Here is a 72,089-nt window from a genome sequence, read left to right on the forward strand (position 1 = left end):
CTACAACCACCAGCATCCACCAAAAAGGGTCCGGCTCCGGGTGTCCCAAGGCCCAGGGGCGCGTCAGAACATTTTCATCACCTTTCATAATCACCAATGGGACAAGGCAGGGATGTTCTCTGTCCCCTCTCTTATACATCCTAGTGACGGAGCACCTGCTCTCATCAATTCGCCATAACCCCAATATTAGGTGGATTGAGGTGGGAGGCACCGAGTACAAGTTCTCTCTATTTGCTGATGATGTCCTAGTATATATCACTCAATCACATATATCCATCCCTGCTGTTATGGCTGAGATAGATCACTTTGTTACATGGTCAAATTTTAAGATCAATGCAGCGAAGTCTGAGGCCCTCGATGTCTCCCTCCCCAAATCCATATAGGATTCCATCCAGTCCAACTTTCCCTTTGCCTAGCCCTCACAGGGTATCAAATACTTAGGAATTCCTATTCATAGAGACCTCTCCCATCTATGTTATCTTAATTTTGGGCCCTTTATTGAACAACTCCACACAGACCATGGTTGGCAAGTTAGAACTCTAAGATTCACTACGTGAACCACTGGTGTTTTGTGGAAAAGCACATGTACACTGTGTTCCAAATTATTATGCAAAAAGTGTTTAGGAGTGATAAGGGAAGAATTTGTTTGTTTGTCAGTTAAACTCATTGATGGTGATGTGTGTCAGGGCTCTTTATATCACTGTAAGCAATTGCAGACACCTGTGCTAATTAGTTTGGCAGGTGTGTCCAATGAAAGGCAAGACTACTTAAGAAGGCTGTCCGACATTATTAAGCAGCCTACATTTTCTGCCAAAATGGGAAAGAAAAAGGATGTGTCGGCTGCTGAGAAGCAACAAATTGTGGAGTGTTTAGGTCAAGGCATGTGTAGCATCGGCGTCTCTGTCCCTTACTAGGCAGAGACGCCGTCCCTCTCACCTCCCCGCTCCTGGCGCGGCGTCCTCCAGCGCTTCTCTCCCCGCTGCTTCCGGCGCACGCTCCTTCCCCGGCAGTGTGCTTAGGGCGCGCGCGCGCTCCCCCTCTCTTAAAGGGACCGCGCGCACCGTCCTAAGGAGTCCCCGGCCAATTGCCGGAGGACCTCCCATATTTAAGGCACCTCCTCCAAAATGGAGGTGCCCGAGCAATGTTGTTGCAAAGCCTTCACTCTGCTTCAGCCCTCAGGTCCCATTACCAGTTACCAGCCAGTCACCTGCCAGATTCCTGCTTGTTTCCTGCCAATCACCTGCCGGATTCCTGCCTGTTACCTGCCAGTTACCTGCCTGATTCCTGCTTGATGCCTGCCTGATATCCGTTTACCTGCTTGCAAGCCTGCGGTCCGACAGTCTGCTTTCCTACACCTGTCAGTCTGTCTATGGACCAGCCTGCTCGCTCACCTGGTAGCGCTCATCTGCTACCTGCCTGCTAGCCTACCTGGAGGCTTCGCCGTCACTTGCCGTGACCACCTGCCTGTCCAGAAACTCTCGCCTGCTCACCTGGGAGCGCTCATCTGCTACCTGTCTGCTAGCCTACCTGGAGGCTCTGCCGTCACTTGCCGTGACCACCTGCCTGCTGTCCTTCTACCCAGAGACTGTCCCTGTCACTTGCCGTGAGTACCCGTCCTTTTACCCAGAGACTGTCCCTGTCACTTGCCGTGACTACCTGCCCCTCTACCCAGAGACTGTCCCTGTCACTTGCCGTGACTACCTGCCCGTCTTCCCTGGGAGCCACCCGCTTCCTTACATGGACTGCCCCCTTGTATAGTTGCACAGAGGTTCCACCTCCCAGACCCGTTACAGTTTGCTCGGGCCATGGAACCCGGTGGCCCCCAGATCTCCGATCTGCACCAGGAAGTCTTACGTCAGAAAACTCAGCAGGAGGTGGTACTGTCCTATCTACGGTCCGTTAACTCTCGTCTAGGCGCATTGTGTGACTTGTCTATGTCTACCTCTGGTCCAGCCGTGCCCATTCCTGCGGTACCGCAATCCAGTCCCTTCATGGTACCCGACTATGGACCTCGGCTTCTGGCACCTCCACGCTTTGCCGGCGAACCTACTTTAGCTCGGGGTTTCATAAACCAGTGCACCCTGCACTTTGAGCTATTGGCATACCAGTTCATCTCCGACCGAGTCAAGGTGGCCTTCATCATGTCCCATCTTACTGGGGAGGCACTGGCATGGCTAAATCCCCTGTGGGAGAGAGGGGATCCCCTGGTGTCCGATCTGCCGTGTTTCCTCGCTGCTTTCCGGAAAGTCTTCGATGAACCTGGACAGAAAACCTCTTCTGCCTCCTCACTGCTACATCTCCGCCAAGGGAGTCTCACCGTGGGCCAATATGCCATACGGTTCCGCACCCTCGCTTCTGAGCTTGCCTGGGAAAATGAGGCTCTGGTGTCCGTCTTCTGGGAGGGTCTTTCCGGTCGGATTAAGGACGAGTTAGCTGGTCGGGACATTCCTACCACTCTGGATGACCTGGTGTCACTAGCTACCCGGATTGGCATCCGGTTCCAAGAACGTGCCAAAGAGACTACCTGGGAGAAAGACTTTTCTTGCTCTGCTCCTACTTCTCTGAGACCTGCCTCTCAATCAGTCACTCCGCGGGCGCCCTCGCCTGAACCTATGCAGATCGACCAGACCAAGATGGTCAAATCTCGCCAAGAATCTCGCCGAGCCAAGGGAAGCTGTTTCTATTGTGGCAGTATGGAGCACTTCTTCCGTTCCTGCCCGGAGAAGCCGGGAAACGCCAGTGTCTAGGACCGATCGGAGAGGTCGTCCTAGACAAAAGTAAGCCCTCTCCGTCTCTGACTTTACCGGTCTCTATTGCTTGGGGAGAAAACCGTCACTTTGAACTTGCCCACCTGGATTCTGGAGCTGCTGGAAACCTCATCTCCCAGTCTCTGGTAGAGAGATACCATATTCCCACCAAGTCCCTGGCTGAACCATTATCAGTCGCCTCCGTGGATGGAAGACTTCTCTCGGAGACCATCCTGCTCGTCACTGAACCCATAACCCTGCAGGTGGGAATGCTGCACTCTGAGGAAATCTCATTCCATGTGTTGTCCGGACTTTCTCACCCCCTGTTGCTAGGTCTACCTTGGCTCCAGACACATGAACCTGTATTGAACTGGCGATCCGGTGAAGTACTCCGATGGGGTCCAGACTGCCATAGGACCTGCCTGGTTCCGGTCCGCCCAGTTCGCCCTCTGCCTACTCCAGCTAATTTACCAGGTCTACCGGCTCCTTACTGGCCCTATGCGGACGTCTTCGGTAAGAAGGAAGCAGAGACGTTGCCACCCCATAGGCCATATGACTGCCCGATCGACCTGGTACCTGGCACCACTCCTCCCCGTGGGCGTATCTACCCGTTGTCTGCAGCTGAGACCCGGGCCATGTCTGAGTACATTGAAGAGAATCTGGCTAGGGTATTTATCCGGAAATCTACCTCCCCGGCTGGAGCCGGATTCTTCTTTGTCAAAAAGAAAGATGGCTCGCTACGCCCCTGTATTGACTATAGAGGACTCAATCAGATCACGGTTAAAAATAAATACCCCCTTCCGCTCATCTCTGAGTTATTTGATCGTCTTAAAGGCGCCAGGATCTTCTCCAAGCTGGATCTACGTGGAGCTTATAACCTGGTCCGTATCCGTCAGGGAGACGAGTGGAAAACAGCATTTAATACCCGGGACGGACACTATGAGTACCGTGTGATGCCCTTCGGTCTCTGCAATGCTCCTGCCGTCTTCCAAGAACTGGTCAACGACATCTTCCGTGACCTTCTTTACTCCTGCGTGGTGGTATACCTGGACGACATCTTGGTCTTCTCTCCGGATCTTCCCACACACCGGAGGGATGTTCGTCAGGTCCTGCTTAGGCTCAGGCAGAACCACCTCTATGCTAAATACGAGAAGTGCCTTTTTGAGCAGACCTCTCTTCCTTTCTTGGGCTATGTTATCTCCCAGACAGGCTTGCGAATGGATCCCGAGAAGCTCTCTGCTGTTCTAAAGTGGCCCCGTCCGGAGGGCTTGAAGGCGATACAGCAATTCCTGGGCTTCGCTAATTACTATCGTCTCTTCATTCCTCACTTCTCGTCACGGACTGCGCCCTTATCTGCGCTCACCCGTAAGGGAGCAAATCCCAAGGTATGGTCATCCGAAGCTGAGGAGGCCTTCCTTTCCCTGAAACAAGCCTTCTCCTCTGCCCCTGTGCTGCACCGTCCGGACTGCAACAAACAGTTCTACCTGGAGGTTGATGCCTCCTCCTCTGGAGCCGGAGCGGTGCTCACCCAGAAGTCTTCCTCCGGGAGAATGGTAACCTGCGGCTTTTTCTCTAAAATCTTCTCCTCCTCTGAGTGCAATTACTCCATAGGAGACCGAGAACTGCTTGCCGTTAAATTGGCGCTGGAGGAGTGGCGTTACCTGCTTGAAGGGGCTCTATACCCGGTGATCATCTATACGGATCACAAGAACCTGGCATATCTCCAAAATGCCCAGAGACTTAATCCACGTCAAGCCCGGTGGTCTTTGTTCTTTGCCCGCTTCGATTTCATCCTTCATTTCCGCCCGGCGGACAAAAATGTCAAAGCTGATGCCATGTCCCGATCCTTCCTGTCCTCCGACCAAGAGGAGGAGCCTATGCACATTATCGACCCCTCCAAGGTGATGAATGTGGCCCCCTTGGATTTGACTCGTCTTCCACCCGGCAAGACGTTCGTGGCGCCTCCAGACCGTGAGAGGGTTCTTCGCTGGGGTCATTCTTCTAAACTAGCTGGCTATGCCGGCCAAAAGAAGACCTTCCTACTCATTTCCCGGCATTACTGGTGGTCTACCCTGCGTAAGGATGTGGTAGACTTCGTCTCTGCCTGTTCATCTTGTGGCCGCAACAAAATTCCCAGACACTTACCAGCTGGTCATCTCCTGCCGCTTCCCATACCTGTTGCCCCGTGGCAACACATCGCTATGGACTTCATTACCGATCTTCCTGTCTCTGCCGGGTGTACTGTCATTTGGGTGGTCGCGGACCGCTTCTCTAAAATGGCCCACTTCATTCCCCTGCCTGGTCTTCCGTCTGCACCTGAGCTGGCTAAGGACTTTATTCGCCATATCTTCCGTCTCCATGGCCTACCCCTCCACATCGTGTCGGATCGAGGGGTTCAGTTTACCTCACGCTTCTGGAGAGCCACATGTAAACTGCTGGACGTCACCCTGGACTTCTCCTCCGCTTACCACCCTCAGTCCAATGGTCAAGTGGAGCGGATCAATCAGATCCTTACCAGCTATCTCCGGCACTTTGTTAATGCCCACCATTCTGATTGGGTGGACCTCCTTCCTTGGGCCGAGTTCTCTTATAATAACCACGAGAGCGAATCCTCTTCCAAGTCCCCGTTCTTTATTGTCTATGGCCAGCACCTCCGGATTCCGCTCCCTGTCTCCGTTTCTGTGGACAACCCTGCTGCGGAGTCTCTTGTCAGCGAATTTTCTACTATTTGGGAGAGTACCAGGTCCGCTCTTCTTCTGTCCTCTGAGCGGATGAAGAGATATGCTGATAAGAGACGTCTGGATCCACCTCAATTTCGTCCGGGAGACAAGGTTTGGCTCTCGTCCAAACATGTGCGGCTCAAAGTACCCTCCTTCAAGTTGGGCCCTCGATTCATCGGTCCCTTCGAAGTCCTCAGGCCAATTAACCCTGTGGCCTACAAATTAAAACTCCCGGCCACCCTACGGATTCCCAACTCCTTCCACGTATCTCTCCTCAAACCCGTTGTCTTTAACTCTTTTTCCAATAATCCAGGTGCCCCTCCTGCTCCGGTTTCCGCTGATGACGTCTTTGAGGTAGAGAGTATTCTGGCTTCCAAGAGGGTAAGAGGAAAGACCCTTTTTCTGGTAGATTGGAAGGGGTTTGGTCCTGAGGAGAGAACTTGGGAACCCAGGGAGAACATCAACGCCCCGCTTCTCCTTGAAAAATTTCTTTCTGGCCAAAAAAAGAGGGGGCCTAAAGGGGGGGGTACTGTAGCATCGGCGTCTCTGCCCCGTACTAGGCAGAGACGCCGTCCCTCTCACCTCCCCGCTCCTGGCGTGGCGTCCTCCAACGCTTCTCTCCCCGCTGCTTCCGGCACGCGCTTCTTCCCCGGCAGTGTGCTTAGGGCGCGCGCGCTCCCCCTCTCTTAAAGGGACCGCGCGCGCCGTCCTAAGGAGTCCCCAGCCAATTGCCGGAGGACCTCCCATATTTAAGGCACCTCCTCCAAAATGGAGGTGCCCGAGCAATGTTGTTGCAAAGCCTTCACTCTGCTTCAGCCCTCAGGTCCCGTTACCAGTTACTAGCCAGTCACCTGCCAGATTCCTGCTTGTTACCTGCCAGTCACCTGCCGGATTCCTGCCTGTTACCTGCCAGTTACCTGCCTGATTCCTGCTTGATACCTGCCTGATATCCGTTTACCTGCTTGCAAGCCTGCGGTCCGACGGTCTGCTTTCCTACACCTGTCAGTCTGTCTATGGACCAGCCTGCTCGCTCACCTGGTAGCGCTCATCTGCTACCTGCCTGCTAGCCTACCTGGAGGCTCCGCCGTCACTTGCCGTGACCACCTGCCTGTCCAGAAACTCTCGCCTGCTCACCTGGGAGTGCTCATCTGCTACCTGTCTGCTAGCCTACCTGGAGGCTCTGCCGTCACTTGCCGTGACCACCTGCCTGCTGTCCTTCTACCCAGAGACTGTCCCTGTCACTTGCCGTGACTACCTGCCCCTCTACCCAGAGACTGTCCCTGTCACTTGCCGTGACTACCTGCCCGTCTTCCCTGGGAGCCACCCGCTTCCTTACATGGACTGTCTCCTTGTATAGTTGCACAGAGGTTCCACCTCCCAGACCCGTTACAGCATGACTACAATCAACATTGTGCGATGATCAGGATGAAGTGTCTTGGCAATCAAGAAGTATGTAGCTGATTCACAGTACACACGTGTGCATGCTGATAAGGGCAAATTGAGGACTCTTTCCTACAGGCAATTACGTCTGGTTAAAAGAGCAGCGGCAAAAAAGCCTTGTCATAGCAGCAGACAAGTTTTTGAAGCTGCTGGTGCCTCCAACGTCCCCCGAAAAAAAAGATGCAGGGTCCTTCAGAGGTTTGCAGCTGTGCATACGCCATCCTGTCGACCTCCTCTATCCACTTCACACAAGCAGAAACGGCTCCAGTGGGCCAAACATTACATGAAGACTGATTTCAAAACTGTTTTGTTAATGGATGAGTGCCGTGCAACGCTCGATGGTCCAGATGGATGGAGTGGAGGATGGCTGGTTGATGGACACCCCACGCAAACACAGCTACAGCGCCAACAAGGAGGAGGTGGAGTAATGTTTTGGGCTGGAATCATGGGGAGAGAGATTGTCGGCCCCTTTAGGATCCCTGAAGGGGTAAAGATGAACTCCATAATGTATGTGGAGTTTCTCAAACAGCACTTCCTGCCATGGTTCAAGAAGAAGAACCGTGTATTCAACAGCAAGATCATTTTTATGCATGATAATGCACCGTCTCATGCTGCACATAACACATCTGCATCTCTGGCTGATATGGGCATAAAAGGGGACAAAATTATGGTGTGACCCCCATGCTCCCCTGACCTCTACCCCATTCAGAACCTCTGGAGCATCATCAAAAGGAGTGTCTATGATGACGGGAGGCAGTTCACATCTAAGCAACAGCTCTGGGAGGGTATTCTGTCCTCATGCAAAACAATTGAAGCAGAAACCATCCAAAACCTGACAAATTCAATGGACGAGAGAGTTCTGAAGCTCCTTTTGAACAAGGGGTCCTATGTGCAATTGTAACATCACTTAGAATAAAGTTTTGAGTTGAAAACTGTTTGATTTCAGTTTCTAATAACCTGCTAATGCTTATAATTTCAAAAATGACCATTTTTTTGGTCTTTATTAAAATGAAAAGGTTGATCGCAGAGTGTGGGAGATCTAAGAGTGTGGCAACCCAGTAGTCACGATTACTTCGAATTCTGACAATCTGAGGGTCATGTTGCAGGTAGTGCAGCAAGAAGGCACTTATGTGTCTTGCGCATCTCGGAGACCCAAAATTATTTTCCGGGCTAGATGCAGCTAAAAATTATTATTAATTTTAAATCTGGTGGAGCTTAGTATAGATGGCCTAATAGAATCATTACTGCACACTGCTACAAAGCCCAAATTATTTTCCAGCCAAGATACAGAGAAACATGATTAGTAATTTTATATCTGGTGGAGCTTAGTATAGATGGCCTAATAGAATCAGGACTGCACACTGCTACAAAGCCCAAATAATTTTCCAGCCAGTATACAGATAAACATGATTAGTAATTTGAAAGCTTAAAATGGTTGGTGAGGTGATTTAAACCAATCATCAAGCTTTTACTCTCCCCAGGATGACACAGGGGTAGAAAAGTCGTTTCGGATCCATGATTTGTTCATCTTTATAAACGTGAGTCTGTCTACATTATTAGTGGAGAGCCGCGTGCGCTTATCTGTCAGCATACCACCAGCAGCGCTGAACACACGTTCAGACAGAACGCTGGCTGCGGGGCATGACAAGATCTCCAAGGCGTAAGTGGCTAGCTCCGGCCATTTATCCAGATTGGAAGCCCAAAAAGAGCAAGGGTCCAGTGACACAGTCATGGCTTCAATGTTTACTTGGAGATACTCCTGTACCATCGTCTCTAGGCGTTGACTATGTGTCAGACTTCTTGTCTCCTGTGGCCTTGCAAAGGATGGGCTAAAAAAGTGGTGAAATGATTCCGCAAAATTGATGTAACCAGCAGATACTGTGTTTCTGTTACGGTTTGAGTGCTGAACACTCGACGGTCCCACGGTTGGCAAGTTGGAACTGTGAGATTCACTACGTGCACCACTGGTGTTTTGTGGAAAAGCACATGTAAGATTCTGCAACAGTCTCTGCTGATACTCCTGCATGCGTGCATCCCTTTCTATGGCAGGAATAATTTCTGCAAATTTACTTTTGTACCGGGGATCTAACAGTGTGGCAACCCAGTAGTCAGGATTATTTCTAATTCTCACAATTCGAGGGTCATGTTGCAGGTAGTGCAGCAAGAAGGCACTCATGTGTGTTGCGCATCCAGGAGCACCAAGTCCCTGTTGTGTTGGTGGCGAGGTAACAATCATGCTTCCTTCCTCTGTCCTCTCGCCCCAACCTCACACAACAGAAATGTGATCAAGGTCTCCCTCATCTGATGAGTCTTCCATCAGTTCGTCCTCCACTTCTTCCTGGGCTCCTGCACCTTCCTCACTAGTTTGGCTGCTACCATGCGCCCTGGTAAAACCATCTCCCGCACCCTCACATGCCTGCCGCCTTGGTGCTGCCGACCGTCTGGACCTTGCAGATGTTAGCCCTTCCGCATACAACTCCTCCTCCTCTACTTCCTCCACCTCCTCTTGTGCCACCACCTGACTCCGAATTCTGTTTAACATGTGCTTCAGCATGTAAATCACCGGAATATTCATGCTGATAATGGCATCGTCAGCACTAAACATCCTCGTCACCATTTCAAAACTGTGCAAAAGGGTGCATAGGTCCCTGATCTGAGACCACTCCTCCAGCGTGATTTGCCCCACCTCTGGATCTCCTTAGCCCAGGCTATACGTCAGAACGTATTGCACCAGGGCTTGTTGCTGCTGCCACAGTCGCTGCAACATGTGCAGAGTTGAATTCCACCGGGTAGGCACATCGCATTTTAGCCGGTGAAGTGGCAGGCCCAACGACTTCTGTATAGATGAAGTCGCTGAGCTGCGGGATGCGAACGGCGGAAGTGAGCACACAGCGACCGTGCCCTCTGCAGAAGGCTATCTAGTCCAGGATAGTGGGCTAAAAATTGCTGGACAACCAGGTTCAACACGTGAGCCATACAAGGCACGTGTATGACATTGCTCCGGCGAAGAGCCGCACCCAGGTTTGCAGCATTGTCGCACACGGCCTTCCCTGGTTTCAGGTCCAGTGGAGACAACCATTCATGAAATTGGTTCTCCAGAGCTGACCACAACTCCTCAGCTGTGTGACTCACATTTCCCAGACATTTCAAAGTAAAAACCGCCTGATGACGTTGAGCCCTACTGCCAGCATAGTAAGGAGGTGTGCAGGATCCCTTCTGCACAGTTAGAAAGCTTGTGGCATGACCAGACAGGCTTTGGGTGCAGGTGGAGGACCGAGAGGAGGTTGAGGAGGCAGAAGCAGTGGAGGAACTTTGAGATAAAGAGGATTGATGCACAACTCGTGGGGACGGCAAGACTTGGACAGCAGCCCCTTGTCCTGCTGTCACCATAGTTACCCAGTGCCCTGTCAGCGACATGTAACGCCCCTGTCCATGCCTACTCGTCCAAGTGTCTGTGGTGAAATGCACACTGTCACACACAGAGTTTCTCAAAGAAGCGGTGATGTTGTGTGCGACATGCTGGTGGAGCGCAGGCACACCTTTCTTTGAGAAGTAGTGCAGACTGGGCATCTGGTACTGGGGCACTGCGACGGACATAAGGTCTCGAAAATCCTCTGTGTCCACTAGGCGGAAAGGCAGCATTTCTGTAGCCAAGAGCTTGCAGATGGTGAAATTCAACCTCTTGGCTTTCTCATGGCTAGGAGGAAATGGTCTTTTACTTGTCCACATCTGAGGGACCGAGGGCTGGCTATTGTGCTTAGACGGGGTTGATAAGGGTGTCCCCGGCAAACTGCCGGTCTGTGAGGAAGATGCAGGCGGACATGTTAGGTTGCCTTGATCCAAAGGTGGTGCTATCGATGTCGGACAGCGCTCAACACCAGCTGGTGTAACCACCTCCAAAGAAAATGATGACCTGCCAATCACGCTGGCTGTTTCGGGTAAAGAGGTGGCAGGTCTGCGCCCCAAAACAGGTGTGACTGCTGTCCCCCCAGTCACAGAGGATGAAGAGGCCGCGGATGCACAAGATATGGCAGACGGTGGTTGGCCCGGCCGGCTAGGCCGCATTGTAGCACAGTGAGCTTTCCACTGCAACTTATGCTTCATGTCCATGTACCGGTTCATGCATGAAGTACTCAAATTATGTATTTTTTGGCCTCTACTTAGCTTTTGCTGACAAATGTTACAGATAACACGAGTTGGGTCATCTTTATCGATCTGAAAAAATGCGCAGGCTATGCAAGGCTTAGCACCCATGCCACCTGAAGAGCCACCACGACTTGTGGTCAGAGGCAGAGTTGTGTTTGAGGATGCAGTTGTTGACATGCTTCCAGTACTACGTCTCTGTCCAGGAAGGCGCAACCTGACCTCATCGTCACTAGCATTCTCCTCCACCTCCTCTGCTGACCTCATCTCTTGGCTGACTGTGGGTTGACAGTAAGTGGGATCTCCAACCTCATCATCATCACCCTGTGCGTTATCACACCCGTCGTCCTCAGAGCCAACCTGTTCCTGCCCTGACAAAAAACTAAAGTTGTCGCTCCAATCAGGTATTTGAGTCTCATCATCATCTTCCTCATTGTCTCCACCAACAGGAGTTACAGTTTGGGAATGAGGGTCTACATTATGGTCAGAACCTTCAGCGTCTGGTCCTGGATCCGAGTCATAAAGATTCTGGGCATCAGTGCAGATCATTTCCTCGTCTGGATTCACAGAAGCGCTGGAGCCGACCTCTGATTCCCAGGCTATAGTATGAGTAAACAGCTCTGCAGACTCAACCATCTGTTCTACCTCATACTCAGATGGGCAGCTGGAGATTTGGGAGCTGTGAGGAAGCAAGTGCGATTGGGGTGACACCTTTGAGGACTGGAGTATTTGTGATGTCGAAGTTGATGTGGAGGAGAGCCCACTTAAAGGAACACTTGATATCCGTTGAAGCACCTGCTGTTTTTGTGCCTCATCTGGAATTTGTAGCGATTGGCGTGGCCGTAAGAAAGGGATCTTATCACATTGTCTGCTAAAAGAAGTAGACATTTTAGTTTGGCTGGAAGATGGTCTTTCTTCTGCAGATGTTACTGTTGCTTTAACACCTACCGCACGGACACAACCTTTTTTCCCCTTCCCAACACGCCTATTCCCCTTTCCACCAGCAGCAGACCTTTTTCCACTCATTTTGGTGGTTAACTAATTCACAACTCTGGAGTTGTTTGCACAAAAAAACAATGGATGGGAACCGAGCAGAGCTGAGTGGCCAAACTGTGGTATTAGGCCAAAACTATTGGCTGGGTTAGATGCAGAAAAAATTATATTCAATTTGCAACCTGATGGAGGTCAGTATAGATGGACTAGTAGAACAAGTCCCACACACAGCTAGAAGCTCAAATATTTTTTCAGAGGTAGATGCAGAAAAAAATTATATTCAGTTTGCAACCTGATGGAGGTCAGTATAGATGGACTAATAGAACAAGTCCGACACACTGCTAGAAGCCCAAATATTTTTTCAGAGCTAGATGCAGAAAAATATTATATTCAATTTGCAACCTGATGGAGGTCAGTATCGATGGACTAATAGAACAAGTCCCACACACTGCTAGAAGGACAAATATTTTTTCAGAGCTAGATGCAGAAAAATATTATATTCAATTTGCAACCTGATGGAGGTCAGTATAGATGGACTAATAGACCAAGTCCCACACACTGCTTCAAGGCCAAATATTTTTTCAGAGCTAGATGCAGACAAAAAATTATTTTGAATTTGCAACCTGATGGAGGTCAGTATAGATGGACTAGTAGAACAAGTCCCACACACTGCTAGAAGGACAAATATTTTTTCAGAGCTAGATGCAGAAAAATATTATATTCAATTTGCAACCTGATGGAGGTCAGTATAGATGGACTAATAGACCAAGTCCCACACACTGCTAGAAGGACAAATATTTTTTCAGAGCTAGATGCAGACAAAAAATTATTTTGAATTTGCAACCTGATGGAGGTCAGTATAGATGGACTAGTAGAACAAGTCCCACACACTGCTAGAAGGACAAATATTTTTTCAGAGCTAGATGCAGAAAAAATTATATTCAATTTGCAACCTGATGGAGGTCAGTATAGATGGACTAATAGACCAAGTCCCACACACTGCTAGAAGGCCAAATATTTTTTCAGAGGTAGATGCAGAAAAAAATTATATTCAGTTTGCAACCTGATGGAGGTCAGTATAGATGGACTAATAGAACAAGTCCCGCACACTGCTAGAAGGCCAAATATTTTTTCAGAGCTTGATGCAGAAAAATATTATATTCAATTTCAACCTGATGGAGGTCAGTATAGATGGACTAATAGACCAAGTCCCACACACTGCTAGAAGCCCAAATATTTTTTCAGAGCTAGATGCAGAAAAAAATTATATTCAATTTGCAACCTGATGGAGGTCAGTATAGATGGACTAATGGAACAAGTCCCACACACAGCTAGAAGCCCAAATATTTTTTCAGAGGTAGATGCAGAAAAAAATTATCTTCAGTTTGCAACCTGATGGAGGTCAGTATAGATGGACTAGTAGAACAAGTCCCACACACTGCTAGAAGGCCAAATATTTTTTCAGAGCTAGATGCAGAAAAAAATTATATTCAATTTGCAACCTTATGGAGGTCAGTATAGATGGACTAATAGAATGATGCTATGCCCAAAAGGTTTTACTTCACTAGGTGCAGTAAAAAAATTGGTATTCTATACAGGTGGTGTATCTTGCAACACAGATAGGCTACTCCACTGACTAACACACTCTGCAATAGGCCAAAAAGGATTAGCTTTGCTAGATTCAGCCAAATGCTGTGAAAAAAACTTGCACAGCACTGGCACAGACCTGCCTGGCAAAAACTGATAGGAACTGATGTAACTTAGTCCTGAAAAGGACTGCAATTACAATTAGTCTTTACTCCCACAACCTATTTATTTAAGAGCACAGACCAGCCTGATAAAAGTCATAGGAAATGCTGTAACCTAGTCCTTAAAAGGACTGCAATCACAACTATTCCCCACTCCCAAGCTATCTGTAGATTTGTGCGAAAATTGGCTTGAAATTAACAAGGTATAGCGCACACAGCAACAGCGGTGCCGTCTAACATGCAGCTGCAGCAGTGAGAAATTGGTGGCGACGGGGAAAATGGCTGGGTCTTATAGGGCAAGGACATGTGACATACACTGCCAATGACACATGCCCTTGCTTGTGTGAAAAAAAGCACTTCGCTCCGTGTGTGCGCTGCTGATAGGCTGACAGATTGCACCTCCTCACTGTAAATGTGGGAAAGAGAAAAAAAAATGGAGATCTTCATTATTCCTGCAGAGATCCATCCCCTGCCCCTCCTCCCGCCCCGCTGTACACTCAAACTGCGTATTAACATTAATTTTCATCATTACTGAGAAAAAATCCAGTTATGATTTTGGTGCACGAACAGTTATCGAACATAACCTCGAACAGCCGAATTTTTCTCAAATCGTTCGTGTTCGCCGAACGGCTCGAACACCGCCCAAAACAGCTCGAATTTGAGATTGGCGAACAGTTCGAGTCGAACAACGCTCATCTCTAGTCCCGAACATGAGCATTCTCAAAGTTCTCTCCGGGCATTTCTCACTTAGGAAGGTAGGCCTCTTCAGTCACAGTTTTGTCCTCCTCACTGGCAAGGACACACAGGGGGAACTTATCCACCATTGACTTTGACGGGGTTTCTTCCTGAGGGATCTGGCTTTTGTTTGATCAACTCGATAGGGACCCCTTTTCCCACAAGTCCCAAAATAAAGAAAAATCCCACCCCAATATAACAGGATGTATCAGGTCCTTGACCACCCTGACCTCATTAGACTGGGCACCACAGTCTGTTCCCACAGTCCCTCTGGACACAGGGTAGTCCATGGCATCCCCATGTATGCAGCAAATGCCCACAGTTTTGGCAGGGATCAACTGGTGGCGAAAGGGTAGCACTGATTAGGGTCAACAGACTCCCATATTCCAATAGTCCAAGTACGATCACCCCTTTAATGAACAATAGTCCTAGTACGATCACCCCATTAATGAACACAGCGCACGCATGCGTCCCTTTACCGGGTTGACAGTCCACACTACAGGCCAGATAGGCGTAATAGGAACCACATCTGGCTATCCTACAGTCCATTTGTTCAGAGGACATATGGCACCGGGCAGCTAAGTGTCCAGGATTATGACATCGCCAACAGATCACGTCCTTAAGAACAGTCTTTGCGGGACTCTCAGCAAAATTTGGAGGTTCCTCATTTGTGACTCTAGACCCCCTATGTGGTGAACCCACCTCCCCTTTGGATATTCCAGTACAGGGAAATGATTATATCCTGTTTCCTGAGGGATTTCTCGACCACTTGGTACCTCTCTGCTAGGCCAACAAGGTCGTCCGCATTCCGAGGGTCGCCCTGGGCAATCCAGGTCTGCATTGACCTGGGAAGGGAGTGGATGAATCTGTCCATCACCACACACTTGACCATTTGGGCAGGAGTGGAAGACTCTCGCTGCAACCACTTCTGGACTAGATGTAGCAAGTCAAACGTCTGCGAGCAAGGGGGTTTGTCACCAGCACCAGTGGTGGACTCTTTGTGCTCTGACAGACATAGTCACTCATGAGCGTCCCAATATTTCTGTCTTTAACTTTGCATACTCCTGTGCATCTTGTAGGGCCATGTCATAGTAAGCTTTTCGGGGTTCACCCATTAAATAGGGGGCCAGCACCTCTGACCACTGATTCGGTGGCAGCTTCTCCCACTCTGCCACCCCTTCAAACAGTCAAAAATGCCTCAACATCATCACATGGGGTCATCTTTTGCATAGATCGTCTTACCTCATTCAGGACGTATGAGACATCACCTGGACTTGGGGGAGGGGCTGTTTCTCTGCTGCAGACTTCCCCTGCTAGGAGTTCCACCTGCCGTTGCTGCTGTTGGATCTGCTGCATCAGGAGTTTATTTGTCTCCTGCTGCACCTGTTGTTGCTCCCATTGCTGCTGTAGTTGCTGCAGGTGCTTCTGGTGTTGCTGCTGTTGGCTTTGGACCAGATGCATGATTAGCTCCTCCATGCTTACCCAGGACATATAACACTTTTCTGTGACAGCTACACGTTTTCCTGGAATCTTGCCTGCATTCTCCACCAACTGTGGTAAGACGATTCACTGGCCTGCTTCCAGAGGTAGACGCAGAAACATTTTTGTCTGCAGGTTTATTTGAAACAGCATAAAGCACTGTAGATTCAACAAAATAAACATGGCCTTGCTGGCATAATGGCAAAACAAAAGATAAATGAAAACACAGTCCATAGCATGCGGGACTCGCCCGCTTAGGTTGCAGCACACTTCAGCTCCTCCTGAGCTGAAGTTTCTCACAGTCTGGAGACTTCCTTCTCCAAACACACAACAAACAGAAAAAAAAATCAGTGCTTGGAGAGTTAACTTCTTCAATCACACCCTTGAGGTGGAGACATGGTGAGTAGGTGTCCCACCCATCTCACACCTATTCACACAGGAACCTATCCAAAATGACTGATTAACCTCTTCAGCACCTAACATGCTGAAGAAAACTTCTAGGTTCAGCTCACTGAAGCAAACAGCCGCAGTGAAATACCTAAAAATGGTACCAAAAAAACATTAGCTTGCCACACAAAAATCAAGCCCTGATACTGCTTTATCAATGGAAAACATTTATCATAAAATAGTTTTTAGTTTCAGAAAATGGCAACACATTTGTTAGCGCCATAATTAATTATGCTGCCAGGTCATGTTTACTGCACATTGATGAAACTCAAAAAACAATTGCGGAAATGCTTTTTTTTTTCACCAATTCACCTCACCAACATTTTTCATTACCCATTATGTTAAGTGAATCATGTCATTCAATCTATATCTGTATCCTAAAAACAATCACTCATGCAGCTATGCTGAATAACATAATGAAAAGTTATGGCTTTCAAGAAAAGAGGATAAAAAAATGAAACGTCAAAATTAAAATTGGCTCCGAAGGGGAAAGAGTAATTATATGGTTATGCCCCATTTTCAATATGCTCATACAAATCTAGGAGGAATAACAGAATAAATACACAACACAAAGTACTGAGAAAAAATGCTCTTATTTCATAAAGAAAATAAGAATTTACTAAAATACTCAACTTAGGCTAAGTTCACGCACATAGGGCCCTCCACTGAGTACTATATCGAGGTTTCTGTTGGAATCCTTGAAAAACAGGATTGGTAAGAATCGCAGCAGAGCTATTCACTTTAATGAACCTGGCGGGGTCACTTTGGACACTGTCTGGCCTCTGTCATGGCAGTATACGTCTTTTTCAAACATGCATAAAAATATGGCACTATATTTGTGTGAACCTAAAAGGAGTTGTCGCCTTTTGACTATTTTTAGTCCACAGGCTCTGCAATATTTAAGATAAGGAACTGAACTTTATGTGGCATCTCCATGTCCAACATTGCCTCTGTCCCTGGCAGCTCATGCCGTCTATATCAGGTCTACATCAGGTAAGCCACTGAACTCAATCATTGGCTGCAAAACAATGTAACAGTTGAAGCTGTACTGGCTGTGGAGATGCAGCTGTAGACCCAGAGAGGGTAATTAAAGCTCAGTTTGTTATTTTACACATAACTTAAGCCTGGGACTAAAAATAATTGAAAAAGGACAACTCCTTTAAAAAAGCTGATAGTCTCTCTTTAATGATATAATAGCAATACACGATTTACCACAACAATATATGCTTTTATTAGAATAACATTTTTTTTAATGATATAATAAACAGATATCCTGTTCAATAAAAGAAAAAAAAGTGATTTCAGATCAGAAAAAGAGTGATCAATTGAGGAGCTGAACAAAACAACGAAAATTGTTATATTGATCAACAAATAAAAAATATACAACCGTACTATACTAAAACAAAATTGCTTGTTATCCTTCATTTTTGAAGAAAAATTAGTGAAGAAGACAAATAAAACAAAGTAGCTTTCTCTAGCTTAGAGAATATTGAAATTTATGTTATCTTCACTGATTTTTGAAACGGAAAAATGAATATTTCATGTAAACTTAGAATTACTAGGCACCAGTGGATTGAAAGAGACAGAATCCAATAAAACATTGTACAGAATGAAAAGTATTCCCAAGTTTTTGAAACTTTTTAAGTGCGTAAAAACACACTATCAACTAAATATTTCCTGCATACTCCTTTACTAAAGCTGATCATCTTTCAACGTCTAGTAGGTCTAATATTCTATCTAGCAAATATAGTCTGAATCAAAGTGTTAATCATTTAAGTGTTAATCTAAGACATAGGTCTCAATATCATGAGTAAGTATCTGAAAAGTCTATTAAATAAGAAAAAATAAGACCAAGACCAAGTCGTAACTATCCTTTGTATGGTTTCAACAATAGTGCCAAGTTTGAGTAATAACATCCCTATTGTAACTGGAGTTCATTAGAAAGCTTTCATTTGTATAAATTATTTCAATATTTTGTGATTCTAAATGAAACACATAAAAACTTGTATATCTACATTCCAGTAGTTATTTTCCAGAGATTGTTGTTTTCTTATATGAAAGTGTCAACAATGCTATTTGATAAATGGATATTCAGGTTTATGGAGACTTATGCAAAGTTGAGATAATTTTTTACACTTGCACTTGTCAATTATAATTTTGTTATTGTTCTTTGTATTGTAGCATGGCAGTTTATGTACAAATTATTAAAGGGAATCTGTTACTAGGTTTTTGCTACCCCATCTGAGAGCATCATGATGTAGGGGCAGACTCCCTGATTCCAACAATGTGTCATTTACTCATCTGCTTAGTGTAGTTTTTATCAAATCATTGTTTATCAGCATAAGATTATAATTAGAGTATTACCTGGCCTGCTGTCAAGTATTCCAGTCACACCCCCACCACTGATTGGCAGCCTTTGCACAGTGTATTTAAAAAGCTACCATTCAGTGATGTGGGTGGAGTTATATAGTGCTCCACATTCCAAAAACTTGTAAATCTTAATCCTTTCTAAAAATACCACACCCACTACAAATACCACACCCACTACACATATTTGATAAAACAAAACAATTCAAATTTGAAAAGGATCTAGTCAGTTAGAATCATAACAGAGGGGAAGTGGTTTGGGTAGACAATTCACGCAGTGTAAATGGTCTTACAAACTCATTGAGGTCCAGAATTTTGCACAATGGGTGAAGTAAATAAGAGGTATTTTTATAAACCATGAGAAAATAGAAAAAAATATGCAATTTAGGAATTGAGCTAAAGTATTTTAGCCTTTTAGGTGACTCTATCAAAATTCCAGCATTCCTGGAACCTGTCCATTGCCCTTTGACATACATTAAAGCTCAAATTTTGAATAGAACCAATAGAGATAAATGCTTGTGAGACAAACTTCTTAGATTTATCCATTGTGTACAGCTCCCCATTAAAGATATTTTCATTTTCTAAGTCCTCTCCACCAAAAAACTCTAGTGGTATCAAGTTAGGTAAGCATGGCAGTCAAACTTTCATCTTATTCACAGATGCTCAGATATTTCAGAGATTGATGCATTATCTTCTGACCTAATAGCACCTTAAATCTCTAATAAGATAAATTGTCAGACATGCTGATGGAGCAATATCAAATTCATCTTGCCATACTCTGTGAGCTTCCCAAGATTTTTAGTTTTCCAAAACTGATTCAGAATCTACTTTCTTTTTTCTTCACTTAGACTCCCTGCCTCATTCTAAATACATGTGAGAAAAATATATACAGTATATTATGAAAAATGTAATAAAAATAATGACTTCAATACTGCTGTATACCAAGTTTTGGCCTAGCCTCTAAATATTGGCATGAGCTGAGTACTATAATGAAGTTACACAATAGCAGTAGTATTAGAAGAAAAGCAAAAGTGTAATATGTGAAATCTGCTTGAAAACATTAAATGGCAATATTATTTGGAGATTTTATGGCAGAGTTGGATGTTCTATCTATCAATCCATCTATCTATCTATTTAGTGCTTGATAGTTTTTGAACCCTTCAGAATTTAACCATATTTCTGCATAAATTTGACCTAAAACTACATCAGATTTTCTCACAAGTCCTAAAAGGAGATAAAGAGAACCAACTCCAACAAATGAGTCAAAAGGCAATCAATAGGATGACAATGAGCTAACATGTTTATTTAAAGAAAATGGAACAAACACCAATATTCACAGTACATGTTTATAGAAGTGTATCATGACAGAAAGAACGGAGATTTTTGAGGAACTTAGATTTGTTTCTGCTCATCAGGCTTCAAAAGGTTACAGAACCTTCTCTACAGGTTTTGGTCTTCACCAATCAACAGTCAGATTGTGTAAATTCAAGATCATTGCCATCCCTAAGAGTGGTCGACCAATAATTTTCACTTCAAGAGAAATGCTTTTAATAGTCAACACTGTGACAAAAGGAACACAAGGTAACCGCTAAGCAACTAAAGGACTCTCCCACTGTTGCTAATGTTAATCTTCATGATTCCACCAGCAGAAAGCCCGTTTACAACAATGGTGTGCATGACAGGATTGCAAGAAAAAAAATACTGCTCTTCAGCTTTTAAAACAATGTTTTATCACAGATTAAACCAAAATAAAGCTTTTTTGGTTTAAATGTAAAATGTTTTGTTTGGAAAAAACACTGCACAACATAAAAACTTCATACCATATGAAATTTTGTAGTAGTAGAACCACAGTTTGAGCCTGTTTTGAAACATCTGGTTCATGACTGCTTGCCATCATTGATGGAATAATGAATTCTGAATTGTATAAGCAAATTCTAAAGAAAAATGTCAGGTCTAGAAATAACTAATAGTTTGAAATTAAATTAATTTGGAATAAATTTGTCAGAAATTGCAAGAAGCCTATAATTGCCAAGAAAATATGTGCCTAACACTATGAGATCACTTAGGAGTATATTAAACTAATTTTGAGCTCTATAATGCAAACACAGCCATAATATAATAATGCAAATTTTATTTATATAGAGCCAACATGTTCCTCAGACCTTTACAATTTAGGGGAACATGTAGAAACAATAAATACATTTAAAGGTAATACCTAATTCAACTGGTACAGGAGGAGTGAGGGCCCTGCTAGCAAGTTTACAATGCATAAGGAAATAGGGAGGCGTTATTAATATCTTAGTGACTGCAACCTATCTGGCTAGGTGTGAATGGATGGTAAGTGTTGATGACCAGCAGTCTATTTAAACTTGCACTGCACTTTCAGCCTTTTTAGGCTACTTAAATTATTCAACAATAAGTCCAAAATTATTTCCTTTTGGATGCATATGCCTCCCTTGTCAGTGTTTATACACAGGCAGTGCAATGGGAAGAGGCTGTGCCTTTTTCATACATGGAGTGCAGAAATTATTCCTTTTTGAAGAGTACCAAAAGACTTGTCCTTTGTTGTTGAATGAAGAATCAATAGCTTTTTCTAAATATGTCCAAAAATTATCTCTATACTTATGGAGACAAAACAAGAAAGCAGGAATACTGTTTTAAACATGAAGAAGTGATGGCTTTTCAATTAAGATTGAAAAAAATAGTAATATAATAATTATAATAATATAAAAATTTTAATTAATCCTCAACAGGTTTGCATTCACAAAATGATTTAGCAATTAAAAAGGCCTGTATCAAGCCAGCCCAAAAATATCTTTATGTTTAAAGAGCAAGAACAGGCTAACTATTTTCAACTCGAAGAAAAAATGGTTTGTCAACTAGTTTTTTCATAAAATTAACCCTATTTTGGGAGCTATTTCATGTTTGCGTACCATCAAATCTGTAGCACATTATAACTATAAAAAATAGTAATAATGTACAATATTATACTATTATAATACATAACTATAAATTAAATAAACCCCTCTATCAGCAGGAGTACTGTATAGATCAGGGTTCCCCAACTCCAGTCCTCAAGGCCCACCAACAGGTCATGTTTTCAGGATTTCCTTAGTATTACACAGGTGATAATTGCATCACCTGCACAGGCAATAATTCCATCACCTGTGCAATACTAAGGAAATCCTGAAAACATGACCTGTTGGTGGGCCTTGAGGACTGGAGTTGGGGAACCCTGGTATAGATGACATGATGGATAGGGAGTTGATACCCAGCTGAGCGTGGCATATCGGCAGGCATATGGTGTGGCCGATTTAATCATTGGCATCAATAGTAGGTAAATGAAAGTTGGGACTGATCCATGTCTGATTCATTTTGAAAAATGTTAGGTTTTCCACACAGGCTGAGAATTATTTGGTCTGTTTGAATGTTACAAAGCTAGCAGTCACATTGAATCTTTCCACTGGTCCAATCTAGATGAGAAACCATGGGATTGGTGCTCAAGGTATCTACTGGAGAAAGGATATAGTGCAACTATGGCTGATCTTGGCTATTTTAGGAGATGCAACTCTGTTTGCGAATATGCATCAGTTTGTTGCACCGCCAGATTAAATTTCCAGCATTCTCCAGGTAATCCGGTTTCCTCCCACACTCCAAAGACATACTGATAGGGAATTTAGATTGTGAACCCCAAAGGGGACAGTGATGATAATTTATGTAAACCGCTAAGAAATTAATGGTGCTATATAAGTGAGTAAATTAAATAGTAATAATCATGTCATATATATTGTAATTGGTGCTGCTGTTGCCTTGGTTATTTGAAAAATAGTTGTTTTTTTAAAGAAAGTTGCACTTTTGGTACTCAAAGAATCTTGATGTGATAATTGTAAACTATTTAGCCCTTTTTGACAATTTTTTCCCTTCTGACTTGCTCTGCACAAAGGCTGCCCACATGGGAAAAGGTTAACTCAGAGTGAACATAGTGGTCATTTGGTTATACTGTATATTTGGTTGGCAACCATCCACTATTCAAAAGCTTTAACGATTAGGGAACACAGATTTTCCTGCTAATATGCCAATTCCACAGACCTAAAAGTTTCTGAATAATTTTGGAAAAAAATTATAACTAAAAAAAATACACTTATGTTTAAAGAATTTTGGTTGGATAATTTTCAACAATTTGTCTCTTTCTGATCTGCCCTGAGCCGAAGCTGCACACATGTGAAAGTGCTGACTTTGCAGAGAGTGGAAAGAGTTCTTCTGGTCAGACATACAATTGGAAACCGTTTGCTGTGCAAAAGCTACACTGATTATGTAACACACATTTCCTGCTAATATTGCAGTTCTACTATCCCATAAATTACTGCACAATTTTGGAAATGAAAAAAATTCAGTTATGAAGAATATAGAATTTTGGCTGCATAATTTTCAACAATTTTGCCCTTTCTCACAATACTGACACAGTCACAATAATATATAAATTCACCCAAAATAAATATATTGCCAACCTCAACTCCTTATTGTCACCTCCTGATTCCCAGGTTTTGTTAAACACAGAATCATCATTATCATCTACATCCATGATTAGGCTGACAGGTGCACTGGTGTGTGAAATGCCAGTTATGCCTTGCCCCCTGCATGCCCCCCCCTGATTCCTACCCCAAGGTTTGCCTTGGCTCAGAGGGCTACTAACAGGGACAGTATCCCTACCACCTCGGTTTGCAGAGCTTGCAAAACAGATTATCATTAGAATTGTGTCATCAATCTCCTCAGCACCACGTCCTCTGAGAATAAAGGCTGACTGTCTTCCAAAAATATCAACTGGAAGAAGTTTTTCTGGTGTTGTATGTTCCATAGACCAAATGGTGCTGTGGGTTAGGCAACTTTGGGGCAAGATAGAAACAGGTGTCTTTGACAGGTTGGAACAATCTAATTGGTAATTTATATAATCAGGAGTGCATGTGAGTCTTTGTGCCATTTTTTTGAGTAGGTAAACTGTCACCGGAATGTATCTTGGAATCCTTCCCAATATTTTACTGATGTAATACTGTAATATTACTTTATGTATAAATATAGATAAGTGTTTTGTTATATTATCACACCTTTCTGGTTCCCATGTCTTGTCTATTACAGAATCATCATCATAATCACTCTTAAGTCACCTGATAGTTTCCTCTGTGTAGGAAATGGCCTGAGCTCCTTCCCCTATCTATCTATCTCCCCTCCGCCTTATTCCCACATCAAGAATTGCCTTGAATCAGAATGACATTACCACTGCCATGTTATTCGAGTCCAATAAATCAGCTGACATAAAATGTTCTAGTGTAGTATATTACTTATACTTTGGGTGCTTTGGGCTAGCGGACTATGGGATAGAACAGTAATAGGTGATATAATGAAATAGGAGGGGGAATGAGCAAATCACTGGCTCCAGCTGATTGTGTTGCTGTCAGAGGCTACATCACCTTGCTATGATTGAGATGAGTGATGTAATAGATATTTCATTATGCCCTTCTCTTCTACCTGACTCATATACTTGCCAGAGGCAAAGGAGGCTAAGTGTGACCTACATTTTCTACTACTATTGGCACTACAGTTGCTACCAGCAGTGTTGGTGGTGTTACTGCTGCTAATGGCTACCACAACATCACAGATTAAAATGGAAGTGTATAGTATTTAAACTGTAAAGAATTCTCAGCCCAAAAACAGATTCTCATAAAGTGGGGAAGGGGCAACACCCTAAGCTGACCCCTAATCAGTCCCTACCTCACAGTGGAGGTTGGCACCCTCTTGTCGCAAATGGCGCCTCTGCTCCTCGCCGGCTCACCCTAAGGGACCCAATAAGTCCCTGATTAGGTGAGAGTGGTGGGAGTCAATTATCAGTGTAAGGGGATGCAAGAGGGTAATCACCATTCAATCCCCAAGACAAATGGAACACCACCACTGTACCTGCATTACACAGGTGTGGTAAATCAAAAAATAGGAAATGAATGGGTACTCATTTCCTAACAGTCAGTTATCTTAATGGCCCAGATACTCAAGAGGATATCAATCACCAAACAATCAATAATACTGTATATAGATCTCAATCTGGCTGTAAATACAGAACAAGTATATGTGTAATAGTAACAAAAGTCATTGCGGGAATATTCCTGCATCATTCACCAAACCAGAAAATAGATGTCACTTTATACCAACATATACAATAGACCAATCTTCAAGTACAATAAGCATAAAAATATTCACTAGTCAGTCAGAAAGTCAAGAGATAAAGTATGGAGGCGTCCTTGAACCCTACTATCTCCTATTCATAGGGACAAGAAATGCAAATAAACCAACCCCACAACTACACCGCTAAGTTCAAATACAGATGCAGGTATGTATCGCTCGATGCGGGCGTGTTTCTCCTGCTAATCAGCTCATCAGGAGACACATACCCTATAAGTTCAGATAATATAATATGAATGCTTAATAAGAGAGACTTAGCTTAGAGGAATCTTGTTGGTATTCTCAGTAAGGTTCCTTGTGAAAACTGCTCCGCAGATGTGGCAGTGGAGATAATGATAAAGTGCTCAGTGCAAACAGGGGGAATAATGCCCCATTCCCATGAGGTCTGTGCCAAATGGCAACCACTCACACTAACCCCCACCCGCACGTGCCAAGAGCCAAACTGGTCACCCTTCCTAATATATCCTGTGGGTAATTGTTCACCTGTGTGGTCACATGATAACAGGCCGAAGTGTGGTCACACAATACTAGGCCAAAATGTGATCACATGATACCAGGCCCAATTGTGATCATGTAGTATCGGCTTCTCTGCCCCCTGACAGGCAGAGACACCCACCCTCTTACCGCCGTGCTCCGGGCCCGGCATCTTCCGGCTCTCCTGCTGCTGCTGTTGCTGACACACGCAGCTTCCCGGGCACTCTGCATAGGGTGCGCGCGCGCTCCCTCTTAAAGGGGCCGCACTCGCAGTCCTAGGAAGTCCCCAGCCAAAGGCCGGAGGATCTCTCATATAAAAGGCACCTCCTCCAAAATGGAGGTGCCCGTGCAAGGTTGTAGCTTTGTGTCCTAAACTCTGCTTCAGCCCTCAGGTCCCGCTGCCAGCCTGACTACCTGTCCAGTCCGCCAGCCTAACTACCAGTCCAGTCCGCCAGCCTGACTACCAGTCCAGTCCGCCAGCCTGACTACCAGTCCAGTCCGCCAGTCTGACTACCTGTCTCCGCCAGCCAAGTGTACTCTCCAGCTCGACGGTCGGCCTACGATCCAAACCTGCCAGTCTGTCTATGGGACTGGCTTACCTGCCTACCCAGAGAACGTGCCAGTTACCTGCCGTGCCTATCAGCCAGCCTACCTGGAGGCTCCTACCAGTTACCTGCCGTGCCTATTAGTCAGCCTACCTGGAGGCTCCTACCAGTTACCTGCCATGCCTACCCGGAGGCTCCTGACAGTTATCTGTGGGAGTCACCTGCTCTCATACAAGGACAGGCCCAGAGTAGCACCTGGTCACTCTGCTCGGTCCTTCCCTGGTTCACGGAGTCGATTGAGCCGCCATGCGACCTTGGTCAGTCCGAGTTGATACCTAGTTACGCCCCTCTGGTCCCTCCTTGCTCCGCAGCACAGAGGTTCCACCACCCGGATCCGTAACAGTTTGCACGGGCCATGGAACCCGGGGGCCCCCAGGCTCCTTCGCTTGCTGACCTGTACCAGGAGGTTTCTCATCAGAGATCCCAAAAGGAAACCATCTTGACCTTCCTGCGGTCGGTCAACTCTCGTGGCGCCGCTGCCTACCAATACCACGGCATCCAGCCTAGGACCCCGGCTTTCTGTGCCTTCTCATTTTGGGGGTAACCCCGTCTTATGTCGGGGTTTTCTGAACCAGTGCACGCTGCACTTTGAACTTCTGCACATCAGTTTCCCTCCGACCGGGCCAAGGTGGCGTTCATCATGTCTCACCTCACCAGGGAAGTATTGGCATGGCTAAACCCTCTATGGGAGATAGGGGATTCCCTGGTGTCTGATCTTCCGGCTTTCCTCAATGCCTTCCGGAGGGTCTTCGATGAGCCCGGATGAAGAATTTCTACTGCCTCCTCATTGCTCCATCTCCGCCAAGGGAGTCTCACTGTGGGCCAGTATGCCATACAGTTCCGTACCCTCACTTCTGAGCTTGCCTGGGACAATGAGGCCCTGTCCACATTCTGGGCGGGTCTTTCTGGTCGGATTAAGGACGAGCTAGCCGCCTGGGACATTCCTACCACCCTGGATGACCTGGTGTCACTAGCTACCCAGATTGACATCCATATCCTAGAACGTGCTAAGGAGACTACCCGGGAGAGAAGATTTCCTCATCTTGCTCCTGTTTTCCAGAAACCTGCCTCCAAACCAGCAACTCCCCGGGCATGCTTGCCCAAACATATGCAGATCGACCAGACCAAGATGGTCAAGTCTCGCCAAGAAACACGTCGTGCCGAGGGGAGCTGTTTCTACTGTGGTAGTAAGGAGCACCTGATCCATTTCTGTCAGGTGAAGCCGGGAAACTCCAGTGTCTAGGACCACTCGGAGAGGTCATCCTAGGCAAGAGTAAATCCTCTCCGTTCTTGACTTTATCCGTCTCTATTTCCTGTGGAGAGAATCGCTTCTTTGAAACCGCCCATCTGGATTCCGGAGACGCTGGGAATCTCATTTCCCAGTCCCTTGTAAAGAAGTATCAGATTCCTACCTAACCTCTGGATGAACCATTGGCAGTCGCTTCCGTGGATTGAAGACTCCTTCCGGTGACCATCTTGATCGTCACTGAGGCTGTAACCCTTCAGGTGGGAATGCTGCACTCAGAGAGGATCTCCTTCCATGTGCTTTCCGGACTCTCTCACTCCCTTTTGCTAGGTCTATCCTGGCTACAGAGACATGAACCCGTTCTGATTGCCATGAGACCTGTCTGGTGCCGGTTGGCCCGGCTCGATCTCCGTCTGCTCTGGCTAATTTACCTGGTCTACCGGCACCTAACTGGTCCTATGCAGATGTCTTCGACAAGAAGGAAGAAGGGACACTGCCTCCTCATAGGCCATATGATTGCCCTATTGACCTGGTAACCTGTGCCACTCCACCCCGTGGGTGTATTTACCCATTGTCGTTGGCCAAAACCCGAGCCATGTCAGAGTACATCGAAGAAAATCTAGCTAGGGGATTCATCCAGAAATCTACCTCCCCGGCTGGAGCCCGATTCTTCTGTGTAAAAAAGAAAGGCGGTTCAATACGCCCCTGTATCACTTATAGAGGACTCAACCAGATTACTATCGAATATAAATACCCCATGCCACTCACCTCTGAGCTGTTCGGCTGCCTTAAAGGCGCAAAGATCTTCACCAAGCTCTCTCTTCGTTGGGCGTATAACTTGGTCCGGATCCGCCAAGGAGATGAGTGGAAGACGGCATTCAATACCCGGGATGGCCACTATGAATACCGTGTGATGCCCTTCGGCCTCTGTAATGCTCCTGCCGTCTTCCAAGAATTAGTTAACGACATCTTCGGTGACCTCTTATATTCTTGCGTCGTGGTGTACCTAGACAACATCTTGGTCTTCTCTCCGGATCTTCCCACACACCGGAGGGATGTTCGTCAGGTCCTGCTTAGGCTCAGGCAGAATCACCTATACACAAAATTTGAAAAATGCCTCTTCGAGCAGACCTCTCTTCCGTTCCTGGGCTATATTATCTCTAAGACAGGTCTACGAATGGACCCCGAGAAGGTCTCTGCCGTCTTAAAGGGGGTTGAAGGCGATTCAGCGATTCCTGGGCTTCGCCAACGATTACCGTCTCTCCCACATTTCTCTTCCTGGACTGCTCCCATTTCTGCGCTCATCCGTAAGGGAGAAAATCCTAAGGAATGGCCGTCGGAAGCGGAGGAGGCCTTCCTCTCCTTAAAACAAGCCTTCTCTTCTGCCGCAGTGCTGCACCGTCCGGATTGCAACAAACAGTTCTTTCTGGAAGTTGATGCTTCCTCTTCATCTTCCGGAGCGGTGCTCACCCAGAAATCTCCGTCCGGGAGAATGGTAACCTGCGGCTTCTTCTCCAAGCTCTTCTCCTCGTCCGAGCTCAACTACTCCATAGGAGACCAAGAACTGCTAGCCATCAAACTGGCGCTGCAGGAGTGGTGTTACCTGCTTGAGGGGGGCTCTGCACCCGGTGGTCATCTGCACTGACCACAAAAACCTGGCATATATACAGAATGCCCAAAGACTCAATCCGCGTCAGGCCCGGTGGTCTTTGTTCTTCGCCTGCTTCAACTTTACCCTACATTACCGCCCGGTGGACAAGAACATTAAAGCCAACGCCTTGTCCCGATCCTTCCTGTCTTCCGATCAAGAGGAGGAGCCTATGCACATCATCGATCCCTCCAAAGTGATGAATGTTGCCCCCTTGGACCTGTCTCGTCTCCCACCCGGTAAGACGTTTATAGCGGTTCCGGATCGTAAGAAGGTTCTTCACTGGGGTCATTCTTCTAAACCAGCCGGCCATGCTGGCCAGAAGAAGACCTTCCTGCTCATTACCCGGCATTACTGGTGGCCTACCCTGCGCAAGGATGTGGTAGACTGCCGGTTGCTCTGTCATTTGGGTGGTCGCTGACCGCTTTTCTAAAATGGCCCACTTCATCCCTCTGCCTGGTCTCCCTTTCTGCATCTGTGCTGGCTAAGGACTTCATCCATCACATCTTTCGTCTCCACGGCCTACCCCTCCACCTCATGTCTGATCGCGGGGTCCAATTTACTTCGTGTTTCTGGAGAGCTATGTGTAGGATGCTGGATGTCACCCTGGATTTCTCCTCTGCTTACCATCCACAGTCCAATGGCCAAGTGGAACGTAACAACCAGATCCTTAGCAGCTTCCTCAGGCACTTTGTCAACGCTCACCATACCGATTGGGTAGAGCTCCTACCATGGGCCGAGTTCTCCTATAACAACCATGAGAGCAAATCTTCTTCCAAGTCCCCGTTCTTTGTGGTCTACGGTCAACATCCCCGGATTCCGTTTCCAGTTTTCACTTCAGTGGACAACCCTGTCGCGGAGTCTCTGGTCAGTGAATTTTCCACCATTTGGGAGGAGACTAGGTCCACACTTCTTCAATCATCCGAGCGGATGAAGAAACATGCCGATAAGAGACGCCTGGACCCACCTCAATTCTGTCCGGGAGACAAGGTTTGGCTCTCCTCGAAACATGTTCGTCTCAAAATACCCTCCTATAAGTTGGGCCCACGATTCATCGGTCCATTTGAAGTCCTCAAGCAAATCAACCCAGTAGCCTACAAGTTAAAACTCCCGGCCACCTTACGGATTCCCAACTCCTTCCACGTATCTCTCCTCAAACCAGTTGTGCTTAATTCTTTTTCCGACAATCCAGGTACCTCCCCAGCTCCGGTCTCCGCTGAGGACGTCTATGAGATAGAGAACATTCTGGCCACCAAGAGAGTAAGAGCAAAAACCTATTTTCTGGTGGATTGGAAGGGGTTTGGCCCAGAGGAGAGAACTTGGGAAACCAGGGAGAACATCCACGCCCCGCTTCTCCTTAAAAAATTTCTTTCCAGCATAAATAAGAGGGGGCGTATGGGGGGGGGGTACAGCAGTATCGGTGTCTCTGCTCCCTGACAGGCAGAGACGCCGTCCCTCTTACCGCCGTGCTCCCGGCCCGGCGACTTCCGGCTCTCCTGCTGCTGCTGCCGGCGCTCGCAGCTTCCCGGGCACTGTGCTTAGGGCGCACGCGCGCTCCCTTCTTCGTAAAAGGGGCCGTGCGCGCCATCCTAAGGAGTCCCCGGCCAATGGCCGGAGGACCTTTTATATAAAAGGCACCTCCTCCAAAATGGAGGTGCCTGTTCAAGGTTGTAGCTTTGTGTCCTAAGCTCTGCTTTAGCCCTCAGGTCCCGCTGCCAGCCTGACTACCAGTCCAGTTCGCCAGCCTGACTACCAGTCCAGTCCACCAGCCTGACTACCAGTCCAGTCCGCCAGCCTGACTACCAGTCCAGTCTGCCAGTCTGACTGCCTGTCTCCTCCAGAGAGTGTACTCTCCAGCCCGACGGTCTGCCTACGATCCAAACCCGCCAGTCTGTCTATGGGACTGGCTTGCATGCCTACCCGGAGAACGTACCAGTTACCTGCCGTGCCTATCAGCCAGCCTACCCGGAGGCTCCTACCAGTTACCTGCCATGCCTACCCGGAGGCTCCTGCCAGTTACCCGTGGGAGTCACCTGCTCTCATACAAGGACAGGCCCAGAGTAGCACCTGGTCACTCTGCTCGGTCCTTCCCTGGTTCACGGAGTCGATTAAGCCGCTGGGCGACCTTGGTCAGTCTGAGTTGATACCTAGTTACGCCCCTCTGGTCCCTCCTTGCTCCGCAGCACAGAGGTTCCACCACCTGGATCCGTAACAGATCATATGATTCCAGGCCCAAGGCTACAATACTACCATATAGTAACAGGTGATGGCTGGGATGCATGCCTTCAGGGGGAGTGTGCCATAACATACTATGCCGATAGACCCCATGTCATTGGTGGTAATGGGTCATGGGGGTCATATGTCATGGCCGGCTTCTGCTCACGGTGGCGTGACATGCAAATACGTGTCAGCTAGAGCATATGCACCTCCCGTGGGGCAAAGGGAGTCATGTGTCATTGTCAACGCGTTTGCGCACCTGTGCTCACAGTTAGTGTTGAGCCACCCCTGTAGTGTTCGAGTTCGGTTCGGTTCGTCGAACACCCGTGTGTTCGCCGAACTGTTCGTCGAACTGTTCGTCGAACACCTTCGAACACCGTTAAAACCAATGGCAGGCAAACAAAAACACATAGAAACACATAGAAAACACCTTCAAAGGTGTCCAAAAGCTGACAAACTGCTCAGAAGACACAACTAACACATGGAAAAGTGACAAGTACATATAGTCATGCAAAAAGAAAAGAGGTGGAGGAGTAAAAGGAGGGGGAGACACAGATATAGGCATGTCATGCCCTTCTAAAATTCAAAAAGTGAGAAGCCGACACGGCCAGTCCGTTCCTGCCCGTGCCACCTCTGTGTCGCCGGATTTGTGCCAGAGCCGCGGTGGACCCTGACGGGTGCCAGCCCCCCTATCCCAATACTGGTGCCTGTCCGCCGGTGGGTCAAGGCCCCCCTCGGTGGGGGGGGAGTAACATCTGCAGAAGAAAGACCATCTTCCAGCCAAACTAAGATGTCGACTTCTTTTTGTGGACAATGTGATACCATCCCATTCTTACGGACACGCCCATCGCTACAAATTCTAAATTAGGCACAAAAACAGCAGGTGCTTCAACGGATATCAAGTGCTCCTTCAAGTGGGCTCTCCATCACCTCAATTTCAACATCACAAATACTCCAGTCCTCAGAGGTGTCACCCGAATCGCACTTTCTTCCTCACAGCTCCCAAGTCTCCAGCTGCCCGTCTGAGTATGGGGTAGCACAGATGGTTGAGTCTACACAGCTGTTTACTCATACTATAGCCTGGGAAACGGAGGTCTGCTCCAGAGCTTCTGTTAATCCAGATGAGGAAATGATCTGATCTGATGCCCAGAATCTTTATAAGTCGGATCCAGGACCAGATGAAGAAGGTTCTGAGCATAATGTAGACCCTTGTTCCCAAACTGTAACTCCTGTTGGTGGAGACAATGATGAAGACGATGATGAGACTCAAATACCTGATTGGAGCGACAACTTGACTTTTCGGTCAGGGCAGGAAGAGGTTGGCTCTGAGGACGACGGGTGTGATAACACACAGGGTGATGATGACGAGGTTGGAAATCCCACTTACTGTCAACCCACAGTCAGCCAGTCGATGAGGTCAGCAGAGGAGGTGGAGGAGGATGTGACTAGCTCTGGGGATGGGGATGACTCGGTACCCGGGCATTTGCCTGGCCTTGGGGATGTCGTGGTGGTCGGCTCCCTGGCCCGTACCCTGGGGTCTCTCTTTAAAAGGGTGGATAATTGTTAATTTTATAAGAGTTCATGACAAGCACCAGCGCTGCAGCAGTCCACTGAGGCCGGTGATAAGGCAGCTCGATGGTATAGCTCCCCACAGGTGGAGCTAGGTCTCAGGGCAGCGTATGCAGGGGGAATGCAGGACAGGCGAGACCCAGCTGGGTCAGAGCAAGAACGGGAACGGACACGGTAGTCACTTCAGTACCTTTTACTGGTGGAAATTCAGGCACATCCCGGAGCACTGTAGGGTGAAGGGTGCATATCAGGATCCTCCCCAATGAGCGGGTGTAGGGCCTCCTGTTTCTTGCCTCTGCGTAGTAAGTTTCTGACCTGCCTGGAGCTAGGCCTAACTTTGTCTCTGTCCTGCGCTGGCTGACCTTGTGGTAGGGCCTTCTCTTGGAGTTCACGCTCCCAGTATGCGGGGCCTAAGCGTCTCCTGGCTCTGTTTCATATCAGCACCTTAGCGATCCTGGGACTTGTAGTTCTCCAGGGATTCCGGTTATGCCTTACTGGGTCATAGAAATACCGGTAAGCTCGGATCCTGTGTCCGGTAAATGCTTCGGGGTGAGCTGGTTAAGCTCCTCTGCCCCTTATGTACTAACTCGCCACTCGCCTTCGGCCTACTCGGGCCCTCACTAGGCTATACACACTAACGGCAGCTTGCCGCGCTTCACTGATCTTACGGCACCGGCACACCTTAAGCTCTATCTGGGCTCCCTGAATCTAGCAAGCAGGAGCCTCTTGCTCCACTGCTGAACTATTAACTGCGTTCTCTAGACTAGACTGAGCTCCACTGCAGACTGACCTCTCTTAGGCTTCTCTACTGCAGGAACTCTTCAGAGGAACTGAACTGCCTAGCTCCACCTTCCCTATTTATATCCCTAACGGGCTCCCTCTGCTGGTCTGAGGTGGAAGGTGGAGATGTGTGAATGTTTATGGGGGCCTCTTGTGGAGGATTCCATCAATGCACTCTTCTAGGATCTGTGATACCAAGCGCAGCGGGGCATCACAGATGCTATTGACGACGAGGTTAGGTTGCGCCTTCCTGAACAGAGACGGAGTACTGGAAGCACGTCAACAACTGCATCCTCAACCACAACTCTGCCTCTGACCACAAGTCGTAGTGGCTCTTCAGGTCACATGGGCTCTAAGCCTTGCATAGCCTGGGCATTTATTCAGATCGATAAGGATGACCCAACTCGTGTTATCTGTAATATTTGTCAGCAAAAGCTAAGTAGAGGCCAAAAAATCCATAGTTTGAGTACTTCATGCATGTACCGTCACATGGATATGAAGCATAAGTTGCAGTGGGAAGCTCACTGTGCTACAATGCGGCCTAGCCGGCTGGGCCAACCACCGTCTGCCCCATCTTGTGCATCCGCAGCCTCTTCATCCTCTGTGACTGGGGGGACAGCAGTCACACATGTTTTTGGACGCAGACCTGTCACCTCTTTACCCGCAACAGCCAGTGTGATTGGCAGGTCGTCAGTTCATTGGGAAGTGGAAACACCTGCTAGTGTTGAGCGCTCTCCGACATCGAGAGCACCACCTTTGGATCAAGGCAACCTAACATGTCCGCCTGCATCTTCCTCACAGACCGGCAGTTTGCCGGGGACACCCTACTCAACACCGTCTAAGCACAACAGCCAGCCCTCGGTCCCTCAGATGTGGAAAAGTAAAAGACCATTTCCTCCTAGCCATGAGAAAGCTAAGAGGTTGAATTTCACCATCTGCAAGCTGTTGGCTACAGAAATGCTGCCTTTCCACCTGGAGGACACAGAGGATTTTCAAGACCTTATGTCCGTCACAGTGCCCCAGTACCAGATGCCCAGTCGGCACTATTTCTCAAAGAAAGGTGTGCCTGCGCTCCACTAGCATGTCGCACACAACATCACCGCTTCTTTGAGAAACTCTGTGTGTGACAGGGTGCACTTCACCACAGACACTTGGACGAGAAGGCATGGACAGGGGCGTTACATGTCGCTGACTGGGCACTGGGTAACTATGGTAACAGCAGGACAAGGGGCTGCTGTCCAAGTCTTACCGTCCCCACGAGTTGTGCGTCAATACTCTTTATTTCGAAGTTCCTCCACTGCTTCTGCCTCCTCAACCTCCTCTCGGTCCTCCACCTGCACCCAAAGCCTGTCTGGTAATGCCATCTGCTTTCTAACTGCGCAGAAGGAATCCTGCACACCTCCTTACTATGCTGGCAGCAGGGCTCAACAGCATCAGTGTTTACTTTGAAATGTCTGGGAAATGTGAGTCACACAGCTGAGGAGTTGTGGTCAGCTCTGGAGACCCAGTTTCATGAAAGGTTGTCTCCACTGGACCTGCAACCAGGGAAGGCCATGTGCGACAATGCTGCAAACCTGGGTGCGGCCCTTCGCCGGGGCAATGTCACACACATGCCTTGTATGGCTCACGTGTTGAACCTGGTTGTCCAGCAATTTTTAGCCCACTATCCCGGACTAGATGGCCTTCTGCAGAGGGCACGGTCGCTGTGTGCTCACTTCCGCCGTTCGCATCCCGCAGTTCAACGACTTACATCTCTACAGAAGTCGTTGGGCCTGCCAGTTCACCGGCTGAAATGCGATGTGCCGACACGGTGGAATTCAACTCTGCACATGTTGCAGCGACTGTGGCAGCACTGACAAGCCCTGGTGCAATACGTTCTGACGTATAGCCTGGGCCAACGAGATCCAGAGGTGGGGCAAATCACACTGCAGGAGTGGTCTCAGATCAGGGACCTATGAAGTTGACGCGCCCCCTGGGCCATGGGGTACCCTGAGCCGGGCCGGTAGACGCTGGGGGTTGTAGTCACTGTGGCGGTGACCCAGTCCGTGACCCAGGGCGGTCAATCCAAGGGTAATTTGTATATATGGATTTTATAATGTCTCACTACGCCACCTGTGGAGTGCGGCCAAAGGGGCCGTCGCTGCGGAACAGTCCTCTGAAGCTGGTGGTTTTGCAGCAACGGTATTATTACTCACCACAGGAAGAGTGTAGCTTCAGGGCAGTGTGGGTGGATGATGGTGGTTGTACTGCAGGGAGTCAGTAATGAACACAGAGTCCGTGTGATGCCGTCTCAAGATATTACTCACAGTTGTTGTAGTCCAGATTACAGGTACCAGAGCAATCTCCCCCGTCGTGCTGTGCATACTCAGTGAGGGGCTCAGTCCACCCCCAGATAGCTCCGGAGTACTTAGCAGGACCCCCTTCTGTGTGTCCTTTCTCTGGCCTTCTCCCTGCACCTCACACCCAGTGACACTTCTATCTGGTATCCTCGGGCCTTGGCGGGTGACGTGTGTTCCGTCCCCTGGGTCCTATGTGGCTACCTTCTTAGTGAGACTGGTGTGGACTTTGGCCTGCAGTACATGAAATGCAGCAGCCTCCGGTTTCTAGTTGAGCCTTGCTGTTTCTCCGCTAGTTGAGGGACCGGTTCCCCTTATCTGGCCTGACCCCTCTACCTCCTGGTAGCAGCGGGAGTACGGGTGGCCTTCTGCACGGCCCATAGCCGTAGGGTCCCTTCGGTTCCTGGAGCCTTCCAGCTCCCACTCCTCTCTTCTCTCCTTCAGTCCTGGGCCTCCCAGGCTAGGCCCGCCTCCGGAGCAGAGCTCATGCCTAGTCTCTGCTCCTGTCACTTTTCCTCCTCTGTCTGGCTTGATCTTTCTAAGATGGCTTCCTATTTATACTCTCCTTGTCATGTGCTCCCCTAAGCTGCTCCCCTAAGCACCCACTACATAGGACCCTCAAACCAGCTAGGGACCTGGGACTGTGCTCTCCCTTAGGAGCAATCTCGCCCTACCCCCACTGCGGGTATGTGTTGGATGCAGGAGTCAGGGTCCCGAGCCATACGCCTTCCTTACCTGAGGGTGAGATACCACACCTCTGGGTGAGATGCAGTAACTCTGTGGCGACTGAACCCACAGGGGCGCCACACACCCTTCTGCACAGTTTTGAAATGGCGACGAAGATGCTTAGTGCTGACGACGATGCCATTATCAGCATGACTATTCCGGTGATTTACATGCTGGAGCACACATTAAACAGAATTCAGAGTCAGGTGGTGGGACAAGAGGAGGTGGAGGAAGTAGAGGAGGAGTCGTATGCGGAAGGGATAACATCTCCAAGGTCCAGACGGTTGGCAGCACCAAGGCGGCAGGCATGGGAGGGTGGGGGAGAGGGATTAACCAGGGCGCATGGTAGCAGCCAAACTGTTGAGGAAGGTGCAGGAGCCGAGGAAGAAGTGGAGGACGAACTGGCGATGGGCATGGAAGACTCATCAGATGAGGGAGACCTTGATCACATTTCTGTTGTGCGAGGTTGGAGGGAGAGGGCAGAGGAAGGAAGCATGATTCTTACCTCGCTACCAACACAACAAGGACTTGGTACTTCTGGATGCGCAAGACACATGAGTGCCTTCTTGCTGCACTACCTGCAACATGACCCCCGGATTGTCAGAATTCGAAGTAATCCCGACTACTGGGTTGCCACACTCTTAGATCCCCGGTACAAAAGTATATTTGCCGAAATAATTCCTGCCATAAAAAGGTATTGACGAATGCAGGAGTATCTGCAGACGCTGTTGCAGAATCTTACATGTGCTTTTCCACAAAACACCAGTGGTGCACGTAGTGAATCTCACAGTTCTAACTTGCCAACGATGGGACTGTCGAGTCTTCATCACTCAAACAGTAACAGTAACACAGTATCTGCTGGTAACAGCAATTTTGTGGAATCGTTTCACCACTTTTTTAGACCATCCTTTGCAAGGCCACAAGAGACAAGAAGTCTGACACATAGTCAATGCCTAGAGAGGATGGTACAGGAGAATCTCCAAGTGAACATCGAAGCCATGACTGTGTCACTGGACCCTTGCTCATTTTGGTATTCCAATCTGGAATAATCGCCAGAGCTGGCCACTCACGCCTTGGAGATCTTGTCATGCCATGCAGCCAGCGTTCTCTCTGAACGTGTGTTCAGCGCTGCTGGTGGTGTGCTGACAGATAAGCGCACGCGGCTGTCCACTGAGAATGTAGACAGACTCACGTTCATAAAGATGAACAAATCATGGATTTGCAAGGACATTTCTACCCCTGTGTCATCCTTGGGAGACTAAAAGCTTGGGGATTTGGTAAAATCACCTCACCAACCGTTTTAAGCAACAGTGGGGCAATTGATGCCACTTAACCCTAGAACGCATGACCATAAAAATCTACACTTTCACATACCTGGGGCCCTTTAGGCCCGTGTGCAAATAACATGGAATAACTCAAACTCAAATGACAAACAACTATATACATGAAGAATACCTAGAGTTTCAAAATTCTAACTAAAGTAATCTTGCAGAAAATAGAAAACAATTAACTGGGCGGGCCTGCAAGGCCACAGGTATGCGTTCTAGGGTTAAGTGGTGTCTGTGCCACAATTTTGGGAGTCCCCTTGCTGTGTCTTACGTGACGTTGGCATCGTCAATTCCAGGTGGGTTGGGTCGCACCCCCCCCTTTTTAACTGTAAGAAACTACATACACTATGGCTTGGGGTAACACAGATGGTTGAGTCTGAAGAGCTGTTTACTCAGAGGTCTGCTCCAAATCTTCAGTGTCTGCTAGTCAGCATAGAATTTTTAACTGCATCTAACCTAGGCAATACTTTGGGCGTAGTAGCCCAGCTGCGAAGCAAGCTGCACCGCCTATGTATCTAATAAGAATTTTTAAATGAATCTAGCCTAGGCAGACTGTGGGGACCCCCAACCAAACCCAGACGCTCAGCCCCCCTACCGCCCCCCTTTCATGGACAATACAATAATGTAACTCTTACAACTGGATGGGTGAGGATCGGTCACAGCTTTATTAACTCTTTATACTCATTCCATTAGAAAGGCATTTTATTTCTAAAATAATTCAGCTTGTTGCTGCATGCCCTGGGTCCCCACTCCGGCAAGTTGGCCAACAAGTGTAGCTCTCCAACCTGTCCTTTCTATTTCCAGGCCACGGAGGATCCAGCGTACTCGTATGCAGGACTCTGACCCCCACCCATCACTCTTAACGCTTGTTCCACTCCGTCCTGGAGTCCTGACAGGAATATGTCCAGTCCAATATCTATTAAGTGAACATCGTCGGGCCGTATGAAGCCTGCTTTATCTCCTTCCAGTTGTCGGTGTCGTATCACTACACCGCCTCTGTCTCTTCTAAATTTTGCCATCCGAATATTTATTACCCGCCTTGTCCATTCGATGACCGTGATGTCTCGCGCACCTTGCCATACCGCTATCGGCACAATCTCTGACCATACTATAGCTAATTTTGTGAAAAATTCTCTGAAGCGCTCAGTGTCTAGTTTCATTATTGCCATTAGTTATGCGCTCTTGTGATGACCTAGGTTGTTTCCCCCGGCCTGTGTAACTAAGATGACCGGACCTCTTGCCTCTCTCCCTACCTTGATTACCTCCATTAGTACCTGTGGCCATAGCAGGCCTCTAATACCTCTCCAGTTGAAATATGTGTTATGAAACTCTAATTTCCTCCCGCCTGGGCGGACTTTCGCCCTTTTTTGTGCCCAATATATATACGAGTGGCCTATCAATCACACTGTTGGCTTAGCGTCACCTGTAAAAGAAACAAACCACGTTAGGATAACAAGTCCGGTCTTATGTATCTCGCCAAACACGTGGATCGCCATCTCCCTATCCTCTGAACTTCCGTTTCTGACAGTCCTGCTCTTGCTGCTTCCGTGGCCGCACCTATGCGGAATGAGTGTGTCCCGTAATCTTTGGGGTGGTTCCCTGCCGATGTTATGCATTTATTAAATATAGCTTGGAACAGGTATCTTGATAATGGTGTTGCATCAATGTATGATAGGAAGAAATTACTTTGTGATCTGATGGTTAGATATGTTTTTACTATTGTTACCCGACTCAGTGTACCGTTTGTGGGTTGTACAAGTACTCAAGTACCCCTGCCCGCTGGAACCGTTTTCGATTGGTGTATGCGTAGACGTATTGCATTATTGGCTATGACTACGTCCTGGTGTAATAAGCCTCCACTGGTGGTAATTTTGGATTGAGGGACTAATTCGCTTATACATAGCGCCCCGAAGAAGGCGATCACAAATGCAGTAGACATTAGTGTTGCTTCAAATTGTGAGTGTCATGTTAATGGTGTTAGGGATATGATGTGAGAAATCAGTTTTAGTGACACGGGACGGGACGTCTACATTCCTGACTTGGCTGACCCCTTTTCCATCCTTTTATGGATTGTCTGATGATGAATCTTTGTCACATCTCCCCAATTCAGTAGTTGGAAGTGAAATGCTACTCCGGTCAGACACCGCTGCCGTGACGCTCCTGATATGCCCCTCATCATTAGCTGGTGGAGAAATTCTATGGTGACTTGTGATCTGGCTTGTTCACATTGGTCAACCCGTCTGCCTGCTACTAGTCGTGTCCACTCTTCCCATGCCTTACCGTATGCTTGCCACGTTGACGGGGCAACTGACGCTCTGATTAATGGCATCAACTATTCGCCACTAGATCCCATAGGGAGGGTGGGCAACTGCTGCCCGATGGGTGGGCGTTGTGGAAGAGCTCTGTGAAAATCTGCCAATTGAATTGTTATAAAGCGTTAGCAGCAGCTTTATACCCCTCAGCATAGTGGCTAGCGCGGACCCATGCATTGTGTTTTAGGCACAGGAATGCTAACCTGCGTAGTAGGCCTAGCACTTGTTAGCCAGGCGCGCGCCCCATATTTCTATTGCTACCACTATTGGGAAAAATTCTTTTCAGGGCTAGATGCAGCTAAAAATTATTATTAATTTCAAAGCTGGTGGAGCTTGGTATAGATGGCCTAAAACAATGAGTCCCACACACTGCTAGAAGCCCAAGTATTTTTTCAGAGCTAGATGCAGATAAAAATTATTTTTAATTTGCAACCTGATTCAGGTCAGTATAGATGAACTAATAGACCCAGTCCCACACACTGCTAGAAGCCCAAATATTTTTTCAGAGCTAGAGGCAGAAAAAAATTATATTCACTTTGCAGCGTGATGGAGGTCAGTATAGATGGACTAATAGAAAAAGTCCCACTCACTGCTAGAAGCCCAAATATTTTTTCAGAGCTAGATGCAGAAAAAAATGATATTCAATTTGCAACCTGATGGAGGTCAGTATAGATGGACTAATAGACCTAGTCCCACACACTGCTAGAAGCCCAAATACTTTTTCAGAGCTAGATGCAGATAAAAATTATTTTTAATTTGCAACCTGATGGAGATCAGTATAGATGGACTAATAGACCAAGTCCCACACACTGCTAGAAGCCCAAATTTTTTTTCAGACCTAGATGCAGATAAAAATTATTTTTAATTTGCAACCTGATGGAGGTCAGTGTAGATGGACTAATAGACCAAGTCCCACACACTGCTAGAAGCCCAAATATTTTTTCAGAAGTAGATGCAGAAAAAAATTATATTCAATTTGCAACCTGATGGAGGTCAGTATAGATGGACTAATAGAACAAGTCCCACACACAGCTAGAAGCCCAAATATTTTTTCAGAGCTAGATGCAGATAAAAATTATTTTTAATTTGCAACCTGATGGAGATCAGTATAGATGGACTAATAGACCAAGTCCCACACACTGCTAGAAGCCCAAACATTTTTTCAGAAGTAGATGCAGAAAAAAATGATATTCAATTTGCAACCTGATGGAGGTCAGTATAGATGGACTAATAGAACAAGTCCCACACACTGCTAGAAGCCCAAATATTTTTTCAGAGCTAGATGCAGATAAAAATTATTTTTAATTTGCAACCTGATGGAGGTCAGTATAGATGAACTAATAGACTCAGTCCCACACACTGCTAGAAGCCCAAATATTTTTTCAGAGCTAGATGCAGAAACAAATTATATTCAATTTGCAGCCTGATGGAGGTCAGTATAGATGGACTAATAGAACAAGTCCCACTCACTGCTAGAAGCCCAAATATTTTTTCAGAGCTAGATGCAAAAAAAAATGTTATTCAATTTGCAACCTGATGGAGGTCAGTATAGATGGACTAATAGACCTAGTCCCACACACTGCTAGAAGCCCAAATACTTTTTCAGAGCTAGATGCAGATAAAAATTATTTTTAATTTGCAACCTGATGGAGATCAGTATAGATGGACTAATAGACCAAGTCCCACACACTGCTAGAAGCCCAAACATTTTTTCAGAAGTAGATGCTGAAAAAAATGATATTCAATTTGCAACCTGATGGAGGTCAGTATAGATGGACTAATAGAACAAGTCCCACACACTGCTAGAAGGCCAAATATTTTTTCAGAGGTAGATGCAGATAAAAATTATTTTTAATTTGCAGCCTGATGGAGGTCAGTATAGATGGACTAATAGAGAAAGTCCCACACACTGCTAGAAGGCCAAATACTTTTTCAGAACTAGATGCAGATAAAAATTATTTTTAATTTGCAACCTGATGGAGATCAGTATAGATGGACTAATAGACCAAGTCCCACACACTGCTAGAAGCCCAAATATTTTTTCAGAGCTAGATGCAGATAAAAATTATTTTTAATTTGCAACCTGATGGAGGTCAGTGTAGATGGACTAATAGACCAAGTCCCACACACTGCTAGAAGCCCAAATATTTTTTCAGAAGTAGATGCAAAAAAAAATTCTATTCAATTTGCAACCTGATGGAGGTCAGTATAGATGGACTAATAGAACAAGTCCCACACACTGCTAGAAGCCCAAATTTTTTTTCTGAGGTAGATGCAGAAAAAAATTATATTCAGTTTGCAACCTGATGGAGGACAGTATAGATGGACTAATAGAACAAGTCCCACACACAGCTAGAAGCCCAAATATTTTTTCAGAGCTAGATGCAGATAAAAATTATTTTTAATTTGCAACCTGATGGAGATCAGTATAGATGGACTAATAGACCAAGTCCCACACACTGCTAGAAGCCCAAACATTTTTTCAGAAGTAGATGCAGACAAAAATGATATTCAATTTTCAACCTGATGGAGGTCAGTATAGATGGACTAATAGAACAAGTCCCACACACTGCTAGAAGGCCAAATATTTTTTAAGAGCTAGATGCAGATAAAAATTATTTTTAATTTGCAACCTGATGGAGATCAGTATAGATGGACTAATAGACCAAGTCCCACACACTGCTAGAAGTCCAAACATTTTTTCAGAAGTAGATGCAGAAAAAAATGATATTCAATTTTCAACCTGATGGAGGTCAGTATAGATGGACTAATAGAACAAGTCCCACACACTGCTAGAAGGCCAAATATTTTTTCAGAGCTAGATGCAGATATAAATTATTTTTAATTTGCAACCTGATGGAGGTCAGTATAGATGGACTAATAGAGAAAGTCCCACACACTGCTAGAAGGCCAAATATTTTTTCAGAGCTAGATGCAGAAAAAAATTATATTCAGTTTGCAACCTGATGGAGGTCAGTATAGATGGACTAATAGAACAAGTCCCACACACAGCTAGAAGCCCATATATTTTTTCAGAGGTAGATGCAGATAAAAATTATTTTTAATTTGCAACCTGATGGAGATCAGTATAGATGGACTAATAGACCAAGTCCCACACACTGCTAGAATCCCAAACATTTTTTCAGAAGTAGATGCAGAAAAAAATTATATTCAATTTGCAACCTGATGGAGGTCAGTATAGATGGACTAATAGAACAAGTCCCACACACTGCTAGAAGGCCAAATATTTTTTCAGAGGTAGATGCAGATAAAAATTATTTTTAATTTGCAGCCTGATGGATGACAGTATAGATGGACTAATAGAGAAAGTCCCACACACTGCTAGAAGGCCAAATATTTTTTCAGAGCTAGATGCAGACAAAAAAATATTTTTAATTTGCAACCTGATGGAGGTCAGTATAGATGGACTAATAGAGAAAGTCCCACACACTGCTAAAAGGCCAAATATTTTTTCAGAGCTAGATGCAGATATAAATTATTTTTAATTTGCAACCTGATGGAGGTCAGTATAGATGGACTAATAGAGAAAGTCCCACACACTGCTAGAAGGCCAAATATTTTTTCAGAGCTAGATGCAGAAAAAAATTATATTCAGTTTGCAACCTGATGGAGGTCAGTATAGATGGACTAATAGAACAAGTCCCACACACAGCTAGAAGGCCAAATATTTTTTCAGAGGTAGCTGCAGATAAAAAATATTTTTAATTTGCAGCCTGATTGAGGTCAGTATAGATGGACTAATAGAGAAAGTCCCACACACTGCTAGAAGGCCAAATATTTTTTCAGAGCTAGATGCGGACAAAAAATTATTTTGAATTTGCAACCTGATGGAGGTCAGTATATATGGACTAATAGAACAAGTCCCACACACTGCTAGAAGCCCAAATATTTTTTCAGAGCTAGATGCAGAAAAAAATTATATTCAATTTGCAACCTGATGGAGGTCAGTATAGATGGACTAATAGAATGATGCTATGCCCAAAAGATTTTACTTCACTAGTAGTGTTGAGCCACCCCCGTAGTGTTCGAGTTCGGTTCGGTTCGTCGAACACCCGTGTGTTCGCCGAACTGTTCGTCGAACTGTTCGTCGAACACCTTCGAACACCGTTAAAACCAATGGCAGGCAAACAAAAACACATAGAAACACATAGAAAACACCTTCAAAGGTGTCCAAAAGCTGACAAACTGCTCAGAAGACATAACTAACACATGGAAAAGTGACAAGTACATATAGTCATGCGAAAATAAAAGAGGTGGAGGAGTAAAAGGAGGGGGAGACACAGATATAGGCATGTCATGCCCTTCTAAAATCCAAAAAGTGAGAAGCCGACACGGCCAGTCCGCTCCTGCCCGTGCCACCTCCGTGTCGCCGGGTTTGTGCCAGAGCCGCGGTGAACCCTGACGGCCAGCCCCCCTCTCCCAATACTGGTGCCTGTCCGCTGGTGGGTCGAGCGAGCCCCCCTGTGGTGGAGGCAGCTCTAAGCTTTTTAATTTAAATTGTCTCTCTAATTTGAATGAATACACTTTAAATCCATTTACAAGGATCTATTGGAGGGCAAGTCTCATGCCAGCAGCCGCGGTAATTCCAGCTCCAGTAGCGTCCACTAAAGCTGCTGCAGTTAAAAAGCTTTTATAAGGATCGAGCTCGGCTGTCCACCGCAAGGCATCCTACTGCCAGTCCCAGCCCCTATGCCTTGGGGTGCCTCCTGATGCTCTTCACTAAGTATCCCATGGTCCCGAAGCATTTCCTTTGAAAAAATTAAGTGTCTAAACTACAGGTGGTGCAGCTTGCTTAACAGCCGGGATAATCCGCTTACTAGCAGACACTGCTACTAGGCACAAAGTATTTCCTGGGCTAGATGCAGTTAAAAATTTGTAATTAGATACTCTCGTTGGATGCTGAGAAAGCATTCCATAGAGCATTCCATGATTCTCTTAAAAAGCTTGGGGTAGGGGTCTAGGGGACCCTTTTATAGCCAAAATCACGGCCCTGTATCGCAATACGTCACCTAGGCTGAAGATAAATGGAACTGTAGCACCCTGAGGGCTCGGTTGCTAAAGACGTATTGCACCTCACCCAGAGGTGTGATATCTCACTCTCAGGTAAGGATGGAGTGTGGATCAGGACCCGACACCTGCATGCATTACACCACATTGCCGTGGGGCAGGGCGACCAATATGCCCCTGAGATGGGCACGACAGTCCCTGTCCCTGGCTGGAGTGGGGGGAGGGAACACTGAGGAAGGGGAACCCTGTAGTGCAGGAGCAGGGAGGAAGCAGTTCCTGGGTGCATTGAGAAGGGAGTATAAAAGGTGGGCACCATCTTAGTTCAGTGCAGAGAAGTCTGAGCAGAAGTGGCAGGGAGCAGGGGCTCTGCATGAGCTCTGCTCCGGAGGCGGGCCTAGTAACAGAGGCCCAGGCCTGGAAGAGGGAGAAGGAAGGAAGAGGAGCGGAGAAGGCTCCAGGAACGAGGAATGAAGGGATCCCAGGGGTGCGGACGGGCGAGTCGCCACCGCACGCCCGAATCCACCTGCGTGGAGGGGTCAGGCCAAAGGGGGAGACCGGTCCCCGAACTAGTGGAGGCAGGAAACGACCCTCAGCTAGAAACCGGAGGCTCTGACATTTTATGTGGCGCAGCCCCTCGCTACACCCGCTAGGAAGGCACCACATAGGGTCAGGGAAACTGGCGCCAAGTTTACCAAGAGGAGGCCCGAGGCAGCCGGACAGAAGTGTTGGTAAGAAAGGCCAGACAAAGGACACACAAAGGGGGTCCTGTGAAGTGCTCCAAAGTTATCTGGGAGTTGTCTGAGCCCCTCACCTGGTGAGCACAGTACGACGTGGGCAGCCGTTACCTGCAGACGTGGTCTGGATAATAAGAACTGTGAGTAAAGGCCCTGAACTGCATCACTGACTCCGTGTCGTTACTGCTGCTGCCCTGCACCATCACCCCCATCCTCCGCATACACTGCCCTGAGGCTATACTCCTCCCGTGGGGAGTTATGCTACGCTCTGCTGCACCCACAACACCAGCCTCAGTGGTCTGCCCTGTAGCGGCGGTTCACTCTGACCGCAATCCACGGGTGGCGTAGTCGGACATTTAAACATGAAAACCACATAAATAGTTCCGCCACTGGTTTGACCGCCCTGAGCCACGGAACTGGGTCGCCGCCACGAAGACTACAACCACCAGCATCCACCAAAAAGGGTCCGGCTCCGGGTGTCCCAAGGCCCAGGGGGTGCGTCAGAACATTTTCATCACCTTTCACAATCACCAATGGGACAAGGCAGTGATGTCCTCTGTCCCCTCTCTTATACATCCTAGTGACGGAGCACCTGCTCTCATCAATTCGCCATAACCCCAATATTAGGTGGATTGAGGTGGGAGGCACCGAGTACAAGTGCTCTCTATTTGCTGATGATGTCCTAGTATATATCACTCAATCACATATATCCATCCATGCTGTTATGGCTGAAATAGATCACTTTGTTACATGGTAAAATTTTAAAATCAATGCAGCGAAGTCTGAGGCCCTCGATGTCTCCCTCCCCAAATCCATATAGGATTCCATCCAGTCCAACTTTCCCTTTGCCTGGCCCTCACAGGGTATCAAATACTTAGGAATTCCTATTCATAGAGACCTCTCCCATCTATGTTATCTTAATTTTGGGCCCTTTATTGAACAACTCCATACAGACCACGGTTGGCAAGTTAGAACTGTAAGATTCACTACGTGAACCACTGGTGTTTTGTGGAAAAGCACATGTACACTGCGTTCCAAATTATTATACAAAAAGTGTTTAGGAGTGATAAGGGAAGAATTTGTTTGTTTGTCAGTTAAACTCATTGATGGTGATGTGTGTCAGGGCTCTTTATATCACTGTAAGCAATTGCAGACACCTGTGCTAATTAGTTTGGCAGGTGTGTCCAATGAAAGGCAAGACTACTTAAGAAGGCTCTCTCACATTATTAAGCAGCCTACATTTTCTGCCAAAATGGGAAAGAAAAAGGATGTGTCGGCTGCTGAGAAGCAACAAATTGTGGAGTGTTTAGGTCAAGGCATGACTACAATCAACATTGTGCGATGATCAGGATGAAGTGTCTTGGCAATCAAGAAGTATGTAGCTGATTCACAGTACACACGTGTGCGTGCTGATAAGGGCAAATTGAGGACTCTTTCCTACAGGCAATTACGTCAGGTTGAAAGAGCAGCGGCAAAAAAGCCTTGTCATAGCAGAAGACAAGTTTTTGAAGCTGCTTGTGCCTCCAACGTCCCCCGAACAACAAGATGCAGGGTCCTTCAGAGGTTTGCAGCTGTGCATGCGCCATCCTGTCGACCTCCTCTATCCACTTCACACAAGCAGAAACGGCTCCAGTGGGCCAAACATTACATGAAGACTGATTTCAAAACTGTTTTGTTCACGGATGAGTGCCGTGCAGCGCTCGATGGTCCAGATGGATGGAGTGGAGGATGGCTGGTTGATGGACACCCCACGCAAACACGGCTACAGCGCCAACAAGGAGGAGGTGGAGTAATGTTTTGGGCTGGAATCATGGGGAGAGAGATTGTCGGCCCCTTTAGGATCCCTGAAGGCGCTAAAGATGAACTCCATAATGTATGTGGATTTTCTCAAACAGCACTTCCTGCCATGGTTCAAGAAGAAGAACCGTGTATTTCACAGCAAGATCATTTTTCTGCATGATAATGCACCATCTCATGCTGCACATAAAACATCTGCATCTCTGGCTGATATGGGCATAAAAGGGGACAAACTTATGGTGTGACCCCCATGCTCCCCTGACCTCTACCCCATTCAGAACCTTTGGAGCATCATTAAAAGGAGTGTCTATGATGGCGGGAGGCAGTTCACATCTAAGCAACAGCTCTGGGAGGGTATTCTGTCCTCATGCAAAACAATTGAAGCAAAAACCATCCAAAACCTGACAAATTCAATGGACGAGAGAGTTCAGAAGCTCCTTTCGAACAAGGGGTCCTATGTGAAAATGTAACATCACCTAGAATAAAGTTTTGAGTTGAAAACTGTTTGATTTCAGTTTCTAACAACCTGCTAATGCTTATAATTTCAAAAATGACCATTTTTTTGGTCTTTATTAAAATGAAAAGGTTGATCGAAAAGTTTGGGGGATCTAAGAGTGTGGCAACCCAGTAGTCATGATTACTTCGAATTCTGACAATATGAGGGTCATGCTGCAGGTAGTGCAGCAAGAAGGCACTTATGTGCCTTGCGCATCTCGGAGCCCCAAAATTATTTTCCGGGCTAGATGCAGCTAAAAATTATTTTTAATTTTAAATCTGGTGAAGCTTTAGTATAGATGGCCTAATAGGATCAGTGCTGCACACTGCTACAAAGCCCAAATTATTTTCCAGTCAAGATACAGATAAACATGATTAGTAATTTGAAAGCTTAAAACGGTTGGTAGGGTGATTTTAACCAATCATCAAGCTTTTACTCTCCCCAGGATGACACAGGGGTAGAAAAGTCGTTTCGGATCCATGATTTGTTCATCTTTATGAACGTGAGTCTGTCTACATTATCAGTGGAGAGCCGCGTGCGCTTATCTGTCAGCACACCACCAGCAGCGCTGAACACACGTTCAGACAGAACGCTGGCTGCGGGGCATGACAAGATCTCCAAGGCGTAAGTGGCTAGCTCCGGCCATTTATCCAGATTGGAAGCCCAAAAAGAGCAAGGGTCCAGTGACACAGTCGTGGCTTCAATGTTTACTTGGAGATACTCCTGTACCATCGTCTCTAGGCGTTGACTATGTGTCAGACTTCTTGTCTCCTGTGGCCTTGCAAAGGATGGGCTAAAAAAGTGGTGAAATGATTCCGCAAAATTGATGTTACCAGCAGATACTGTGGTTCTGTCACGGTTTGAGTGCTGAACACTTGACGGTCCCACGGTTGGCAAGTTGGAACTGTGAGATTCACTACGTGCACCACTGGTATTTTGTGGAAAAGCACATGTAAGATTCTGCAACAGTCTCTGCTGATACTCCTGCATGCGTGCATCCCTTTCTATGGCAGGAATAATTTCTGCAAATTTACTTTTGTACCGGGGATCTAACAGTGTGGCAACCCAGTAATCAGGATTATTTCTAATTCTCACAATTCGAGGGTCCTGTTGCAGGTAGTGCAGCAAGAAGGCACTCATGTGTGTTGCGCATCCAGGAGCACCAAGTCCCTGTTGTGTTGGTGGCGAGGTAACAATCATGCTTCCTTCCTCTGTCCTCTCCCCCCAACCTCGCACAACAGAAATGTGATCAAGGTCTCCCTCATCTGATGAGTCTTCCATCAGTTCGTCCTCCACTTCTTCCTGGGCTCCTGCACCTTCCTCACTAGTTTGGCTGCTACCATGCGCCCTGGTAAAACCATCTCCCCCACCCTCACATGCCTGCCGCCTTGGTGCTGCCGACCGTCTGGACCTTGCAGATGTTAGCCCTTCCGCATACAACTCCTCCTCCTCTACTTCCTCCACCTCCTCTTGTGCCACCACCTGACTCCGAATTCTGTTTAACATGTGCTCCAGCATGTAAATCACCGGAATAGTCATGCTGATAATGGCATCGTCAGCACTAAACATCTTCGTCGCCATTTCAAAACTGTGCAGAAGGGTGCATAGGTCCCTGATCTGAGACCACTCCTCCAGCGTGATTTGCCCCACCTCTGAATCTCGTTGGCCCAGGCTATACGTCAGAACGTATTGCACCAGGGCTTGTCGGTGCTGCCACAGTCGCTGCAACATGTGCAGAGTTGAATTCCACCGGGTAGGCACATCGCATTTTAGCCGGTGAAGTGGCAGGCCCAACGACTTCTGTAGAGATGTAAGTCGCTGAGCTGCGGGATGCGAACGGCGGAAGTGAGCACACAGCGACCATGCCCTCTGCAGAAGGCCATCTAGTCTGGGATAGTGGGCTAAAAATTGCTGGACAACCAGGTTCAACACGTGAGCCATACAAGGCACGTGTGTGACATTGCCCCGGCGAAGGGCCGCACCCAGGTTTGCAGAATTGTCGCACACGGCCTTCCCTGGTTTCAGGTCCAGTGGAGACAACCATTCATGAAATTGGTTCTCCAGAGCTGACCACAACTCCTCAGCTGTGTGACTCACATTTCCCAGACATTTCAATGTAAAAACCGCCTGATGACGTTGAGCCCTACTGCCAGCATAGTAAGGAGGTGTGCAGGATCCCTTCTGCGCAGTTAGAAAGCTTGTGGCATGACCAGACAGGCTTTGGGTGCAGGTGGAAGACCGAGAGGAGGTTGAGGAGGCAGAAGCAGTGGTGGAAAAATGACATAAAGAGGATTGACGCACAACTCGTGGGGACGGCAAGACTTGGACAGCAGCCCCTTGTCCTGCTGTCACCATAGTTACCCAGTGCCCAGTCAGCGACATGTAACGCCCCTGTCCATGCCTACTCGTCCAAGTGTCTGTGGTGAAATGCACCCTGTCACACACAGAGTTTCTCAAAGAAGCGGTGATGTTGTGTGCGACATGCTGGTGGAGAGCAGGCACACCTTTCTTTGAGAAGTAGTGCCGACTGGGCATCTGGTACTGGGGCACTGCGACGGACATAAGGTCTCGAAAATCCTCTGTGTCCACCAGGCGGAAAGGCAGCATTTCTGTAGCCAAGAGCTTGCAGATGGTGAAATTCAACCTCTTAGCTTTCTCATGGCTAGGAGGAAATGGTCTTTTACTTGTCCACATCTGAGGGACCGAGGGCTGGCTATTGTGCTTAGACGGGGTTGATAAGGGTGTCCCCGGCAAACTGCCGGTCTGTGAGGAAGATGCAGGCGGACATGTTAGGTTGCCTTGATCCAAAGGTGGTGCTATCGATGTCGGAAAGCGCTCAAGACCAGCTGGTGTTACCACCTCCAAAGAAAATGATGACCTGCCAATCACGCTGACTGTTGCGGGTAAAGAGGTGGCAGGTCTGCGCCCCAAAACAGGTGTGACTGCTGTCCCCCCAGTCACAGAGGATGAAGAGGCCGCGGATGCACAAGATATGGCAGACGGTGGTTGGCCCGGCCGGCTAGACCGCATTGTAGCACACTGAGCTTCCCACTGCAACTTATGCTTCATGTCCATGTGCCGGTTCATGCATGAAGTACTCAAACTATGTATTTTTTGGCCTCTACTTAGCTTTTGCTGACAAATGTTACAGATAACACGAGTTGGGTCATCTTTATCGATCTGAAAAAATGCCCAGGCTATGCAAGGCTTAGCACCCATGCGACCTGAAGAGCCACCACGACTTGTGGTGAGAGGCAGAGTTGTGTTTGAGGATGCAGTTGTTGACGTGCTTCCAGTACTACGTCTCTGTCCAGGAAGGCGCAACCTGACCTCGTCGTCACTAGCATCTTCCTCCACCTCCTCTGCTGACCTCATCTCTTGGCTGACTGTGGGTTGACAGTAAGTGGGATCTCCGACCTCATCATCATCACCCTGTGCGTTATCACACCCGTCGTCCTCAGAGCCAACCTGTTCCTGCCCTGACAAAAAACTAAAGTTGTCGCTCCAATCAGGTATTTGAGTCTTATCATCGTCTTCCTCATTGTCTCCACCAACAGGAGTTACAGTTTGGGAATGAGGGTCTACATTATGGTCAGAACCTTCTGCGTCTGGTCCTGGATCCGACTCATAAAGATTCTGGGCATCAGTGCAGATCATTTCCTCGTCTGGATTCACAGAAGCGCTGGAGTCGACCTCTGATTCCCAGGCTATAGTATGAGTAAACAGCTCTGCAGACTCAACCATCTGTTCTACCTCATACTCAGACGGGCAGCTGGAGATTTGGGAGCTGTGAGGAAGCAAGTGCGATTTGGGTGACACCTTTGAGGACTGGAGTATTTGTGATGTTGAAGTTGATGTGGAGGAGAGCCCACTTAAAGGAGCACTTGATATCCGTTGAAGCACCTGCTGTTTTTGTGCCTCATCTGGAATTTGTAGCGATTGGCGTGGCCGTAAGAAAGGGATCTTATCACATTGTCCGCTAAAAGAAGTAGACATTTTAGTTTGGCTGGAAGATGGTCTTTCTTCTGCACCTACCCCACGGACACAACCTTTTTTCCCCTTCCCAACACGCCTATTCCCCTTTCCACCAGCAGCAGGCCTTTTTCCACTCATTTTGGTGGTTAACTAATTCACAACTCTGGAGTTGTTTGCACAAAAAAACAATGGATGGTAACCGAGCAGAGCTGAGTGGCCAAACTGTGGTATTAGGCCAAAACTATTGGCTGGGTTAGATGCAGAAAAAAATTATTTTTAATTTGCAACCTGATGGAGGTCAGTATAGATGGACTAATAGACCAAGTCCCACACACCGCTAGAAGCCCAAATATTTTTTCAGAGCTAGATGCAGAAAAAAATTATTTTTAATTTGCAACCTGATGGAGGTCAGTATAGATGAACTAATAGACCAAGTCCCACACACTGCTAGAAGCCCAAATATTTTTTCAGAGCTAGATGCAGAAAAAAATTATTTTTAATTTGCAACCTGATGGAGGTCAGTATAGATGGACTAATAGAACAAGTCCCACACGCTGCTAGAAGCCCAAATATTTTTTCAGAGATAAATGAAGAAAAAAATTATTTTTAATTTGCAACCTGATGGAGGTCAGTATAGATGGACTAATAGACCAAGTCCCACACACTGCTAGAAGCCCAAATATTTTTTCAGAGCTAGATGCAGAAAAAAATTATTTTTAATTTGCAACCTGATGGAGGTCAGTATAGATGGACTAATAGAACAAGTCCCACACGTTGCTAGAAGCCAAAATATTTTTTCAGAGATAAATGAAGAAAAAAATTATTTTTAATTTGCAACCTGATGGAGGTCAGTATAGATGGACTAATAGACCAAGTCCCACACACTGCTAGAAGCCCAAATATTTTTTCAGAGCTAGATGCAGAAAAAAATTATTTTTAATTTGCAACCTGATGGAGGTCAGTATAGATGGACTAATAGACCAAGTCCCACACACCGCTAGAAGCCCAACTATTTTTTCAGAGCTAGATGCAGAAAAAAATTATATTCAATTTGCAACCTGCTGGAGGTCAGTATAGAAGGACTAATAGAACAAGTCCCACACACTGCTAGAAGCCCAAATATTTTTTCAGAGCTAAATGAAGAAAAAAATTATTTTTAATTTGCAACCTGATGGAGGTCAGTATAGATGGACTAATAGACCAAGTCCCACACACTGCTAGAAGCCCAAATATTTTTTCAGAGCTAGATGCAGAAAAAAATTATTTTTAATTTGCAACCTGATGGAGGTCAGTATAGATGGACTAATAGACCAAGTCCCACACACCGCTAGAAGCCCAAATATTTTTTCAGAGCTAGATGCAGAAAAAAATTATTTTTAATTTGCAACCTGATGGAGGTCAGTATAGATGGACTAATAAACCAAGTCCCACACACTGCTAGAAGCCCAAATATTTTTTCAGAGCTAGATGCAGAAAAAAATTATTTTTAATTTGCAACCTGATGGAGGTCAGTATAGATGGACTAATAGACCAAGTCCCACACACCGCTAGAAGCCCAAATATTTTTTCAGAGCTAGATGCAGAAAAAAATTATTTTTAATTTGCAACCTGATGGAGGTCAGTATAGATGGACTAATAGACCAAGTCCCACACACTGCTAGAAGCCCAAATATTTTTTCAGAGCTAGATGCAGAAAAAAATTATTTTTAATTTGCAACCTGATGGAGGTCAGTATAGATGGACTAATAGACCAAGTCCCACACACCGCTAGAAGCCCAAATATTTTTTCAGAGCTAGATGCAGAAAAAAATTATTTTTAATTTGCAACCTGATGGAGGTCAGTATAGATGGACTAATAGACCAAGTCCCACACACTGCTAGAAGCCCAAATATTTTTTCAGAGCTAGATGCAGAAAAAAATTATTTTTAATTTGCAACCTGATGGAGGTCAGTATAGATGGACTAATAGACCAAGTCCCACACACCGCTAGAAGCCCAAATATTTTTTCAGAGCTAGATGCAGAAAAAAATTATTTTTAATTTGCAACCTGATGGAGGTCAGTATAGATGGACTAATAGACCAAGTCCCACACACCGCTAGAAGCCCAAATATTTTTTCAGACCTAGATGTAGAAAAAAATTATTTTTAATTTGCAACCTGATGTAGGTCAGTATAGATGGACTAATAGACCAAGTCCCACACACTGCTAGAAGCCCAAATATTTTTTCAGAGCTAGATGCAGAAAAAAATTATTTTTAATTTGCAACCTGATGGAGGTCAGTATAGATGGACTAATAGACCAAGTCCCACACACCGCTAGAAGCCCAAATATTTTTTCAGAGCTAGATGCAGAAAAAAATTATTTTTAATTTGCAACCTGATGGAGGTCAGTATAGATGGACTAATAGACCAAGTCCCACACACCGCTAGAAGCCCAAATATTTTTTCAGAGCTAGATGCAGAAAAAAATTATATCCAGTTTGCAACCTGATGGAGGTCAGTATAGATGGACTAATAGAATGATGCTATGCCCAAAAGATTTTACTTCACTAGGTGCAGTAAAAAAATTGGTATTCTATACACAGGTGTTATATATTGCAACACAGATAGGCTACTCCACTGACTAACACACTCTGCAATAGGCCAAAAAGGATTAGCTTTGCTAGATTCAGCCAAATGCTGTGAAAAAAACTTGCACAGCACTGGCACAGACCTGCCTGTCAAAAACTGATAGGAACTCATGTAACCTAGTCCTGAAAAGGACTTCAATTACATTTAGTCTTTACTCCCACAACCTATCTATTTAAGAGCACAGACCTCCCTGATAAAAGTCGTAGGAAATGCTGTAACCTAGTCCTTAAAAGGACTGCAATCACAACTATTCCCTACTCCCAAGCTATCTGTATATTTGTGCGAAAATTGGCTTGAAATTAACAAGGTATAGCACACACAGCAACAGCGGTGCCGTCTAACACGCAGCTGCAGCAGTGAGAAAATGGTGGCGACGGGGAAAATGGCTTGGTCTTATAGAGCAAGGACATGTGACATACACTGCCAATCACACATGCCCTTGCTTGTGTGAAAAAAAGCACTTCGCTCCGTGTGTGCGCTGCTGATAGGCTGACAGATTGCACCTCCCCACTGCAAATGCGGGAAAGAGAAAAAAAAATGGAGATCTTCATTGTTCCTGCAGAGATCCATCCCCTGCCCCTCCCCCCACCCCGCTGTACACTCAAACTGCGTATTAACATTAATTTTCATCATTACTGAGAAAAAATCCAGTTATGATTTTGGTGCACGAACAGTTATCGAACATAACCTCGAACAGCCGAATTTTTCTCAAATTGTTCGTGTTCGCCGACCGGCTCGAACACCGCCCAAAACAGCTCGAATTTGAGATTGGCGAACAGTTTGAGTAGAACAACGCTCATCTCTATTCACTAGGTGCAGTAAAAAAATTGGTATTCTATACACAGGTGGTATGTCTTGCAACACAGATAGGCTACTCCACTGACTAACACACTCTGCAATAGGCCAAAAAGGATTAGCTTTGCTAGATTCAGCCAAATGCTGTGAAAAAAACTTGCACAGCACTGGCACAGACCTGCCTGGCAAAAACTGATAGGAACTGATGTAACCTAGTCCTGAAAAGGACTGCAATTACAATTAGTCTTTACTCCCACAATCTATCTATTTAAGAGCACAGACCTGCCTGATAAAAGTCGTAGGAAATGCTGTAACCTAGTCCTTAAAAGGACTGCAATCACAACTATTCCCTACTCCCAAGCTATCTGTAGATTTGTGCGAAAATTGGCTTGAAATTAACAAGGTATAGCGCACACAGCAACAGCGGTGCCGTCTAACACGCAGCTGCAGCAGTGAGAAAATGGTGGCGACAGGGAAAATGGCTGGGTCTTATAGGGCAAGGACATGTGACATACACTGCCAATGACACATGCCCTTGCTTGTGTGAAAAAAAGCACTTCGCTCCGTGTGTGCGCTGCTGATAGGCTGACAGATTGCACCTCCCCACTGTAAATGCGGGAAAGAGAAAAAAAAATGGAGTTCTTCATTATTCCTGCAGAGATCCATCCCCTGCCCCTCCCCCCACCCCGCTGTACACTCAAACTGCGTATTAACATTAATTTTCATCATTACTGAGAAAAAATCCAGTTATGATTTTGGTGCACGAACAGTTATCGAACATAACCTCGAACAGCCGAATTTTTCTCAAATCGTTCGTGTTCACCGAACGGCTCGAACACCGCCCAAAACAGCTCGAATTTGAGATTGGCGAACAGTTCGAGTAGAACAACGCTCATCTCTACTCACAATGGCTTGAAACGCAAGTGGGTGTCAGCCACACCGCATGAGTCTCCCGCGGCCCGCCTATTCCCGCCCATTGGCAGCACAGACAAATATGTCACCACTGACGCGCTCCATGCAAGGAGCATGCCTGTCAGTGGTGTGCATAGAGCAGGGCGGGCACGCAAGTGCGAGTATTCAAAGGCGGGTTGTTCGCCAGCCAAAAACAGCCTCCCAAGTCCTGGTGAGCAGACAGGGCAGATGCACATCACCCATACAGGGACTAGGGTAAAGCAATGCACACAGACCAATCTAAATAAAGACCCATAGGATGTCCTATATAGGACCATCGCAATCTCTGTATAGTAACAAATACATCTCAGAACAAACATTAGAACTCTGTCTGTCCAATCAATGCAGCATTGAAGTATCAAAAATGTAGATAAGCACATTATTTCTATAAATTGAGATGGTCCAGGATATATTAGGAAGGGTGACCAGTTTGGCTCTTGATATACGTGGGGGTTAGTGCGAGCGGTTGCCATTTAACACAGACCTCATGGGAAGGGGGCATTATTCCCCCTGTTTGCCCTCAGCACTTTATCACGAGGCACCTCACTGAGAATACCAATAACATTCATCTAAGCAAAGTCTCTCTTATTAAGCATTCATATTATATTATCTGAATTTATATGGTATGTGTCTCCTGATGAGCCGATTAGCAGGAGAAAAGCGCCCGTGTCGAGCGATACATGGGATTGGTCTATTTGCATTTCTGATCTTGTCCCTATGAATAGGAGATATGAAGGTTCAAGGACACCTCCATACTTTATGTCTTGACTTTCTGGATGACTAGTGAATCTTTTTATGCCTATTGTACTTGAAGATTGGTCTATTGTATATATTGGTATAAAGTGACATCTATTTTCTGATTTGGTGAAGGATGCAGGAATATTCCCTGCAATAATTTTTGTTACTAATACACATATACTTGTTCTGTATTTACAGCCAGATTGAGATCTATATACAGTATTATTGATTGTTTGATGATTGATATCCTCTTGAGTATCTGGGCCATTAAGATAATTGACTTTTAGGAAATGAGTACCCATTAATTTCCTACTTTTTGATTTACCACACCTGTACACTGCAGGTACAGTGGTGGTGGCACATTTGTTTTGGGGATTGAATGATGATTACTCTCTTGCATCCCCTTACACTGATAATTGACTCCCACCACTCTCACCTAATCAGGGACTTATAGGGTCCTTTAGGGGCGCCATTTGCATTCAAGAGGGTGCCAACCTCCACTGTGAGGTAGGGACTAGTGTTGAGCAAGCATGCTCGGCACTGCTCAGTACTCGCCCGAGCATCTCACTACTCGGGATGTTCGGCGAGCACCGAGCATTTCCGGGTTACTCGGGCGGGAGCTCGGGTCTCAGCCCTGCATGTTTGGCACTCTGTAGAGAGCCAATGAACATGCAGGGATTGCCAGCCAGTCACTGTAATGCCGCAGCCATGTTGGTTGTGGGCATTACAGTGATTGGCTGGCCGCACAGCATCACCTCGAGTATTTAAAACCGGGCGCCGCCATCTTGGACACAGACGCTCCGGATCAGACAGTGTAGGGAGAGTGCTGCTGAGCTAGGGAGAGATTAATACTGCGAAATAAATAGGTAGTGTAGGGTCTCTAAAGCCTGCAAAATCAAACAAACAGTCCTTATGAGGACTAATATCCATCCCAGATATCAGGCAGGCAGGCAGGCTGTATAGGAGATGCAGTGGTTATACCAACAAACACTACATTACTGTCCCGTGTGCTGCTTTTCAAATTGCTAGACTTAGCCCCAGGTCTCAGGGGCCAGGAAGAATCCTTTTTTTTTCATCTAAATCCTCTTTCTCTTTTTTTCCTCAGTCAGACTGTAGAAATACCGGTCTTATTAACCTTTTTAGTATCCCCCTCCCCCCCCGAAAACAAAAATTGAGTGTGTCTGTGAGTGTTCAGACACAAATATATCTGTTTAAAAGATTATGGTGTAGGCCAGATAACTAGAACTGTGGTTTTCCTCTTCCACGGTTAAAATCTCTGTATTATACACTTTTTTGCCTTTTTTCCATAAAAAAAACAGTTTGAGTGTCTCGCTGACTGTTCAGACACAAATATATCTGTTTAAAAGATTATGGTGTAGGCCAGATAACTAGAACTGTGGTTTTCCTCTTCCACGGTTAAAATCTCTGTATTATACACTTTTTTGCCCTTTTTCCATAAAAAAGAACAGTTTGAGTGTCTCCTCTCGCTGACTGTTCAGACACAAATATATCTGTTTAAAAGATTCTGGTGTAGGCCAGATAACTAGAACTGTGGTTTTCCTCTTCCACGGTTCAAATCTGGGTGTAATCCACCTTTTTGCATAAAAAAAAAAGTTTCAGTGTCTCACTGACTGTTCAGACACAAATATATGTTTAAAAGATTCTGGTGTAGGCCAGAGAACTGGAGCTGTGGTTTTCCTCTTCCAAGGTTCAAATCTCCTTTTTATTACCCTTTTGCCATTGATAGTGCGAGTGTAAGCTATTTTACTTCATTTACAATGGGCAAGGCGCGTGGCAACGGACGTGCAACTGGACGGTCTGGTGATGGTGCGTGCAGAGGACAGGGCTGTGGCCAAGGTGAAAATGTGCCACAACCAACAGCCACATCTTCTCGCTCCCAGTTCTTGACCGAATTACTAGGGAAGCACACAGCAGCACCACTATTGCGAACTGATCAGTGTGAACAGGGTATTAATTGGATAGCAGATAATAGTTCCACTAACCTGGGCACCACCACCTCCGGTCTGTCTTCCACATGAACTGCTTGTGTTGGAAATGCTGCCTTTTAGGCTGGTGGAGACGGAATCCTTCCGCAACCTTATGGCGGTGGGCGTGCCTCGGTACTCGGTCCCCAGCCGACTCTATTTTGCCCGGTGTGCCATCCCCGTACTACACAAGCATGTGTCCCAAAACATCTGCCGTGCCCTCAACAACGCAGTTACTGGGAGAGTCCACCTGACAACGGACACGTGGACAAGTGCTTGTGGCCAGGGATGGTACATCTCCCTGACGGCACACTGGGTAAACATAGTGGAAGCTGGGACCCAGTCGGACCTTGGGACGGAACACATCCTCCCCACACCGAGGATTGCTGGCCCTATGTCAGTCAGAGTTGCCCCCACAGTGTACAGCTCCTGTGCATCATCCTCCTCCTCATGTTCAGCCTTCATCTCAGATATCAACACATCAGTTACACTATTAATTTGACCCTATTAAAGTTACGTTTGCGCATCTGGGTAAAAGTATTATCCCAGATCGCCAAACCGTGCCAACTCATAGAAAGCATTAATAAATAGGAGAATAAAGAGTTTTTAGGCATTAAAAAAGTTTTTCATTTATTATATCAAGCTAAAAAACATACACAATATACAAAAGTTTAGGACAAAATGACTTTGTGAGGGTAGCATAAGGCACTGGTAACAAAGGCCTAAGTAACAAACAAATTGGCATATCCAACTTGGTAAGGGCATAAATATATTGGATTATAATAAATATCGATGATATGGATAGTTCAGAATGTACACAGTGAGTATATAGTAAGCATATTAATGAACATTTTTGTAAATAATTGAAATCACGGTGTAGATTCAAAGAGCTATCAAATTGAGAGTCAATAGCTTACCAAGTAAAGAGCCAAGGACCAGAGCCTAATAGAGCGCAGTAACAGACCCCAGACCCCGACGCGCATTTCGCAGCCACCAGGGGCCGCTTCCATAGCGGGCGATTACACACAGCCCAGCCTCATCTCATCCCAACGTGCATTGGGGGACAATGAGGGAGAGGAGAACGAGGAGGAGGAAGAACAGGAGCTGGTATCATGCGCTGTAGACGGTAGTACCTGTACAACTGTCATACTGTCTGTTCTGCGTGGGTGGCCTGAGGACAGGGGGGAGGAGGAGGAGGAGAGCATGGTCAGTCGTCATCTTGGTGAGGACAGAGAAGTCTTGCCCGTTACCAGTCTGGCACGCATGGCTGACTTTATGTTACGCTGCCTTAACCGTGACCATTGCGTTGTCAAAATGTTGGGTGACAGTCATTACTGCTGGGGACACTATTAGACCCCCACTACAAGGAGAACTTTCACTCTCTTATTCCTGAGGTGGAGAGGTCTGCAAAAATGGGGCAGTACCAGAAGGCCCTTGCTGCAGAACTGTTAAAAAAAATTCCCATCTGAATACTCTAGCGGCAGAGGTCACAGTTCGTTGCCCAACCAAGGTGTACAGGCGAGAGAGACGCAACTCCAATCCAGCAAAGGCAGGGGAAAACTGTCAACGTTCTGGGACAGTTTTCTGAGACCCGCCTAGCTTACAGGCCCTGAGGCGCGTGGTTCTCTCACAAGGAGTGGAAAGTTTCAAAAGATGGTGAGGGAGTACCTTGCCGACCGTACCAGCATCCTCCGTGATTCCTCTGTGCCTTTTAATTATTGGGTATCCAAGCTGGACACTTGGAAAGAACTCTCTCTGTACGCCTTGGAAGTCCTGGCCTGCCCTGCCACTAGCGTGTCATCGGAGCGTGTTTTTAGTGCTGCTGGGGGAATTATAACTGATTAGCGCACTCGCCTGTCAACTGACGATGCTGACAAGCTGACCCTTATCAAAATGAACAAGGGCTGGATTGGGCCAGACTTCTCACCACCACCAAATGACAGCAGAGTAACATAAAGTCAAATCCACTGTGTTATTTCGGGAGGTGTATTCCCATGCACTGCTTCACACCAACACATGGGTATACGCTTCCTCATTTCGGTTGTTTTTTGCTCTTCTCCTTATCCTCAGCCTCCACCACCACTATACCACCAGGGTGACCGTGGTCTGTGTTGCCAGCATTGCAAGTTCCTCCATCCTAATTTTTGGCAGGTTTTGCTTGGAAGGCATAGGCAAAGACTATGAGAGACCCACTCCCAGTAATAAGAATAATGATTTTAATATGCTGTACTGCATGGCTCTTGTTAGGGGCATTACAAGTTCCTCCGTCCTAATTTTTGGCAGCTTTTGCTTGGAAGGCAGAGGCAAAGACTATGGGAGACCCACTCCCAAATAATGGGAATAATGTTTTTAATATGCTGCACTGCATGGCTCTTATAAGGGGCATTAAAATCATCTTGTTAAGCTATTGTGACCTCCACGTCTCTTCCAAGGGTCATTGATATTGTCTTTTTATTTCACTGCGATCTCCACCACTCTTCCAAGGGGCATTGATATTGTCTTTTTATTCCTCTGGGACTTCTACGTCTCTTCCAAGGGGCATTAAAACCAGCTTGTTAAGCTACTGTGACCTCCAAGTCTCCTCCAAGGGGCATTAAAAGCGTCTTGTTAAACCAGTCTGAACTCCATGTCTCTTCCAAGGGGCATTATAACCGTCTTGTTAAGCTACTGTGACCTCCACGTCTCTTCCAAGGGGCATTAAAACCATCTTGTTAAACCACTCTGAACTCCACGTCTCTTCCAGGGGGCATTAAAATTGTCTTGTTAAGCTACTGTGACCTCAAGGTCTCTTCCATGGGGCACTAAAACAGTCTTGTTAAGCTACTGTGACCTCCACGTCTCTTCCAAGGGGCATTAAAACCATCTTGTTAAGCTACTGTGACCTCCATGTCTCTTCCAAGGGGCAATGATATTGTCTTTTTATTCCACTGGAACCTCCACCACTCTTCCAAGGGGCATTGATATTGTCTTTTTATTCCACTGGGACCTCCATGTCTCTTCGAAGGGACATTAAAACCGTCTTGTTAAACCACTCTGAACTCCATGTCTCTTCCAAGAGGCATTAAAACTGTCTTGCTAAGCTACTGTGACCTCCACGTCTCTTCCAAGGGGCATTAAAACTGTCTTGTTAAACCACTCTGAACTCCACAGCTCTTCCAAGGGGCATTGAAATGTTGTTTTTAATTACCTCTAACCTCTACGACTCTTCCAATGGGCATAGCATTTCCTCCTAATTTTAGTCACCTTTTGCTTTTCAATGCATAGGCGAACACTAAAGGGAGACCCACTCCCCAATAATTGGTAGAAGGTTTTTAGTATGCTGTAATCCACGTCTGTTTCAAGTGCATTGCAGTTTCTCACAATTTTTGGAAAGTCTTCCATTCACTGCTTTTGCCAACAGTGTGCAGGAGACCCAGTTGCTAAAAATGGAAAAAATGGTTTAGTTAAGGCCCTCTGACCTCCATGTCACTTCCAAGGGCCATTGGAGTGCCTCAAAATTTTTGGTAGGCATTGCACTCACTGTATGCCCTATAACTGTGTAGCTGAACCGCTCCTTTTGGTACAGAAACATATCCTACAAGACATGTGTGGTTGACTGGCCTGATATTGATGTGAATGGGCCCTGTTCCTCCTGCTCTTTCTCCTTTGCCACCAACTCATCCATCATTCATCACCTGAAGCTTTGTTTTAATGGGAGTCATAGAACTGGGATAGCAGCAGGAAAACATCCAGCAATCCACGGAGGAGGTAGGATATGCGCCAAAACGTTGACCACCTCAGGCCTAGCCGCTACTACATACATGCGCTTGCATTTTAAGGAACAGAAAGCTAAGGAGATGGATGGCCTCATGATCATAAATAATTTACTCATTGTGTAGGAGGCTGACCATTTCTGCTGTCTACCTTCTAAACTTTGCGTTGGAGCCTGATTGACCCAGGACCCGCAATCCTCTATGTCTGGAGGACATGTTGCATCCCATTGTCCAACTGTGTCCCGGCTTCCAGAATATTAACCCAGTGTGAAGGTGTCAGTGAGATGGACCATCCCTGGCCACATTCACTTGTCCACGTGTTTGTGATTAGGCTCTCCTTCCCACTAAATGCACTGGGGAGGGCACAGGTAATGTTTTGGTATGCGCGCTTGTGTATAAGGCGCATCGGGACAAATAGGGGTGGCTGGGGACTGTTCATGGACACCCGGCAGCCCCCAGGTGACTGGGGACCATGTGTGGGCACCCGGCCACCCCCTGGCGGCTGGGGACCAAGCATGGACACCCGGCCGCCGGGCGGCTGGGGACTGAGTATGGATACCAGGCCGCCGACGCAGCCATGACGTGGTGGTCAGATGCCGCCTCCACATGCCTAAAAGGCCCAATTTCAAGCGCAAGCAAGCAGTATGGTATTGCAGCCTGGGGGTGGGTGGGTGGCAGGCTGCATACTTGCGCTTGCATTGCAAGGAATGGGGGAGGTACATTTTAACACTGCCCTGGGACAAGGACTTGCACGGGGATAGTTGCAAGTTTGCATCTTCTGATGCGGCAAGGATCACTTCTGATGGGCACACTTTCAGGCAGTGACCTGGGTGTCAGAGATGCTTCCAGGGGTCTTCCCCATGCTGTTCCCATGTCTTTTCAGCACAGTATGCATGTGTCACACAGCACATGGTCAGATAAGGTTGTAAAATGTTAAAATGACTTTTCCCGGTGAATGCATTTGTCAAGGTTGAAAGCAATACAAAAGTGCAAAAACGCATAAAAAATGCTACTTGTGAACATAGCCCAAGGTGTGGAGGAGTATTTTTGTTTTTGGTTATTTATTTTACCTTATACACAAGTCTTTACCCTGGAAAGGATGTTCCTTAACATATTTCACAGGAAAACAGTGTCAGTTTAGTTTTTGAACGTTTTATTGTGAGCCCGTAAAAGTGGCTTAACACCTCTGACCACGTTTTTGATAGCAGTGACCTGGGGGTCAAAAATGCTTCCTGGGGCGATCCCCATGCTGTCCCCATGTCATTTGAGCACTGTCACTATCGTTTTGGGTGCTTTTTAGGCTTTCTACAGACTGCCAGGGGTGCTGCCGCAAAAATGCTCGGGTCTCCCATAGACTAACATTGGGCTCGTTGCCTGGGTCGAGCACCTGAGTATCACGGTGAGCTTGGCCCGAGCTTCGAGCACCTAAGCATTTTAGTGCTCACTCAACACTAGTAGGGACGATTAGGGGTCAACTTAGGGCGTTTCCCCTTCCCCACTTTATGAGAATCTCTTTTTGGGCTGAGAATACTTTACAGCCTTTTAACCATTTTTGTTGTTTTTTGTGTTATTTTGAGGGTCAGTTACAATTAAATTTTTAATGATACTAATAAACATAAAATTTTAGGTGTATTTTTTAGGTGAAATTGCTAATGGCTACCAGATTTTTTTCTGTGATATGGGGTTTTTCTCGGTCATGCTGCCAAGTTCGTTTCCCATGTCATGTTTTGATTTAGCATACATTTTGGACAAAAGTGTATAATTAAATTTGAGTACAAAACTTTGTTGCCACACTTAGCCAACCAGGAAAAATATGAAATTAATCAGAAATGCTAGGCAGAGTTAATGTGACGAATATAATGGATAATTCAACAAAAGCCTACTCGTAATATCCGTGTGGCATGTATGTGTCTCCAATTTGACAACTTAAGCAGGTATAGCAAACCTGCATAATTATGTATCTCAATTTGCTGTAATAACTTTATTGCAAATTTTTGGTTAAAACACAGTCTCTTTTGCAAAAAAGTGCCATATAAAAGCAAATATCGTGAGGTAGGATCAAGGCCTAAAAATGCTGGAAAAGACCACAGTATAGTTGTGTGGTGTACCGTTGCCAAACTGAAATATTAACATAATTATGCCAAAAGTTAAACATGTAATTGTTTATAATTTGTTAAAAAAATGTTAATTGGGGATAGATAATCTTTGGCTTTAAATTCTCCCATCCTTGACATAAATTGCTTAACCGTAAAAAACTAGGATGCTACATAGTTACACGCATAGAATGTAATTTGCGACGACAGTGAGCAGTATTGTTATGGCACCTATAATTGTTAGATTTGACTTATAAAACAGTTTCAAAAGCTTAACCTTTTCTTTTGTTTTGTTATGCTTAAGCTTTTTTTTCAGTTTTCTCTTCTCCTCCTTCAAATAAAATGCCACTAAAATGTTATTTAGATAAAATCAGATTTCGAAATCAAAGATTTACATACTTTTTTTGCCAAACACAGACATGTGGTATTGGATCATTTTCCTCATTACAAAAATAACTAAATCTAATATTTTTTATTGATTTATTTGATTCTCCTTATCTACTTTTATGACTTTTGTGAGAATCTGATGTAGCCCTGGGTCAAAATTATGCAGAAATATGGAAAATTCTGAAGGGTTCACAAATAGAGATGAGCGGTGTTCGACTGGAACTGTTCGCCAATCTCAAATTCGAGCTGTTTTGGGCGGTGTTCAAGTTGTTCGACGAATCCGAACAATTTGCAAAAAATTCGTCTGTTCGAGGTTATGCTCGATAACTGTTCGTGCACCAAAAGCGTGTCCTGCATGTCTGGCGCTATTTAGAGCACCAATCATGCAGGGATTGTCTGCCACTCACTGTAATGTCACAGCCATGGTGGTTGTGGCATTACAGTGATTGCCCAAATCGATGGGAACAGTGCTCACAGTGAAACATGAAAAGCCGGCAATTCAGCAGCGGCATACACCGGTACGCGACAATTTAGAACAGAAAGAATAGAGAATCACACAAAGATTAGATAGATAGAAACGTGTCAGTCACATATATATGAAGTACAGTGACAGTGTTGCTTACTGTACTTGTCATTTAGTGTAAAGGATTTATTAAAAAAAATAATAGTGTTTTCATGCACCGTCTCTTTAAAAAAGCCGTCCGGCATTTCAGCAGCGGTACCCGACAATTTAGAATAGAAGGAATAGAGAATCACACATAGATTAGATAGAGAGAAACATGTCAGTCACATATATAAGAAGTACAGTGACAGTGTTGATTACTGTACTTGTCATTTAGTGTTAAAATAAAGGATTTATTAAAAAAAAAATTGGCGTGGGGTTCCCCATAATTTTAGGCTCTAGCGGAGGTTAAGCAGATGGCTGGGTCAGATGTTTGAAGCCTGGGAAGGGGGTAATACCCACGGAGCTTCCCAGGCTACTAATATCAGCCCCCAGCTGAATACCTAGCCTTTACTAGCTATTAAAATGGGGGACCCCCCAAAACAATGACGTGGGGTCCCCCCTATTTTAATAGCTAGCAAAGGCTAGGCAGACAGCTGGGGGCTGATATTAATAGCCCAGGAAGGGTGCCATGAATATTGGCCCCCTCCTAGGCTAGAAACACCAGCCGTCAGCCGCCCCAGAAATGGCGCATCCGTAGGATGCGCCAATTCTGGCACTTAGCCTCGCTCTTCCCCCTGCCCTGTAGCGGTGGCAGTGGGGTAATAGGGTTGGGGTTGATGTCAGCTTATAATGCCAGCTGACATCAAGCCCAGGTTAGTAATGGAGAGGCGTCTATAAGACACCTCCATTACTAACCCCATAGTCAAAGTTAAAAAAAACACAAACACCCAGAATAAAGTCCTTTAATTGAAATAAACACACAATTCTTTATTGTTCTAAATTAAACCATACTTACCGTCACGCCCATTCCAGCTGAAGCCAACGATCTCCTGCAATAAAAGTAAAATAATAAAGCAACATCATCCTTACCTTTCCATGGTTCCCAGGACAGCTTCAGCTCTGCTACATCGAGATGACAGGCTGGACCGCAGCAGAACGCTGCCATCCAGCCTGTCATCCCGCAGACACTGAGAAGCGCAGGCATGCTTGCGCTCCTCAGTGTCTCGCTGTGACGGCATCCAGATGAGCCGAGGTCATGTCCAATGAACTCGGCTCACCTCATGTACGTCACTGACAGCGTGGGAAAATTCTCCTGCACTCAGCGCTTTTGTGTGCGAATTCTCCCACGCTGTCAGTGACGTGCATGAGGTGAGTTCATGTCCAATGATCTCAGCTCACCTCATGCACGTCACTGACAGCGTGGGAGAATTCTCACGCTGAAGCGCTGAGTGCAGGAGAATTTTCCCACGCAGTCAGTGACGTGCATGAGGTGAGCCGAGTTCATTGGACATGAGCTCACCTCATGCACGTCACTGACAGCATGGGAGAATTCTCACACTGAAGCGCTCAGTGCAGGAGAATTTTCCCACGCTGTCAGTGACGTGCATGAGGTGAGCCGAGTTCATTGGACATGACCTCGGCTCATCTGGATGCCGTCACAGCGAGACACTGAGGAGCGCAAGCATGCCTGCGCTTCTCAGTGTCTGCGGGATGACAGGCTGGATGGCAGCGTTCTGCTGCGGTCCAGCCTGTCATCTCGATGTAGCCGAGCTGAAGCTGTCGTGGGAACCATGGAAAGGTAAGGATGATGTTGCTTTATTATTTTTATTTTATTGCAGGAGATCGTTGGCTTCAACTGGAATGGGCGTGATGGTGAGTATGGTTTAATTTAGAACAATAAAGAATTGTGTGTTTATTTCAATTAAAGGACTTTTTTCTGGGTGTTGTGTTTTTTTTAAATACTTTACTAGAAATTCATGGTGGTCATGTCTAATATTGGCGTGACCCCATGAATTTCGGGCTTAGGGCCAGCTGATAATGCTAAGCTGGCCCTAACCCCTTTATTACCCAGTGAGCCACCGCACCAGGGCCCTGGATGAGTTGGGTCCAGCGCCAGAAGATGGCTCTTCTATGAACGTGCCATTTTCTGGGGTGGCTGCGGACTGCAATTTGCAGCGGGGGGGGGGCCAGAAAGCCTGGGCCTCCCTGCGCTGCGGATTCCAGCCCCCAGCTGCCTAGTTGTACCTGGCTGGACACAAAAATAGGGCGAAGCCCCACGTCAATTTTTTTTTAATTATTTCATGAAATAATTTAAAAAAAAAGGGCTTCCCTATATTGTTGTGTCCAGCCAGGTACAAATAGGCAGCTGGTGGTTGGGGGCAGCCCGTTCCTGCCTGCTGTACCTGGCTGGACACAAATATAGTGCGAAGCCCCACATCAATTTTTTTTTAATTATTTCATGAAATAATTTAAAAAAAAGGGCTTCCCTATATTGTTGTGCCCGGCCAGGTACAAATAGGCAGCTAGTGGTTGGGGGCAGCCCATTCCTGCCTGCTGTACCTGGCCGGATACAAATATAGTGCGAAGTCCCACGTCATTTTTTTTTTAATTATTTCATGAATTTCCTGAAATAATTAAAAAAAATTGACGTGGGGCTTCGCACTATATTTGTGTCCAGCCAGGTACAGCAGGCAGGAACGGGCAGCCCCCAACCACCAGCTGCCTATTTGTACCTGGCCGGACACAACAATATAGGGAAGGCCTTTTTTTCTTAATTATTTCATGAATTTCATGAAATAATAAAAAAAAAAATACGTGGGGCTTCGCCCTATTTTTGTGTCCAGCCAGGTACAGCTAGGCAGCTGGGGGCTGGAATCTGCAGCGCAGGGAGGCCCAAGCTTTCTGAGTCCCCCCCGCTGCAAATTGCAGTCCGCAGCCACCCCGGAAAATGGCACGTTCATAGAAGCGCCATCTTCTGGCGCTGTACCCAACTCATCCAGGGCCCTGGTGCGGTGGCTCACTGGGTAATTAAAGGGGTTAGGGCCAGCTTGGTATTATCAGCTGGCCCTAAGCCCGAAATTCATGGGGTCACGCCAATATTAGACATGACCGCCATGAATTTCTAGTAAAGTATTTAAAAAAAAACACAACACCCAGAATAAAGTCCTTTAATTGAAATAAACACACAATTTTTTATTGTTCTAAATTAAACCATACTCACCATCACGCCCATTCCAGCTGAAGCCAACGATCTCCTGCAATAAAAGTAAAATAATAAAGCAACATCATCCTTACCTTTCCATGGTTACCACACAGCTTCAGCTCTGCTACATCGAGATGACAGGCTGGACCACAGCAGAAAGCTGCCATCCAGCCTGTCATCCCGCAGACACTGAGAAGCGCAGGCATGCTTGCGCTCCTCAGTGTCTCACTGTGACGGCATCCAGATGAGCCGAGTTCATGTCCAATGAACTCGGCTCACCTCATGCACGTCACTGACAGCGTGGGAGAATTCTCACACTGAAGCGCTGAGTGCAGGAGAATTTTCTCACGCAGAGCTGAAGCTGTCCTGGGAACCATGGAAAGTTAAGGATGATGTTGCTTTATTATTTTTCTTTTATTGCAGGAGATCGTTGGCTTCAGCTGGAACGGGCAATACGGTAAGTAGGGTTTAATTTAGAACAATAAAGAATTGTGTCTTTATTTCAATTAAAGGACTTTATTCTGGGTGTTTGTGTTTTTTTAACTTTCACTATGGAGTTAGTAATGGGGGTGTCTTATAGACGCCTCTCCATTACTAACCTGGGCTTGATGTCAGCTGGCATTATAAGCTGACATCAACCCCAACCCTATTACCCCACTGCCACCGCTACAGGGCAGTGGGAAGATCGAGGCTAAGTGACGGCTGGTGTTTCTAGCCTGGGAGGGGGCCAATATTCATGGCACCCTTCCTGGGCTATTAATATCAGCCCCCAGCTGTCATTTTTTTGGGGGGGTCCCCCCATTTTAATAGCTAGCAAAGGCTAGGTATTCAGCAGGGGGCTGATATTAGTAGCCTGGGAAGCTCCATGGGTATTACCCCCTTCCCAGGCTTCAAACATCTGCCCCAGCCGTCTGCTTAACCTCCGCTAGAAACTAAAATTACGGGGAACTCCACGCCAATTTTTTTTTAATAAATCCTTTATTTTAACACTAAATGACAAGTACAGTCACCAACACTGTCACTGTACTTCATATATATGTGACTGACATGTTTCTATCTATCTAATCTATGTTTGAAGCTCTATTCTTTCTGTTGTAAATTGTCGGGTACCGCTGCTGAATTGCCGGCCGGCTTTTTTAAAGAGACGGTGCATGAAAACACTAATATTTTTTTTAATAAATCCTTTACACTAAATGACAAGGACAGTAACCAACACTGTCACTGTACTTCATATATATGTGACTGACATGTTTCTATCTATCTAATCTATTTGTGATGCTCTATTCCTTCTTGTCTAAATTGTCGGGTACCGGTGTATGCCGCTGCTGAATTGCCGGCCGTCTTTTTTAAAGAGAGCGTCTTCTGAGCAGTTTGTCAGCTTTTGGACACCTTTGAAGGTGTTTTCTATGTGTTCCTATGTGTTTTTGTTTGCCTGCCATTGGTTTTAACGGTGTTCGATGGTGTTCTAAGGTGTTCGACGAACAGTTCGACGAACAGTTCCTCGAACATCCCGTTGTTCGACGAACCGAACCGAACCCGAACACTACGGGGGTGGCTCAACACTATTCACAAACCTTCAAGTGACACTGTAATAATATAACAATTATTTTTTAGAAGATAATAATTAACTGTGTTTGCTACTTGAAACCAAGAAGTCCATTTATTGTTTCTTATAAGCTTTGTATTGCTGCAAAAATGCATAAAATCATTTTATATTCTGACATACCGTGAATTTTGACATAATTCCCTTTCGGATGCTGACTTTAACTGATGCTGTTATAAATATGGAAGACATGCTTATATTGAATTGTAACACAATGACACAATCCTATAAAATAATACATTGCCTAAGGCATTTTTCTTATGTAAATATATGTTATGGCAAGTATTCCTTCTTCACTAAAATATTAAATAGATTCAATGATGTTGTCTTCTATAGTGTCATTTATACAATAGACATGGGGTACTTGAGTGAAGATTATTACTGGTGGAATAACTTCTATATTTTCATCTGCCAGCTTCAGAATATATGACCATTTGCTAACTTTGCTTGCTGAACTTGTCTTCCCATCTTCCACTTTAAAATCACAGATTTAATTTCTACCCAAATACAATTTATTAATTAAAGAAATGTTACTTGTTTAGGATGCATACTGTTGTGACTTGTTTCAGTTCAAAACCAATAAATATATTTTCTTTTACTTGCATGTTGACTTGTGTGGTTTCTTTGTAGGATAAGTTGCAATTGCAACTTTTTTTATTTTAGTCAATTTTTATAAATGGGGAAGTAAAGATTTAAAGGTATTTTTTAATGTTGTCCTTTAAGCACAAAAAATGTTTACAGTGTTGAGAAGATGTCACCAGGAATTACAATCTCTCCCTTTGTTGACATACAGTAGGTATAGTCATGAGTATGGCATTCAATTATTTAGACCTATATAAACTCTATTAGAAGGAAACAGATCTCAAATCCTGTTACATTTTTGTGGCTAATCAAATTGATGTCTAACTGTAATGCTACCATTGTAGTCAGGAGAAAATGTGCTTCCTTAATAGCTAATCTTTTTTTCACTTATTTTCTAGTCTATTTTTTTAAGGATTATTTTTATTCTTTGCTATAATACAGTATTGCATTTATGACAATACCTTAAGGTCCATTTAGACAAACACTTGCTCTCCTCTATCTGCCCTTCTAAACAAGCCAGTAAGCACCCAATTGAAAACAAATCCTCATTCCTTGGGTGTGATGTTTTTTAAATTGGCATTACCCTTCCCCATTGTGTCTAACTTT

The sequence above is a fragment of the Phyllobates terribilis genome, unplaced genomic scaffold (assembly GCF_046119375.1).
Source record: "Phyllobates terribilis strain yellow unplaced genomic scaffold, ASM4611937v1 Scaffold_4__5_contigs__length_816908805, whole genome shotgun sequence".
In the NCBI taxonomy this organism is placed as follows: Eukaryota; Metazoa; Chordata; class Amphibia; order Anura; family Dendrobatidae; genus Phyllobates; species Phyllobates terribilis.